The sequence below is a fragment of the Macrosteles quadrilineatus genome, unplaced genomic scaffold, assembly GCF_028750875.1.
Source record: "Macrosteles quadrilineatus isolate MER2022 unplaced genomic scaffold, UCM_ALF_1.0 Scaffold_20__1_contigs__length_2534061, whole genome shotgun sequence".
NCBI lineage: Eukaryota > Metazoa > Arthropoda > Insecta > Hemiptera > Cicadellidae > Macrosteles > Macrosteles quadrilineatus.
In genome coordinates, this window is record NW_026542613.1 from 1,068,872 (window position 1) to 1,140,960 (window position 72,089).

At 32.6% G+C, this 72,089-nt stretch overlaps 2 protein-coding genes across 2 annotated transcripts; both read right to left on the minus strand.

Moving 5' to 3' along the window:
• Window positions 1–22,557: 22,557 nt before the first annotated feature.
• LOC129005381 (leucine-rich repeat-containing protein 26-like) lies at window positions 22,558–27,789 on the minus strand. The gene is made up of 4 exons (XM_054434250.1): window positions 27,671–27,789; window positions 26,891–27,126; window positions 24,732–24,913; window positions 22,558–23,121 (listed from the first exon to the last, which is right to left on the minus strand). Exons 1-4 carry the CDS (start codon window positions 27,787–27,789, stop codon window positions 22,972–22,974), a joined length of 687 nt encoding a protein of 228 aa, XP_054290225.1. The 3' UTR covers window positions 22,558–22,971.
• Window positions 27,677–56,648, minus strand: LOC129005382 (chaoptin-like). The gene is made up of 6 exons (XM_054434251.1): window positions 56,586–56,648; window positions 35,406–35,568; window positions 32,541–32,676; window positions 31,590–31,700; window positions 28,400–30,857; window positions 27,677–27,929 (listed from the first exon to the last, which is right to left on the minus strand). Exons 1-6 carry the CDS (start codon window positions 56,646–56,648, stop codon window positions 27,792–27,794), a joined length of 3,069 nt encoding a protein of 1,022 aa, XP_054290226.1. The 3' UTR covers window positions 27,677–27,791.
• Window positions 56,649–72,089: the final 15,441 nt, after the last annotated feature.

Genomic DNA, 72,089 nt, shown 5'->3' on the forward strand with positions numbered 1-72,089 from the left:
ATTTCAACCATTTAGTGTTCTAGACAGATAGACGCAAAGACAATTACTTTATTAAATACAAATGTAATATAAGAAAAATGCGACTCGTACATAACGATGGTAGAGTTACCCTCTGATAGAATGGCAAGGTTTGCATACATTAATTAGTATTGAATGTATTAGTTGATGATTAGGAACAAACATTATGGAACGAAATAAAAGTAATGTTGTTTATATGGCAATATAATAGATTGAGTATGTTACGGCTATAATGTAATTGGTTTTGTCATTCCAGTGATATTTTGATGAAGCCGGGCGTGGCTATGATGTGAAATATTTATTACATACTATACGTCTATGAGGACGGGCAAATGCAAGGTTAAAGAGGTCGCCAACCTCTTTTTAAAAAACAAAAAACAAAACAAAAAAGGCGATTTCCTTGCATTTGTACAATAATAATGATTAGTTTCAGGTAAAGGGTCCATTTTTAAATCTACGTCAAATTAACATATAAATCCGACGGATGTCCTCATCAATACACACACACACGCCGACACATAAAGTTTACATTAAAAACATTTAAAATGCTGTAGAACGGTGACATTTATTCACAGGACAAAACAACGCAGGTGGACACGACGAAACTGTATTTATTTTAAATACAGTAACTTAATATATATATTTTCGTGTTATGTCTATATAAAATGTTTTGATTAGTTATGTTTGGTAAAGGTAAATCATGTATGTGAAAATGTTACCGGTATTTGAAAATTTGGTAAGTTTTTCCATTGATAAAACATACTCCCTTAGGTTTTTCTCATATCAGCCTACACAAGATTTACAATTAATCAAAACCAAAATGGCGGTTTCCACTGCTAACCAGATAAAAAAGCCACAAACGTTTCTATATAGGTCATAAAGGTTAAATTTTGTTTCAAAAAAGGGTTGGCAGATGTGTATCTATTTTATACAACAGATGTAAAGATCAAAATGTTTCTATTTCGTGTCCTCTTCTATTTGCAAAGCACGTGTACAACAGATAGTATAAAATAAAAATACCCACGACTCGTAGTGATTAGTGGAAGAAGAATTATGAGTAAAGCTGTTTATTTTTGAGCATCTTTGCTATATTTAATAAATAGACATACGATCCAAATTTATAATGTTTTGAAATCAATTCGTCTTATTATTTTGTTGCATATTTTATAGTCCCCACCTTTCTAGTTTACAATGAAGTTTAACTACCCGACCGATTTTCATGATTCAGGTTTCAAATTGAAGATATGCACGCACAGATTTGCCATCAAGCATCGGCGTATAATTATCTACAGTATCACTCGGTTTGTACGTAAACGAAATTTGTTCTCCATGTATTTCTTATGGGAGTCGAGTTTGGTTTCTCTTTGCCGAGTTCGTTTAGCTCCTCTACCCGACCGATTTTCATGATTGAGGTCTCAAATTGAAGGTTTGCTCGCACAGATCAAGCATCGGCATATATTTATCTATAATCCCATTGGGCTTATACGTAAACGAAATTTGCTCTCCGTGTTTTCCTTATGGCAGTTAAATTTAGTTTCTCTTTTAAGAGTTAACTTGGCTCCTCTACCCGACCGATTTTCATGATTGAGGTCTCAAATTGAAGACGTGAAGTCTGTACATTACATATTTTCCGTCAATTTTTTTACTACCGGACGACCTCTAGTATAAATATGAACAGATGGTTTTTAGGTTTTTGGAATTGATGAAACAATCTTTAAATAATGGAAGCTTTAAATAAATAATTTTATCGTTTGTAAAAAAATGTTTTGAACATTCAAATGTCAACTGATTACAAATTTACCACTTGAAAGGACAAAAACGTGTAATATGTTGACTTACAAGACCTATGAAATTCATCTAATTAGTCTAAATCAACATTTAATTTGTTTAAAACTCAATGAAATAACTTGTATCGACTTGTTGAAATAGAATTCTTCTCTTGGGAAATATATGTATTTATTGTAAAGAATGTTTCTAGTTAACTCTTATTTTTCAACCGTTTTGTACTGTACATAAAATTATTGTTTGGAAATATAAAAATAGCTAATAACATCGTTAATAAGTAATTAATATAATTTATATAAGTCACTATTGACTTAGTTCGTCAAACATGTGGACATAAGACCTCATGTAATCTAATGGAATTGGCTTGAACGTACAGCATGCACCCGACAATTAAGACAGGCGTGATTATAATCGAAAACCTTTTTATAGACTAGAAGGTCATAACGTGCATCCCTACTAGCCAATTGTAACAAGTTTGCTGCTTAGAACGACGTTTACAGTTCATTTGAGCTCCAATAAAGCTATTTTTTATTTGAATACCACTAGTTTCCTGGGTGCCTTGTCGTGAAACTTGGTTTCACGACTCGGATACTTAGAGATGCGATCACTGTCCGCGTTCTGTTTTTTGTTTTGTTTTGAAGAGCCGTGGATGGATTGGTTTCTTGGAAATGTTCTGGCCTGGCAGTTTTGGAAAAAGGTCGTGTTGTTGTTGTGGTGGGGCGTAAACACATTTTATTAGGAGCTCGCCCTTTGGCCGAGGCACCGGGTGGAATCGGTGGTAATGACTTGCATCCTTCGGGAGCAAGAGTGTCAAAAGCATGGTCATGTGTCAAAAAAAAAAAAAAAAAAAAAAAAAAAGGTTTGTGTGTACACCCCATCACACAAGTGTTAGGTGTTGTCTAGTGTATGTATCGGTGTATGTTTGTGTGTGTGTACGTTCGTGGGTCATTTGTTGTTGTTTTTTCTTGCGGTACTTGCGGTATGAATGGGCAGGTTCTTCTTTTGGGCCCCATCAGGTGCGCAGGCATCAACGTCCAGAAGCCTTAGGAATTAAATTTCTGTGTTTGTTTTGTGAAAAAATTTTTGTTGACTGTTATTTTGAGTCAAGTGCTGGTTGAGACTCGGTATGGCGTCAATTGTGCCGGAATATTTGAGGAAGCCGGAGCTGGTGTACGAGGTGCGGTCCCGGGGGGAGACTCCTGGAACTGATGTACGCACTTTGCGTACACAGTTCAGACAAATTGCTAGCATGCCTCAAGCTTGGGTTGTGTCGCTCAGTTTGGATGAGGAACTGGAGGCATGTAAAGAGAGGATGGAAGAGCTAAGTGGGGAAATTGATAGTTGGAGTAGTTTGCCTATGGGCTCAGCTAAGGGTTCGGCTATCACACAGCTGACGCACTGGCGTAAGCGTCTGCTCTTGGTTTCAGGGCAACCTGAAATCCAGGATGAAGACAAGAGTTGGGTGGAGGCCAGAATCCTTGAGCTGGAAGGTATTTTGGAGAGTATTAAGGCAGGAAAGTCTGTCAAAGAGAAAGTCGAAATTTTTGAAGACAACCGTTCTTTGGAAATTTCAAACGAAGTGCCAAAGTCTGTTGTTGAAGTTGTGGCTCCAGTGGGTACCCCCCAGGCTCCGCCTACGCCAAGTACACTGCTCCAGTTGCCTGCAAATGTTCAAATGTCAAATGCAAATGTCACACCGTCCCCCTCTCACACGTCCACCTTGGCTGCGGCTACGCTGAATGTCCAGTCCCCATCTCCCTTTCCTTCTCAAGTTCATAGTTCCCCTTCCATCTCTAACTCCTTTGGCAAACTTCCCCATCCCCTTGCCTCTGTCCTGAGTGGTTTCCGGCCGGTGGACGGGTTAGATGTGAATGGTCTTTGTTTTTTTCTGGAGAGTGTTTTGCGCATGCGTGAATACCCTGGCATGTCAGACGCAACTTTGATGGAACTCATTGCTCCATACTGTCTGAAACCGTTGGGGGACGGATTGCTTGATTGTTTGCGCAGAGGCGTCACCTTTGATGTTTTTCATAAAGAAGTTTTGGAGCTTTTCATGCCCCGTCGGGTCATGGAGAAGCTGAAAGTTGAGAGAGTTTTTCGTCCTCAGCAGCCAGCAGAGTCTCTCAGCCAGTACGTGGGGGACATTCGCACGGTGGAAAGGGTCTTGCGTTTGGGGATCAGTGAGCTTGAGCTCATTGACATTGTGCTTCAGGGGTTGAAGCCTGAGGAACGCTCCCGTCTGGTTTTTGCACCACGGCCTTCATCTTTTGCGGATCTGGACAGACTTTCCATCCTTTCGAGATCTGTCCAGGACGCTGATTTTCAGAGAGACCAAGCGGCGGGGCATCTTCCCCTAGCTGGTCATCATGCTGTCGTAGCACCCGTGGGGTTGGGTCCTGAACCGCCGCAGTGGCAGAGGCAACCTGTCGTTTGTTTTGGTTGTGGGCAACCAGGTCACATTCGGCGGCATTGCCGTCAAGGTGGAAATTTTGGACGTGGTCCAAAAAACTAGTTTGCTCACCAGAGAGTGGTATCAAAATTTTTTAAAGTTTAATTGAGAGTATTTAATTCATGTATTATTGTTAATTATTGTTGTGTTATTCTTTTAAATGGTTAATTACAGCTCGTTTCTCTCAAATGGCGTGTTGTTCTTGAACCTCCATCCATGGTTCTCATTTGTTAAGTAAAGTTTTGTGAGCTGCTCCTCGGGCCTGCGCATGGATCACGCTTCCTTTTCGTTAGTCTGGGTGCAGGCACGAGGGCATGGTTCAAATAAATCTATTTTTTATTTGAATACCACTAGTTTCTTAAGATGGACATCTCAACAACATCCGAAATAAACACACATCATAAAGATTCCATCGAAGAGCTAACGAGAAGGATGAATCAACAAGAAGATGATATAAAAACAATTTTGTCAAGATTGGAAACCCTGCCGTCTCAAAACACTGCAGAACTTGAACCTACAAGGCAAGTTGAATCAGAAATGATTAACCAAACTACAACGATTAATATTGACGAGTATGATAATTCACCGTGTGATGGTAACTATTCCCCGCACTTGTACTTTCAAGAGTTGATTCAGTCATTGAGTCTACCAGGCATGAAGTTTCTCGTAGGGAAGAACCAGTCTTGGTTTCACACTTGCTTGTGGTTGTTTGTTCACATGTTTGCTTTAACAATGAGTTTATCCCTAATCAAGATCGAGTACGACAATTGGCAAAGCTCACCCGCTATACAAGTATTTTCGACCAACGTAACTTATGTCAACGAAGTTCCATTTCCCGCAATAACCGTTTGCTACCCACCAACTGTTAACAACAACTACAACTACTCAGGGGTTCTAGGAAAATGTTTACAGTGTGACAACAGTGATTGTGGTATCAGTAGAGAATGTAGCTCCGATGAAATAATGACTCTTGCTGTTTCTTCAACGATTTGTTCGGAACTTGTAACAAATAAAAGAGTGTGGATAGGACGGAGTTCAACGAGTCATGGTCAATTTTCATCCTACCTTAAGCGTTTTTTGGATCTTGATGTGATTGACAGAAACGATTTCAAGAGAAGTGATTTTGAATGGAAGAAAGGATGTGATGAAAACGAATGCCAGAAGTTCTTATCGCACTTAGGTTTGTGTGTTACTGTCAATGGTCTCCACCACGAAGATATATACAAAGAAAATGTTGTTACTTATTTCCCAATGAAACGGTATTCTTCCCCTGGTTTTGATTACTTAGGAAAACACTTTACATTAGATAATATGATATATTTCGGAGGAAACATGAGTACAACGCCGGTATATACGACTGAGAATGATTGGATTAATTTTGAAAGCTCAAGGAATTACAGAATGACAAACAAAAGTGCAGAGCCCTGCCTAACTAATGACAAAATTCAACCCTACGTTGTAATTCACAACCCAATAGAAATACCCTTTGCTTATGGAAAACATACCACAGTGGACAACTTCACCTACAAAATAATATCTATAATTCCCAGCATTGTTACTTCAGAAAGTGGACTTAAAAATTTTGATCCTTCAGTAAGAGGGTGTTATTTTACGCATGAGAGGCCGCTGTCAATGTTTAAACATTACAGTCAAGTGAACTGTGAGACAGAATGTGCTGCAAACTGTACTCTCAAACATTGTAAGTGTGTCCCATATTACTTACCTAGACGCTTAAGATATGAAAAGGTTTGTTTGGGTGATTGTATGACTTTTGGAATGTGTGACTGCGGTTGTTTGCCAGATTGCAACTCTTTGTCTTATGATTTTGAAGAGACTATTGAAGACGTAAACCGAAAAGCTTTACCGAATTTGATATTCAAATATAAGCGAACTAAATTCTACGACTCTAAGATACGAGTCAGTACCTACAGCCTGACTCAGTTCATGGCGTATTCTATTGGTATTGATGCAGTTTTCAACGGTTTTAATGTCTTAGTTATCTTTGAATTGCTATACTTGCTTACATTCAAGCTATGGAGTTATGTCAAGGGCTATTTGCACTAATCTATGTATTGGATGTAAAAAGAGTTATTCAAATAAATATTTTATCAATATTTCCGTTTAATTTATCCTAATAGGATTATATATTTATTTGTTTAATTTTCCAAAAGAATCTTCCATATGCGAATTAAAAAGCTAAGGATAAGATTAACTATAACACTAAAATACCGTTGGTTCTAAAATTCTTAAATTATTTAGCCACTTTGATATTAATTAAGCAGTTTAGACAGGTGAGTTTTAGTAGTATAATATTTCATCACTAGGGTGTAAAGTGAGTCTTTCCGTCCCGAGTTCAACTATCACGTGAATGAGCGAGGGTTGAAAAGACACATTTGCCCGTGTGATGAACAGCCATATTTTCCGTTACATTGCACACGTTTTAAGAAAACTAAGATAGAAGATTGAAATTCTTTTAAAAAAATAATCTTCAAAACAACTTCCAAATTGTTTTCAAAGTTACTACTGCAAACAAACAGCTGTTTGGTAAGTGATTCAATCATTTTGCTTAGATTGCCTTGTACTACATTATACCATCGATCTGTTGAACTATAGACAAGAATGTAAATATACCATGGCTGTTTGTTGATACTGTTAATTAGTGTATCAGATTTATGATTTTAACAAACAAATGTTAAATATTGCATTTTTGCTTCTGCGTATTGTTCAATTGATGTCCATTACAACTTTTTGTGGTGATCTAGGTAGTTACATAGATAGACTATTTCTTTATTAACTACATTTTTATATTCGTATGATACAAGCATGTATATCGCACAAAACCAATGATACAATCATCGTATGACAGAGTTAACAAACATTGGTAGAGTCTAACGTATTAGCAGAGCATGAAGAACAAAATTTAAATTAGAGCTTCCCTTTTACTAGTAGAGATTTTAAAATATTAATTTAAATGAGCTACTTTTAAGGGTTGGATTTTAACGCCACCCAAATTACAATTAAAATCTTTCACTGTTTACAAAAAAAGTAGTTCATAACCTCTCAGTCCGGTTTCCTTTACTTCATTACATATTTGCTGACATACGTTTTAAAGACATACACTTTTTAGTGCCTAAAAGCCTGAGTAACACTGCAGTTTGCATAGGCTCTGAATAAATAAAGATGTATTAATTTATACAGGCTACGAAATTAAATAGCCAATAAAGAATTTGTAATTGGCAGGGACCCATTGGCGTTCGAATCCAATTCTTTTGCACCAAAACCATAGTACTCTTATTATTAGACCTGTCCTATCCTAGTATTGCTTTTTCAAAAACGAAATGCTTCAATAAATCAATTTACTTGCATAAGGATAATCAACCTTCACCACAGAGTGTACGGGATTGTTGAATGTATCTCAGGTTCAAGGTTGTGAAACACTAATTAAACAAAACCCTCCCTCCACCAATCACCTTACACGATATATTATGGTCAAAATCTTATAAAAAAGTACTAAAGTATTCTCTTTATGGGAAACCATAACCTTTAGAGCCTAATACTTTTTATGATGAAGTGTGAAAACGATTTGTTGCGAAATCTTAAAAACGCATTTCCGTGTCCGCCTTGGTTTTGCAATCACTTTCAACGTCAAATAAATACCTTTGTTAGCCTATAAGTGTGAAGGATGTGTCTAGTAAATTCTTATTTCCAACCACTTAACATATTATCCACAATAGGATTATTTAGAACTCATAAAAATAGTTAATAATATCAAAGTAATCTACAATTTGTAAGATAATTTATTAAGGTCCTTATCAACTTAGTTATTCATCAAGGGTGTGGATGACATGCAGTGCAATGTGTTGTAATGTAATTGGTTTGTCCATACACGTCATATCAATAATTTAAATAGGCGTGGTTGTAATTTAAAGCCTTATTATAGACTAGAAGGTCATATTGTGCAGAGTACCAGCATAATGTAACAAGATTTCTGTTAATAAAGACGTGTTTGTTCGAGGAAACGACGTTTTTTGTTCATTTGAGACCCAATAAAGCTATTTTGTAGTTGAATATCTCTACGTTTCTTAAGATGGATATCGAAACAACATCCGAAGTAAACCAAGATCAAAAAACATTTAATGAAGAGATAATGAGAAGGATGATTCAACAAGAAGATGATATAAAAGATATTTTGTCAAGATTGGAACCCCTGCCAACTCAAAAACCTTTAGGACTTGAATCTACAAACCAAGTCGAAACAAAATCAGAAGTAAACCAAGAGCAAGGAACATTTAATGAAGAGATAATGAGAAGGATGATTAAACAAGAAGATTACATGAAACAGCTTCGGCCAAGCTTGAAACCCCTGTTGTCGCACAACCCTGCAGGACTTGAACCTACAAGGCAAGTTGAATCAGAAATGATTAACCAAACTACATCGGTTCATATTCATGAAAATGAACATTCCCTGCGTGATGGTAACTATTCCCTGCAATTGTATATAGACAAAATAAGACATATCCCTACGTTTCTTAAGATGGACATCCCAACTACACCGGAAGTAAACAAAGATAAAGAAAATGTAATTGAAGAAATAATGAGAAGGTTTATTAAACAAGAAGATGACATTAAAAAAGTTTTGTCAAGATTGGAAACCCTGCCGTCTCAAGACACTACAGGACTTGAATCTACAAAAAAAGTCGAATTGGAAATCACCAACCAAACTACAACTGTTCATATTGATGAGTATGCTCATTCAGTGCCTGGTGGTAACTACTCCCCGCACTTTTACTTTCAAGAGTTGATTCAGTCATTGAGTCTACCAGGCATGAAGTTTCTCGTAGGGAAGAACCAATCTTGGTGTCACACTTGCTTGTGGTTGTTTGTTCACATGTTTGCTTTATTAACAAGTTTGTTTCTCATCACGATGGAGTACGACCGATGGCAAAGCACACCCGCTATAAAAGTATTTTCGACCAACGTAACTTATGTCAACGAAGTTCCATTTCCCGCGATTACTGTTTGCTACCCACTGACTCTTAATAGCGACTACAACTTTACCTGGGGGATGGAAAAATGTGCCCTGTGTAGCCCCAATGTTTGTGCAGACTGCAGCTCTAAGGAGACTATGGCTCTCACTATTTTATCAAATATTTGTTCTCCATTGAAGTTCAATGCATGGTGGAAGGTAAATGTCCGATTATTCAATTACAAAAGCTCTATTAGATACGACGAATTTTCATCCTACCTTGGACATATGTTTGAACTTGATCCCGACATTGACGTAAGCCAATACTGGTCGAATGAAATTTCAAAGAAAAATTGTGATGAAAACGAATGTCAAACGTTTTTATTAAGAAGAAAATTGTGTTTAACTATTAATGGTCTTCACCACGAGGATATATACAATAAAAATGTTGTTACTTCTATCCCGGTGAAACAATATTCTTCCCCTGGAGTTGATTACTTAGGAAAACACTTGACTTTAGACAATATGATATATTTCGGAGGCAACATGAGTACGACGCCAGTATATATGAATGCAAATGAACTAATTAAGTATAGAAGTGTAGGGAATCGCAGAATGAAAGATAAAGCAGATCCTTGCATTTTCAAAAACAAATTACAAAAATACATTGCAATCCACAACCCACTAGAAATCCCCTCCATCTTTAAACATTTTGACAAAATGGAGGATTACACCTACAAAAGTTTATCTGTAGTTCCCCAAATTGTTTCTTCAGAAAGTGGCCTTGAAAAGTATGATACATCTGTTAGAGGGTGTTACTTTACGCATGAAAAGCCGCTGTCAATGTTTAAACATTACAGTGAGGTGAACTGTGAGACAGAGTGTCATGCGAACTGTTCACTTAAACAATTTGGCTGTGTCCCGTATTACTTGCCTAGACACAACAGTTCTGTAAAGGTTTGCTTGTTTGACGTCTTTCCTTCAGTTTTTGACTGTGGTTGTTTACCAGATTGCAACTCTTTGTCTTATAATGTCAAGGAATCTTTTTCCATACATCGTTATTTATCATTAAGCTTTAGGCGAGCTAAAATCTACAACTCAGAGATCCGAGTCAGCACCAACAGCCTGACTCAGTTCATGGCGTATTCCATCGGTATTGTTGCAGTTTTCAACGGATTCAATGTCTTAGTTATCTTTGAATTGCTATACTTGCTAACATTCAACCTGTGGAGTTATGTCAAGGGTTATTTGCACTAATCTATGTATTGGATGTAAAGAGTTATTAAAATAAATGTTTACTCAATATTTTCTTTATATTTATCCTTTTTGAGATAAATTATCTGCTTGTGTCATTTTTTTAAATCGTCGATGCGTAAAGAAACTAACGAATCAGAGTAGCTACAACTTTAGAACACTAAAATATCGTTAGTTCTAAAAATTCCTAAAATTCTTCTGTCGTTTTGATATTGATTAATAATTATGGTCCCATACACTTTATAGTATATGCATCGCTAAGATGTAAAGAGACTCTTTCCGACCCGAGCGCATGTTTCACGAGCGAAAATGAGCGAGGGTTGAAAAGACACTTTTCGCTGGTGTGATGTAGGCCTAACAACTATAATTTTCGTTTTATTGCACCATTATTCAAGCAAACTATGTTAGAAAATTATATTCCTTTTCATGTAAAGATAACCTTTCAAAACGACTTCCAGCTTGTTTTCAATGTTGCTAATGCAAACATGCAGCAGAAGGCCTAAGTGACTCAATCATTTTGTTTATTAAGGTTTTTCCTAATGTACATTATACTATCGATATTTCCAACTATTGACAAGAATGTAAATATACAAGTGTTATTTTCACTAACTGATGTATCAGATTTATGATTACTAGTGTACCTGTTGCTCGAATTCGAGCAATTTCATTACAGACGACTCAAAGATTATGGAAATACTCACAATCTACACAACAGTTAGATAAAATCAAAATCTTTTGTAAATATCTTATCTTATTTTTCAAAAAGTTGATCTTGTTTTTTAGTGTTTTCTACAAATTTTTCCCTCTCATAGTCGCATTAGGTTGTCTATGATAACGATTATAAATGAAAAAAAAAACATGATTTCTATTTCTTCTACTTGGTTGTGTTCTATGACTTTTTCGATGTTTCCATTGTTTGCAAATCGGTTATGTCAATGATTGCTCAAGAAATGTAGAACAGTGTTAATTCAGTTTTATTTTTAGCCTATGTCAAATTGTCCAGGATTTCCCACTCTTTTCCATTCTATACATCAACCCAAATGTAAGTTTTATATTGCATTTTTGATACGACTTGTTTTTTATTGTCCATTTCAACCATTTAGTGTTCTAGACAGATAGACGCAAAGACAATTACTTTATTAAATACAAATGTAATATAAGAAAAATACGACTCGTACATAACGATGGTAGAGTTATCCTCTGTTAGAATGGCAAGGTTTGCATACATTAATTAGTATTAAATGTATTAGTTGATGATTAGGAACAAACTTAAAAAAATAAAAATAAACCTTTTTTACTAATCAATATAAAAAATGCATTAAAATTATCTGTTCATACAAGATTTCAGTAAAAAACTCAACTAAAATTACAAATACAAATACATTTTGATACAAAAGTTGTTAAATTTAAAAAAGAACTCTCATTCGTCAATATAAAAAATGATAGTCCGATGATTTTTAAAGCTTCCACAACTTCAACCTCTAATCTTTCATCAAAAGTGCCATTCTAGACTGACTTTTATTATATAATCAGATTTCGAGCTGATAGATATATTCTAGAAACATTCTTATCCCAGTTAAAAATTCATAAAATTCATTATGGAACGAAATAAAAGAAATGTTGTTTATATGGCTCATAATATATTAAGTTTGTTACGGCTATAATGTAATTGGTTTTACAACACACGTCATTCACGTGATATTTTGACGAAGCCGGGCGTGGCTATGATGTGAAATATTTATTATATACTAGAAGGCAATTTCCTTGAATTTGTACCATCATAATAATTAGTTTCGGGTAAAAGGCCCATTTTTAAATCTACGTCAAATTAACATATAAATCTGACGGATGTCGTCATCAATACATACACACACGTCGACACATAAAGTTTACATTAAAAACATAAAACATTTAAAATGCTGTAGAACGGTGACATTTATTCACAGGACAAAACAACGCAGGTGGACACGACGAAACTGTATTTATTTTAAATACAGTAACTTAATATATATATTTTCGTGTTATGTCTATATAAAATGTTTTGTTTAGTCATGTTTTACATTTTAATACTTAATAGTTTGAATAATATATTCTGATAAGGTGACCATACGAATGTAGGTATTTTAAGCCAAGTAGGAATGGAGATGAGTGTAGGATGAGTGGTGGGATCTTGTAGTCTTGTTAGTGACTAAGATCGACATGTTCCTTAGACCCAAAATGTTAAAAAAAACAATACAGGATGATTGTAAATGATACACTTTTGAACCTCTATAAATGGAAAACCATATAACCTATCATCAAGGAGTGAGAATTAATTGAAAGAGGTGATTCTAAAGCTTTGTTTGACACTTTCTTGGTAAACATAGTTTCATAATTAGCCTATACAGACATTTTTAGATTTTAACTACGGTTTTAAATTAATTACACAATTTAAAATCTATAAAAACTCTATAAAAAGCTTTTAAAAATAATTTACATAAGAGAAGGTGATTTAATAAATAAATTTAACAAGATTATGGCTCAAAACTATTAATGTTCTATGTGCCCCCCTTCTGGCTACACAGCACACATCCATTCGTTGATTGAAGTCGTTGTAAACTCTAAAACAAAGAACACATTTACATTTTGAAGGCTCCTTGCAGCTTAAAATAATGGCGGACAGCAATATACCTGAACGGTAAATTATAGAACTAATTGACCCCTAGCAGTATTACTTAAAACGTTTGACATTTAAACGTAGAGTATGAAGTTTTGCGATTCAGAGAGGTAAAAGTGTGTAATTAACTTGAAATCTTAAATCTTCTGTAGAGGCTGAATTGTGAAACTATGTTTACCGAAGTGATGTCAACAAAAAACCTTAGAATCCCCCTCTTTAAATTGATTCTCACCCCCTGATATGATTGGTTGTACAGTTTTTCATTTACAGAGTTTGAAAAGTGTAACAATAATAATTTACAATCACCCTGTATTAAGTTGAAAAGTAACATTATAGGAAACCTCAAAAGAAACTAGAACTATTTAGAATACTGTGCTTGTAAAAGGTGACTTATAAATGTTTACATTCTAAAATAACAGCAAATGCCATCGGAAAAGTAAACTAAAAAGAAACATTGGTTTTCAAAGTCACTCGAAATTTATTTTTCTACATAAGTCAACGTGAATATTTGTATAACTTAATTTCTAAATTCCACAGTATGTTTTACATCAATACATTACATTATGTTGGCCTATATAGAAGCGTAAAGACCATACCATTTGAAAATTTTAAACTTCATAGTTTAATTATTATATTATTTTTGACCTGAAAATATCTTAGCAAAGTAAACATTAATATAAACTCATGTAAACGTTTGAGCTATAGAGAAAATACATTTATCTCACAAATTGTTAGTCATTTCTACAATATCCTTAATGTCAAAGTACGCATGGCAGTATTTTTCAAAGAGTTTTATTGCCATTGTTTGACGGCATTACTACTTACGAGCTAATTTAATAATTTACAACCTTTTATGGTATAGATCGTTTCTTTAATATTTCAAAAGACTATTGATAAGGCACAACATTATTTCTAAGGTTTGTAACAGCTGATGTTAGTGTTGCTTATGATTTATTGTGAGTGAAGATGGAAGGATTTGTGATTTAATTTAAATAAGAACAATTGACAAAAAAAATTGTTCATTGAAATTAATTAATTAGTAATTTTGAAACATCAATATTGAAATTTAAGAATGCCAAAAAAAGAAATAAAATATGTGTAAGTAATGAAGATGAAGGTAAATCATGTATGTGAAAATGTTACCAGTATTTAAAAATTTGGTAAGTTTTTCCATTGATAAAACATACTCCTTTAGGTTTTTCTCATATCAGCCTACACAATTTTTAAAATTAATCAAAACCAAAATGGCGGTTTCCACTACTAACCAGATAAAAAAGCCACAAACGTTTCTATATAGGTCATAAAGGTTAAATTTTGTTTCAAAAAAGTGATGGCAGATGTGTAACTATTTTATACAACAGATGTAAAGATCAAAATGTTTCTATTTCGTGTCCTCTTCTTTTTGCAAAGCACGTGTACAGCAGATAGTATAAAATAAAAATACCCACGACTCGTAGTGATTAGTGGAAGAAGAATTATGAGTAAAGCTGTTTATTTTCGAGCATCTTTGCTATATTTAATAAATAGACATACGATCCAAATTTATAATGTTTTGAAATCTATTCGTCTTATTATTATGTTGCATATTTTATAGTCCCCACCTTTTTACAATGAAGATTTGATATTTATCTTAAACACAACATTTGGTCAGAATTTGGTGGGATCGACATGAACTTCGTACAACCAATGAATAAGATATATGAATAAGATATAGTTTTAGTTTATAGCCCTTGTTTGTCAAATTTAAGGTATGCACGCACGGATTTGCCATCAAACATTGGCATATAATTATCTACAGTATCACTCGGTTTATACGTAAACGAAATTTGCTCCCCATGTATTTCTTATGGGAGTTAAATTTTGTTTCTCTTTTCCGAGTTCATTTGGCTCTTCTACCCGACCGATTTTCATGATTCAGGTTTCAAATTGAAGGTATGCACGCACAGATTTGCCATCAAGCATCGGCGTATAATTATCTACAGTATCACTCGGTTTATACGTAAACGAAATTTGCTCTCCATGTATTTCTTATGGGAGTCGAGTTTGGTTTCTCTTTGCCGAGTTCGTTTAGCTCCTCTACCCGACCGATTTTCATGATTGAGGTCTCAAATTGAAGGTTTGCTCGCACAGATCAAGCATCGGCATATATTTATCTATAATCCCATTGGGCTTATACGTAAACGAAATTTGCTCTCCGTGTTTTCCTTATGGCAGTTAAATTTAGTTTCTCTTTTAAGAGTTAACTTGGCTCCTCTACCCGACCGATTTTCATGATTGAGGTCTCAAATTGAAGACGTGAAGTCTGTACATTACATATTTTCTGTCAATTTTTTTACTACCGGACGACCTCTAGTATAAATATGAACAGATGGTTTTTAGGTTTTTGGAATTGATGAAACAATCTTTAAATAATGGAAGCTTTAAATAAATAATTTTATCGTTTGTAAAAAAATGTTTTAAACATTCAAATGTCAACTGATTACAAATTTTCCACTAGAAAGGACAAAAACGTGTAATATGTTGACTTACAAGACCTATGAAATTCATCTAATTAGTCTGATTCAACATTTAATTTATTTAAAACTCAATGAAATAACTTGTATTGACTTGTTGAAGTAGAATTCTTCTCTTGGGAAATATATGTATATTTTATTGTAAAGAATGTTTCTAGTAAACTCTTATTTTTCAACCGTTTTGTACTGTACATAAAATTATTGTTTGGAAATGTAAAAATAGCTAATAACATCAAAGTTAATAATAATTAATATAATTTATATAAGTCACCATTGACTTAGTTCGTCAAACATGTGGACATAAGACCTCATGTAATGTAATGGAATTGGCTTGAACGTACAGCATGCGCCCGACAATTAAGACAGGCGTGGTTATAATCGAAAACCTTTTTATAGACTAGAAGGTCATAACGTGCATCCCTACTAGCCGATTGTAACAAGTTTGCTGCTTAGAACGACGTTTACAGTTCATTTGAGCTCCAATAAAGCTATTTTTTATTTGAATACCACTAGTTTCTTAAGATGGACATCTCAACAACATCCGAAATAAACACACATCATAAAGATTCCATCGAAGAGCTAACGAGAAGGATAAACCAACAAGAAGATGATATAAAAACAATTTTGTCAAGATTGGAAACCCTGCCGTCTCAAAACACTGCAGAACTTGAACCTACAAGGCAAGTTGGATCAGAAATGATTAACCAAACTACAACGATTAATATTGACGAGTATGATAATTCACCGTGTGATGGTAACTATTCCCCGCACTTGTACTTTCAAGAGTTGATTCAGTCATTGAGTCTACCAGGCATGAAGTTTCTCGTAGGGAAGAACCAGTCTTGGTTTCATACTTGCTTGTGGTTGTTTGTTCACATGCTTGCTTTATTAACAAGTTTGTCTCTCATCAAGATCGAGTATGACAGTTGGCAAAGCTCACCCGCTATAAAAGTATTATCGACCAACGTAACGTATGTCCACGAAGTTCCATTTCCCGCAATAACCGTTTGCTACCCACCAACCCTTAACGACAAATACAACTACTCAGGGATTCTTGAGAATTGTCTCTGGTGTGATGACGACGATGATTGTGTAATAATTGACGAAGAATGTAACGAAGATGAGTTTATGGCTTTTGCTGTTTCTTTTTTGATCTGTCCGGAGTTTGTGGAAAATAAAACAGTGTTCATGGGACGGAGCTCTATTAGAAATGAACAATTTTAACCCACCTCAGGAATTTCTTTGATCTTGGCGAGGTTTTCATATATCAATCCCGGATAAATGGTTCGACTTCGAAGAAGAAATTTGGATGCGATGAAAACGAATGCCAAAAGTGGTTATCGCCCTTAGGTTTGTGTTTTACTATCAATGGTCTCCACCACGAGGATATTTACAAAGAAAATGTTGTTACTACTATCCCGATGAAAAAGTATTCTTTCTCTGAGTTTGATTACTTAGGAAAACACTTGACTTTGGACAATATGATATATTTTGGAGGAAACATGAGCACGACACCAATATATACGACTGAAAAAAATTTAATTGATTTTAGTAGTGAAAGTAGTAGCATACTCAATCAAACTGCAAAACCTTGCTTAACTAATAACAACATACACAACTACATTGTAATCCACAACCCACTAGAAATCCCCTTCAACATTAGAAACCCTATCACAATGGAAGACATAATCCACAAAAGTATATCTATACTTCCCAACATTGTTACCTCAGAAAGCGGCCTTGAGCAGTATGATCCATCTGTAAGAGGGTGTTACTTTACGCATGAGAAGCCACTGTCAATGTTTAAACATTACAGTCAAGTGAAATGTGAGGCAGAATGTAAAGCAAACTGTTCACTCTTAGAGTATGACTGTGTCCCGTACTACTTGCCTAGACACAACAGTTCTATAAGGGTTTGCTTGAACCGTCGCAACCCTCTAAAGTGTGACTGCAGTTGTTTGCCAGATTGCAACTCTTTGTCTTATGATTTTGAAGAGACTGATGTTTTCGAACATTTTGTACTAAATATCGAAGTCTACTTTAAACAAAATAGATTCTACGACTCCAAGATCAGAGTCAATACCAACAGCCTGACTCAGTTCATGGCGTATTCTATTGGTATTGTTGCACTTTTCAACGGATTCAATGTCTTAGTTATCTTTGAATTGCTATACTTGCTTACATTCAAGCTATGGAGTTATGTCAAGGGCTATTAGCACTAATTGATGCATTGGATGTAAAAAGAGTTATTCAAATAAATATTTTCTCAATATTGTCATTTAATTTATCCTAATAGGATTATATAGGTATTTATTTGTTTGATTTTCCAAAAGAATCTTCCATATGCGAATTAAAAAGCTAAGGATAAGATTAATTATAACACTAAAATACCGTTGGTTCTAAAATTCCTAAATTATTTTACCATTTTGATATCAATTAAACAGTTTAGACCGGTGAGCTTTAGTAGTATAATATTTCATCACTAGGGCGTAAAGTGAGTCTTTCCGAGCTGAGTTCAACTATCACGTAAATGAGCGAGGGTAGAAAAGACACATTTGCCCGTGAGATGAACAGCCATATTTTCCGTCACATTGCACACGTTTTAAGAAAACTAAGATAGAAGATTGAAATTCTTTAAAAAAAATAATCTTCAAAACAACTTCCAAATTGTTTTCAAAGTTACTACTGCAAACAAACAGCTGTTTGGTAAGTGATTCAATCATTTTGCCTAGATTGTCTTGTACTACATTATACCGTCGATATGTTGAACTATGGACAAGAATGTAAATATACCATGGCTGTTTGTTGGTATTGTTGTTAATTAGAGTATCAGATTTATAATTTTAACAATCAATAGTTAAATATTTCATTTGCTACTGTGTTATTTTCAATTGATGTCCATTACAACTTTTTGTGGTGATCTAGGCAGATAAATAGATAGACTATTTCTTTATACATGTATTATATTTGTATCGCTTGTACATTGATAGAGTCTAACGTATTAGCAGAGCATAAAGAACAAAATTTAAATAAGAGCAACCCTTTTACTAATAGAGATTTTAAAAATATCCATTCAAACCAGCTACTTATAAGGGTTTTTTTACGCAACCCAAATTACAATTAAAACCTGTCACTGTTTACAAAAAAAATAGCTCATAGCCTCTCAGCCCGGTTTCCTTTACTTCATTAAATGTTTGCTGACATACGTTTTAAAGACATACACTTTTCGTGCCTAAAAGCCTCAGTAACCCTGCAGTTTGCATAGGCTCTGAATAAATAAAGATGTATTAATTTATACAGGCTATGAAATTAAATAGCGAATAAAGAATTGGTGAGTGGCAGGATTCGAATCCAATTCTTCTGTACGAAAGCCTTAGTGTTCTTATTATTGTTATTATTATTATTAATATCATTATTGTTTTTGTTATTATTATTGTTAGACCTGTCCTATCCTGGTATTGCTTTTTCAAAAACGAAATGCTTCAATAAATCAATTTACTTGCATAAGGATAACCAACCTTCACCACAGAGTGTACGGGATTGTTGAATGTGTCTCACGTTCAAGGTTGTGAAACACTAATTAAACACAACCCTCCCTCTACCAATCCTTACACGATATATTATGGTCAAAATCTTATAAAAAAGTACTAAAATATTCTCTTCTTGGGAAACCATAACCTTTATAGCCTAATACTTTTTATGATGAAGTGTGAAAACGATTTGTTGCGAAATCTTAAAAACGCATTTCCGTGTCCGCCTTGGTTTTGCAATCACTTTCAACGTCAAATAAATACCTTTGTTAGCCTATAAGTGTAAAGGATGTGTCTAGTAAATTCTTATTTCCAAACACTTAACATATTATTCACAATAGTTAGAATTCATAAATATTGTTAATAATATCAAATTAATCTTAAATATTTAATGTAATTTAATTAGGTCACGATTAACTTAGTTCTTCAAGGGTGTGTATGAAATGCAGTGCAATGTGTTGTAATATAATAGGTTTGTCCATACACGTCAAATCAATAATTTAAATAGGCGTGGCTGTAATTAAAAGCCTTATTACAGACTAGAAGGTCATATTGTGCAGAGTACCAGCATAATGTAACAAGCTTTCTGTTAATAAAGACGAGTTTGTTCGAGGAAACGACGTTAGTATTTCATTTAAGATCCAATAAAGGTATTTTTTATATAGACAAAACAAGACAAATTTCTACGTTTTTTAAGATGGACATCCCAACTACACCTGAAGTAAACAAAGATCAACAAAATGTAATTGAAGAAATAATCAGAAGGTTGATACAACAAGAAGATGATATAAAAGATATTTTGTCAAGATTGGAACCCCTGCTGTCTCAAAACACTGCAGGACTTGAATCTACAAGCCAAGTCAAATTGGAAATCATTGACCAAACTACAACGGTTAATATTGATGAGAATGATCATTCACTGCGTGATGGTAACTATTCCCTGCACTTGTATATAGACAAAATAAGACATATCTCTACGTTTCTTAAGATTGACACCAAAACAACATCCGAAGTAAACCAAGAGCAAAGAACATTTAATGAAGAGATAATGATAAGGATGAATCAACAAGAAGATGACATGAAAAAGGTTTTGTCAAGATTGGAACACCTTCCATCTCAAAACACTGCAGGACTCGACCCTACAAGCCAGGTTGAATCAGAAATGATTAACCAAACTACATGGGTTCATATTGAAGAGTTTGATCATTCACTGCCTAATGGTAAATATTCCCCGCACTTGTACTTTCAAGAGTTGGTTCAGTCATTGAGTCTACCAGGCATGAAGTTTCTCGTAGGGAAGAACCAGTCTTGGTGTCACATTTGCTTGTGGTTGATGGTTCACATTGTTGCTTTATTATCAAGTTTGTCTCTTATCAAGATGGAGTATGACAATTGGCAAAGCTCGCCCGCTTTAAAAGTATTTTCAACCAACGTAACTTATGTCAACGAAGTTCCATTTCCCGCGATAACCGTTTGCTACCCACTGACTCTTAATAGCAACTTCAACTACTCAGGGATTCTGGCAAGATGTTTTATTTGTGGCAACAATGAGGAATGTGATTTCAATGAAGAATGTAGCATCGATGAGAGGATGACTCTAAAGGTTTCTTTTGCGATTTGTCCGGACCTTGTGGCAAATAAGAAATTGTGGATGGGATGGTCTATTAGACACGAACATTTTTCAACCCACTTCAGACATATTTTTAAACTCCATGATGTTGACATATTTTATTATGGTGCTGGATTTGCAAAGTTAGGATGCGACAAAAACGAATGCCAAAAGTGGTTATCACCCTTGGGTTTGTGTTTTACTATTAATGGTCTCCACCACGAGGATATTTATAAGGATAATGTTGTTACTTCCGTCCCGATGAAACGGTATTCTTCACCTGGTTTTGATTACCTAGGAAAAGACATGAATTTAGACAATATGATATATTTCGGAGGGAACATTAATACGACGCCAGTATATATGACTGAGCACGATTGGACTTCAATTATTAGCGCAAGGAATTACATAATAACCAATGAAGGTTCTGAGTCATGTCTAACTAATGGCAAAACACAAAGCTACATTAACATCCACAACCCACTGGAAATCCCCTTCACCATTAGAAACCATATTACAGTGAAAGACATTACCTCCAAAAGTATATCTATTATTCCCAACATTGTTACTTCAGAGAGCGGCCTTGAGCAGTATGATCCATCTGTTAGAGGGTGTTACTTTACGCATGAGAAGCCGCTGTCAATGTTTAAACATTACAGTCAGATGAAATGTGAGGCAGAATGTAAAGCAAACTGTTCACTCTTAGAGTATGACTGTGTACCGTATTACTTGCCTAGACACAACAGTTCTGTAAAAGTTTGCTTGAAAAAATGCCTTCAATTGATGTGTGACTGCGGTTGTTTGCCAGATTGCAACTCTTTGACTTATGATTTCGAAGAGGATTTTTTGGAAGAAAACCCATCTGATTTACCAAATTTATATTTCCGATTCAAGCGAACTAAATTCTACGACTCAAAGATCCGAGTCAGTACCAACAGCCTGACTCAGTTCATGGCGTATGCTATTGGTATAGTTGCAGTTTTCAACGGTTTCAATGTTTTAGTTATCTTTGAATTGCTATACTTGCTTACATTCAAGCTATGGAGTTATGTGAAGGGTTATTTGCACTAATTTATGTATTTGATGTTAAAGAGTTATTAAAATAAACATTTACTCAATTTTGTCGTTTAATTTAACCTCATAGGATTATCATGTAATCAGACAAGTTGAAATTCGCTTAGTCTGCAGGTTTGCTGTGGCGGGGGTATTTCTTTTTAAAACATAACCAATATTCAGTGTATCATCTTTCTATATTGGCGTTTCTTTACTACTAGTAGGTTTACTTTAAGTTTCTTAACCAAGGCCAAACTACTTTTTAAAATTAACAATTGCATCTACGTTTATCTCCTATTAAATATCTCGTACATACAAATATTTAAATTCATAACATTTACTAAAACCAGGTTTATGTTTGACATCTTCTTGGCGAGAACTCTGGTTTGAAGAACTGTAAGATTTCTTAAAAAAATGTATAATTTGGAAATTTACATGATTTTGTTCTTATATTTTTAACTGTAAGTTTCTATTTAGGAAAACTTGGATAGCTCGTCTTGAAAATACTATTTATTCACATTTATAATATTAGTAAGATATTGGATGTCGCAAATTTATGTCAGTGTGAAATATGTTTATTAATTTTAAATCAGTTCTTATAATAAGTTTAATAGATTCCTAATAAGTTATTAGATTTTATGAGCATAAGGTAAAAACCTCACAAGACAAATACTACGATAGCAAGATAAAATCGACTTTGTCAAAAATATTAAATAAGTCAACAACAATTATTACAAATTTTATTTACACTTCATTACACCAGAATGTACACAGTATATACAAACAATGTCATTATACTATATTATGTTACAAATACAACCAACAGTTTCTATAGTGAGCTTAACAGTAGTGTCAAATGAACGTAAGGGTTGGAATCCCTCGTAAAAATGTGGTCTTGCATTGACCATCCCTCAAGTTTTGACTCTAGATTTAGAAAATCACTCACATCAACACCATGAGTCTTCAACCTTTTTTGTTCACAAAGTCGTTTAATTGATTTTATTTCAACTATAATATGAAAATAATAAAAAGTCACTGATAGCAGGACGGTGCAAGCACAGAATAAAGTCCTAACCGTTAGGCCATTATTCTGAGGTGTAAGACATCAATGGCAGTCTTTGGCGTGATCAGTGATGTTTCAATGGCCTCCGTTGGGACCCATAACTGTCACAGAAAGAATGAGAGTAGTTGAAATCAGGGCAGTCGTAGACAGCAATGAGACTTTTGAAAGCGGAGCCTGACTCAGAGCACTGGCCTGGCAGCTTGGGTATAAGCTAAGGATCGGCACCTAAAAAAACATTGTTATCACGTTATCAATGTTTGGGTACAACATTTTCTACAAACAAATTTATCTTAAACGGTATTAGATTTTAATTACTTAAAAAATACACTATAATAAAAATTGGAGTAAACACATCTACCTCATTGTATTAGAAGTATGGTACTGAATTGTGATCAACAATTTCCTTACGGAATATGATACTATTTTTTAACAAAAAATATTTTGTATACAGGGTGGACGAAAAGTCCAGGGATGGTTAAATATTTAAAAAAGTAATAAAGATAGAGCTTCAGAGCTTGGTACACAGTTACTGGGCTTTAAGATCATTCCAACACGTTATTCAAATATGTACTACCTCTTCAGGGGGATGGTCCGCTAGGAGTTTGAAGAAACACCTATACGTAAGCATAGGTTGATATGCACATCAAATTAAAGGTTTTTGTTAGTAAAATACAATACTACAAACCCGAACTCAAACGGACAACCAAGTCAAAAATCACAGCTATTCAAAGATGCACTGAATTTGCATTGCTACTATACGTTACCTCCTCAGGGGGACACCCTCTAGAAGTTGGAAGAAAGTCATAAACAAATGCTTAGGTAGATATGTACATAAAACTACAGGTTCTTAATAGCAGAATATAATGACACAAATTTGAGCTTAAAAAAAATACTGAGTATAAAATGGCAGCCGTCCTAAGATTCAAAATGACAGATTCAAGAAATCTTTGAACGGCTGCCATTTTTGACTCAGTTGTCCGTTTGAGTTTAAATTTTCGGCATTGTATTCTACTAGTGAACAACTTTAATTTGAATTACCTAATCCCACTTGCATGATCTATTTAACACAGTACGAAATTCCTTACCTGTCTACCAGTAGACGGTTCAGTACAGACTGGCTCCCGTGACGTCACCAGCACATGTTGTGCGACATCTAGAGGTGCTTAGTTCAGTTGTAGTGTACATATACATACATCACAACGTTCCTTACCTGTCTACCAGTGGACGGTTCAGTACAGACTGGCTCCCGTGACGTCACCAGCACATGTTGTGAGACATCTAGAGGTGCTTAGTTCAGTTGTAGTGTACATATACATACATCACAACGTTCCTTACCTGTCTACCAGTGGACGGTTCAGTACAGACTGGCTCCCGTGACGTCACCAGCACATGTTGTGCGACATCTAGAGGTGCTTAGTTCAGTTGTAGTGTACATATACATACATCACGACGTTCCTTACCTGTCTACCAGTGGACGGTTCAGTACAGACTGGCTCCCGTGACGTCACCAGCACATGTTGTGCGACATCTAGAGGTGCTTAGTTCAGTTGTAGTGTACATATACATACATCACAACGTTCCTTATCTGTCTACCAGTAGACGGTTCAGTACAGACTGGCTCCCGTGACGTCACCAGCACATGTTGTGCGACATCTAGAGGTGCTTAGTTCAGTTGTAGTGTACATATACATACATCACAACGTTCCTTACCTGTCTACCAGTGGACGGTTCAGTACAGACTGGCTCCCGTGACGTCACCAGCACATGTTGTGCGACATCTAGAGGTGTTTAGTTCAGTTGTAGTGTACATATACATACATCACAACGTTCCTTACCTGTCTACCAGTGGACGGTTCAGTACAGACTGGCTCCCGTGACGTCACCAGCACATGTTGCGCAACATCTAGCGGCGCTGTGTGCAACTGTAGAGTCTCCCTCAGCCATCTTCTCTGCCACATACCCAGCCAGGCCATGCCGCAGTCACAGACCCAGGGGTTGTCACTTAACATGAGTCCTCCTGTATTGAGAGGCAAAACTTAAGTATGAGAAACTCCCCATTTACTTAAGTATATGTACACAGCCTTAGTTGTAGTGAAGAAAATAGTTAAGTAAACTGTATATATCTGAATCACACCCTTAGTTAAGCTAATAGCTAACTTAATAATAATTCTATACAAAAGAAGGTATAATGGGAAAGAAGTTTCCAGGAAATTTTATTTAGTTTAATATGGAATAGCTAATCAGTGACTGCAATGTTAACACCAGCTGCTGCATAAACCATAGCAAGATAATACATTTTGTGTAATGTAATAATGTATTTTGATACCATTGGTGAGTCAGTAGTGCAAAATAGAGATAAATGGTAGCGCCACAGACTTTGGGCCCAAGGCAGCATTGTCAGAGGTTCGGTTCCTGGTACCTGCCACTACTTTTTATTAGTACAGTTAACCCTTGTACTGTACCAGCTCAAACTTTGGACAATTTAAAGGATTAAAGATAAAAAAAAATTAAGGTTGTAAGTATTACATTTTTTTATTTAAAATTAAACTCTATTTACTTTCCTTCAGAATTTTTTTTAATTCACACATAGTAATACTTGTCTACCAAATGAGTACTTTGATTATTATTGAATTTGATAATACAGAATATAAAGATAGTTTTGTCTAATTTTTCAAACCTACCATTATATATAGTGATCTATAAAATTGTGTGAAGGCATCTTGATAATTTTAGGTACATTAATAAGTTAATTATATTTTATATAATTATAAACAAAATCCAGACAAATTGTTCCAGTAATAAATCGAATAAATCCAGTAATAAATCGTTGTTTATAATTAATTCATTTACAACAATATTTTAATTAAATGAACAAATATCTTTCGTGTTTATGTTAATAAACCCCTCGAGTGACCAACTCATTATACTCCACTTGTATTTATGGGACAAGAGGTAAGTAGACAGTGGAGGATGTATTTAGCTTTAAGCTGTTCCAAAACAACAGCTTACCACAAACAATATTTTAAAGAGGACGAATTTCCGTTGTTTTAATTCTAACCTTAATTTGAGATAAATTCACTCAGTGGGAGTAAACGAACTGTGTGTGAAAAAAAATACTAACTAGCCTAGTGAAAGTGGTTATTATTTTCTGTTATCAAAATGTGTCAAAACTATTCAAAGTTCATTTTCCTCCGGTTTGTCAATTCTATATTTGACATTCTATTAGGGCCTATTGACACAAACACTTAAAATGAAACATACTACTTATTAACAATTCGTTAGTAGGGTAACGTAAAACTGATGGGCGTAAATTACACAGCAATAGTTTGTAAGAAGGTTGGTGGCCAGAATCTTTAATTTGCCCGTCCATATAGGTCTCGGCTGCGTGGAACCATTGACTATATACTATATCCATGGTATATAGTCAATGGTGGAACGTATCCATCAAAGCAAGGGCGAAGTTTGCACTTCACAAGGGTGAACTATATGGAATACTTTATACTGTAATTTGAAATGGCGACCATACGAATGTATGCATTTTAGGCCAAGTATGAATGGGGAAGAGTGTAGGAAAAGTGGCGTGATCTTGTAGTCTAGTTACTATGGCCGACATATTCTTTAGACACAGCTGTTAATTAATAGCCCATACAGCCAATGGCAACTAAGGGACATACAGTTTATAGTCCAAACCACATGTTTGCCTTGTAATTAACGAGTTGGTCTAGTTATCAAGATAGTTCTGCGGATAGTCGTAGTACTCACTACGACGTATCCACACCAGGGAGTATCGCATCCACAGTGCATGCCTATAAATATCCGAAATTCGCGACCTAGTAGTTGGATTACAGGACGACGCCACCGTCCCAGTCAGAATTTAGTGATAAGTACCTTTCCCCAAACCCCACGACATCACTCGGAAGTTGTTGAAGTTCGCAACAACGAGTGCACTTGGGATGTATTTCTGTATGCAGACATTTGTTTTTTTTTAACCTACCGCTAGCCACTCTAGTTCCCATCAGCTGCCAATCTGTAGCGTTGGTGTAGATCACGGCAGGACTTAGGGATGAGAGGCGGTTCCCCCTTAGATCGACAGACAGCTGCGACAATGAGGCCAAGGGGGCGAACACACCGACTGGAAGGTCATCCAACAGGGTTCCGACAACACCGAGGTGAAGAGAATGACGGTTCACGGCTAGAGTCTGGAACGCATCTCTGCGTACCCTGGTCAACCTAGAACAGTTGGTGCAGTTAACTTTATCAGAGTTTTTTATTTTGTCATTCACGTCCTAAGACGGTAAGCTATAGCCTGGATCCAGTTACACATTAGGTAGGCCTTATGGGTTGTGGCATTACCACTTGGATCAAATCCATTGGCGATTTGCTGTATTTGAGCCGGAACTTTGTTACTACAAAATACTTTGATAGTCCTAATGCATATTATGTAGTTTTGAGTTTTAACTTAAAGTATTTGTAGTAGTAGTTCTAGTAGATTTTAACTTATTTTTTATTCTACGTCTCACTCATCAACAACCCTGTATATAAATTACCTGTCCTTCCAGGAACAATTTGCATACACATTCTTTGCCTCACTTCACATACAAGGGTGCTAGGTTTCAACCAAAGAACGGATTCGCACATATTTATGCCTAAGCCAAGAGGGCTGTGGCAATATCACTGAGATACAATTCATCTGTGATTGGCAGGATTTGAGCTATAGGACCTTAACCCCTACCACTTTAAATACATACTAGAGACGGAAAATATTCAAACCTGCCAGATATCTGCAAGTAGTTGAGCCTCGGCAGACTGATGTTGTGAAGCTGGGTGGACAGTTCTGTCTCCAGAATCTCCAATGTCAAGGACTGGATGTTCAGCGTCTCTGTGAGTGGCCATGGTCAGCTTGAGACATGGAGGGTCATCAAGGAGGGCAGCACCGAGAGACTTCCGGAGTCCACCCTCTCTAGATCCGGTAGATCCGTCAGTACTAGAGACTCCAGGTGGCGCAGCCCGGACAAACTGGTGCTGTTGATTACCTGGAAAGAGAGATTACCTTAGAGTTCATTAATCGTGTAGGTGTTTTATATGTAAGGTATTTGCACTTTATTGATGAATACAATATTTCTTTTTGTATACAGTTTTTATAACATAGAATACCTGTATGTTGCAGTGTTTTATCTGTTGCAAGGCAGGGAACTAACCCGGTGTGATCAATCAATTTCGGAATATATGCTGATGGTACTCCTAAACTCTGTTCACACCAACTGTTCAATCAAGTGTAATGTGAGGGGGTCGTCATGGATGAGCAAAGCGAGATCTGGGGTAACTATTGAGGTCATAATAAGGTTATATTTTATTAACTTTTATACTATTTTTCATACACGTTTTCTAAATCAGCTTTTTTGACTCGTATTTATCACAATTGAATATTTATAAATTTGTTGTATAGAAATAAAATCACTTAAATTTAAAACGTAGGGGGTTGTTACAGTCTGGATTCACATACCTTAATGGGGTTGGTGGACAGGTCCAGTTCTTTGAGCAGCGGCAGCCTGTACCACACTTGTTGAGGAATCTCACTTAAATGATTGGCCTTCAGCAGTAAAGTCCGCAGCCTGGGCAGTCCGTCACCACTGGTGGGAGGAAACTCTTGGATGAGGTTGTCCGTGAGGTTAAGCTGAACCAGAAGAGGAAGTTTCAACGGAGGAACACTCGTCAGCGACACCGAAGACAAGTCCAGCCTCCTCAACGCAGGAGTAAAGTTAAACAAGTCCCTATATTTAACTCTGAGGGGATTCGAACATATTCTAAGATTGAGCAAATTGTTAAGTCCACTAAACACATTCGTTGGCAAAATCGTTAGCCGGTTATTACAAAGATTGAGCGTCGTCAAGTACGGAATCTTCCGAAACACGTTGTTTTCCAGATACTCCAAATAGTTGAAAGACAAGTCTAATTCTCTCATTGTGGATTTCACATTTTCTAAGTCAGGTACGTGTAAGATCTCGTTGTGGGATAGATCTAGCTTTTCTAACACGGTGTTCTCAAACATTTTCGCTGTCACTGATTTCAAATGGTTGTGAGCGAGACGGAGTACTCTAAGGCGAGTTAGGTTAGAGAATAAACCTGATTGAAGGAATTTTATTTTGTTAAACGATAAATTTAAGATCTGCAGTTCGTGCAGACCAAAAAAAGTTCCTCGGCGTAACTCGTCGATATTGTTGTGATTCAACGTCAACACCTGAAGGGATAAGTTATTGAAGACGTTAGGACTCAAACCTCCTATTTTATTATTGCCTAAATACAGTGTTCTTAAATACCCACTTAAAAGTTGAAGCAGTTCACTAGGGATGTCTTGAATTGCGTTGTGAGACAAATCTAACGACTTCAACTTCATAAAAGGTTTCTTATAGGTACAATAAACGTCTGTGATCCTATTATGAGATATGTTCAAAGTCATCGGATGGAATATAGACGTATTGATAAAAGCATCGAATGTAAAGTATCGCAAATCGTTTTGTTGCAAATCCAGTCTTAAAAGCTTTGGAGCGTTGAAAAACGCTTGTGGCGAAATCTTAACAAGATTATTGTTAGTGAGTAACACGGTTAGTAAATTCGGCAACTCTTTGAAAGCCTTCTGGTCAATATACCTTATGTAGTTCCCAGTCAGTACAACTGTTTGCAAAGCCGACAGCGAAGAAAACGTTTCGGTCCCAATTTTTGTTAGAAGGTTGTACGCAATTCTGAGGTCTCTAAGATGTGTGTGTATAAGAGAGTTGAACATACCTTCTGGGAGGTAAGAAATCCGGTTGAAGTCTAAATTGAGATATTTAAGGTTTCCAAATGTATACAATGATGTCCTATGCATTTCTCTAATGTTGTTGTTGTCAACTGAGAGCCACAGAAGGGAACTCAAAGGTCTTAAAGCATCCTCAGGGAATTCTTCCCCAATGAGACCAAAGCTTATTTCCAAACTCTCTAATGTTCTAGCAACGTCGATGAACGCATGAGGTTCCATATCTTGGATTTGATTGAACGACAGACTGAGTTCTCGCAGACTTTGTGTGTGCCGGAAAAGATAGTTGCTTAGGTACGATATTCGATTGTTCATAAGGAGTAGCGTATCTAAATGAGCGCCCCAGCCATCGAAGTCGTTTGAGTTTATCTCAGATATTTGATTATACCCTAAATTAAGATGGGCCAATTGTCTTAAATTTTTAAAAGCTTCATGAGGTATATGATAAAGTCTATTCCCTGATAATGAAAGTGCTTTCAGGTGTGCAGCAAAAGTCCTAAAGTCAGCGTCTTGTAGTCTTGAAATTTTATTGTTCGCCAAATATAAAAACTTCAACACTCTCAACCGAGTAAATACATTTGCGATTGATTCGATCATGTTTCCCTCCAAGTCAACGTACTCCAAACTGTCTTCTAGTCCTGCAAACACGTTCCCACTTATATTCGTGAGTCTGTTGTGTCCTAAAACAACTCTTCCTAGGTTCAAGCTTCTGAAAGTGTAATCTCGTAGTAGTTTTATATTGTTAAACTCCAAATTAAGGTCTCTTATGGTGATAGAGTTGTTGAACCACGTCGATGGCAGATCGGTCAACCTGTTTTCGCCAAGGTCCAGTTTGTCCAACATCTTCTTCTTTCTGAAGGAGTACGGAGGTATTCTACTGATGGCGTTCCCGCGTAGAAATAGTCTTGCCAGGTTGGTCATCTGATCCACTGTCCGCACTGGAATGTCTGCAAGTAGGTTATGCTGAACACTCAACGTGTGTAGAGAGACTGGTAGACTTCCTCGCTGGACCGACCTCAGCTTGTTGTGGTCCAAGGTTATCCACTCCAGGTGAGTTAGATTACGTAGAGAGAAGTCCAGTTCGTGTAGATCGTTCTCCCCCAAGAAAAGGTTCGTCAGGGTTGACGATAGAAGACACCACTGTCGAGGCAGACCAGTGATGGAGTTTCTGGAACAGCATTTGATTTTCGTCATTAGTAAATCTTTTCGTCATCATTTAGCCAGTAGTTAGCATAGATGAATCTCAGATTTTCTTGAACATCTATTTAAAATATTTACCCGTTCGGTATATTCAAAAAATCATGTAATAATTGTAAAAAATATTTTAACAATAGCAACAAAAGATTAGATTAAAAACAAACGCAAGCAAAAGCGAATATACGATTATATATATATTTTTTTAATAGTAATTTTTTTGTTCTCTGCACCAATATAAGTGACTGTACCGAATTAACTTTACTAGTTCATACTTTTGATAACAATTTATTATTACTGAGTATTTCTTTCACTATTTGTATTTCTTCCAAATGCATTATTACCGTTTCTGTAATGGGATTGTAACAAAGACTCAATATGTTCAACATTTCTTCGTAGGTGAGTCGGGTCACAGAAAACATACTACTGTCGGGTACACAATTTTACAATATATACCCCCTAGTGATACATCAAATGGCTGGTCTCACTTTAAGAAATTGCTTTAGATGAATATCGTTGTATTGAATAAATTCAGATTTTAAAAACCTAAAAGAGAAATATGGATAAGAGTCGGTCATATTTCTATCTGGATCAGTATTTGGGGCTTCTCCTCAGCAATTTCGACTATACATTTTGTCGGTGAATTTCAGGTATCATATGCTATCTGAAATATATGTAACAGTAATAGTTATAAGTTCAAACATACCCAAACAGATTGATCCAATAGAGACCAGTAAGTGAGCACAACGCCCCCAAAGGTACCTCCTGCAGCTGATTATGGCTAAGGTCCAAGGTCCTCAAAGTGGACGACATACTCCTGTTAACAGAGGAAACAATTAATTAACAATCATATGTGGTGGAAGGCAGTTGATCGGGTTTACCAAACAAATTTTGGGCTTATGGCATTACAAAAAATCAAACATCGACATATAAATGTGATTGGTGGGGTCTCAACCTGGGCTCACATTGTAACACATAGAATAGCACGTCTCTGAAATTGTAAAACTTTTATGCTGCAAGACACCTTCTTGGTAAAAGTTACTGAACAAATAATTAGTAAATGATCATCGCTCTATTATAGTACATTAAACAAAATGAATAATGAGCAGTGAGTTACGAACTACGAACTAAAATAGTATAAGCTGTACTCTATAAGTAGATACAACTATTTGACCTATCAACATAATAAGTTATATAGTTAAAACGAGTAGCCAAATTGTAAAATTAGAACAAAGTTTTCTCCATTTTAAAATCAAACCTTTTTAGCTTCCAAATTACTGCATTATACTTAAAATAGCCAACAATACCTGCAAATACAATTGTAATTCTTGTCTAGATCAACAATTATAATGCTTCAGTCCGGTCACTTCACTTATCTCAATGTTTATTTATTCATTACGTGTTTCTTTAAGTATGGCTGTTTAATGTTTCCTTATCTCGTGTGTTTGTTGATTATTAAACTCTCTTGACGTCAACAAAATAATTTTAAAACATCGCTATTTGTGTTGATGATGGTCCAGATCATGAACCGAAACTAGTTGCCCCTAAAGCAACTAAGGATTGCTATATGCAGGTATTGTAAACTTTTTTAAGCGGTTTCCAGCATATTATTATTTGTATGTACAGCCTAAAGGTTAAAAAGGTGTTGTATACTAACGTCAGGGAGTTGTTGGTGAGGTAGATGATTTTGTTGGTGACCAGCCTCAGCGCCTCCACACTGGCACCGAGGTCGTCTAACACTTCTAAACCAGAGTCTACGATGTCTACATGGGACACCTCAGAGGGTGGGAGATCTAAACATGAAATTTATATGTAAATTTTTGCTACATACCTCTATATACAGGGTGAATCAGACCACCAGTGCACATACTTTAACGGGACGCTTGTGTAACTCACTGACTCACTGATACACATGTTTACCCACTTCTAGAATAGCTAGGGAACTGAAATGTTTTGGAGGTCCATCCCGGTACTAAACTACCCAGAAAATCCCAAAATGTAACATATTCAAATTATAACCCGCCCCCCCCCCCACAAAATGCCCTTGAATCCCCTTTTTTAAACGCATTTTTTTACAAGTATAGCTCAAAAATGGTAAGAGATTTGAACGAATTTTCGTAATCAGGAATAACATTTTCTACAAGACACTATTATTTTTTCGAAAATCTAACTCCTTCACCTTAAAAATAACACTCTACTTCTAAAATTTTTAAAATGTCTTGGATTTTCAACGTATTTTTTAATTTTTCAAATAACCTTTTGGACATATGTAATTATTTATAATTTAAATGATCCCAACATTGAATGAAAAGTGCCTAAGTGACATAAAAAATGTAACCCACAAAAAAATTTAAGGATTTTTTATAAAAAAGGTAGTTTCTTTTAACCTTTGTTGGGCCAAACCGTCGTGCACGTGTGGTCATATTCACCCTGTACAGCATTATGATTATGTATTACATTAAAATGATGTGCACTTCTGTCTTACAATGACGCAAAAACATCTACGAGGTTTCTGAAATTTGACACAAATTAATAATTAATAAATAAATAATTAATAATTAATTAATTTTGGCACAAATTGATTATGTGCAGAAGATGTCGTTTTAGTTTGGTAGCTGATGGATATAGTAGAGAAATGACAGAGAATGTGATAATAAGAAGCTTTCTAATTGCTAAATGGAAAAAAAACACTCATATGCCACACTAAATCCCATTATTTCTCCTTCTAGAGACACCATTCATTATGAAAGAACGCCATGTTCTTGAGTCAGAGGGGATAATCAAAAAGAATATTTTTGCAACCACTATAACCAAACAACAAACACAAAAAGAACAAATGAGAAAATAAACATCGGTTGTAAGACTGTGATCGTTGAAATCAAATTATTTATATTTGTATTTTATCCATATTGAAACCAGACTACAAAAATATCAATAAACATATACATCAAAATGTTAAGTTTAGTAATATATAACATATTCCATAAAATTTTATCATTAGAAAGTGGTTATATATATATTTTTTTTTATTTTAACACGTAAGCTTTTACATTTCCATACTTTTAAAAATTTCAAATCTCCCGTTATGTCTGCTCAAATGCGATGAAGAAAAAACTGAAATTATTTACTTTTGCTGTAAAAATATTACAAAACTATTTTCAAAAGGCATAAAAAAATATAAATATGGAAAATTGTAAAATGTATCTTAAATTGATATATTTTGGGGAAAAATCAATAAAAGCATTGACTTTGTGAGTGATACTGCACCAAGAGCCCCATTTTAATGACAGCTTAAAATATCCGCTCCACTCATCTTTCTAATAGCTCGAGAACATTACAGAGTCAAGGTATTAATCCTCCGCCCCAGGGATGCTCTATATAATGAATTTGCATTATGTATAATCACCCTGATTCTGCACGAGCAATGTATGTACATACACAACACTTAACTGGCTGTATACATATATAAACCTCTGCAGTTGCATTGTATAATTAGTTCTAAAGGAACGTGTTATTTTATCTTTGTACCCTTGTAAAGCGGTAATATATGGGACCAATGAAATACGCAAGACCAAATTATTTTAGAAGAATGCATTTACAAAGTGAATGAAACAACTTAATAGTATTTTAGTGTTCATATAACGTTTAATGACTATAAAACAATAGTATAATTTTTAATGAATAAATGTTTGCCAACATGTTAATAGAGGTATCGTTGGAATTTGTTTATATTATTGGTTCATTATAGTTTTAAAGACGGTTGTATTTCAAAATCTTAAATGAGAAACAATTGACTTGAAATTTCATCTTGTGAGGATTTTTTTTTAAATTGTGGATCTGTTTGTTTTATTTGTTTTTGTGTGCATGTTTTATTTTCTGTACCAGGAATCTTTACACCATTAATTTTGAAAGAGTATTGTAGCTACTTAAACTTGTACATTGAGTATCCATATAAACTTTAACGTTGAAGTTACAAACATCTTCAAAACCAGAGTAATTATACTACATCAAAATGTTCACTTGGCAATACATCTAGGCTACATAACCTTATTATTGAAAACTATTGATCAAATTTAAGATTTAGATAGTATACAAAACATTCCCATAATAAACAACCTAGGAAATAGAAAAAAATATATTATTTTTTTTTACAATTTGTATAGAAATCTTTCTCAAAATACTTAGGTCTGACTGTAGTTTGTGTTTATATTTAATTTTGTGTTTCGGTGCTATTATTTATTTGGATATTTGTGTAAAGACACGGTCTACCCTGGTCTTGAGACTATCTAACGTTAAATTAGATCAAATTATAATTTATTCATACATTCAGTATTATTTCATCAAACGTGTGAAATAAAGAGTAAGCAGTGGTTACTGTCCTGAACTTCGGGGCTTGAGGAACGTTTTATTTCAAAGAAGTATTTAATTGAGCTCAAGACTTTCCCTTAAACGTTTGTGTTACTCTTCATACAAAATAATACAAACACAAAAAACAATTTAACTTTGTAGAAACCAAACGAACCTGGGGATTTGGAGAACGGCACCCCCATACAGGAAACATCTCTGATGGTATTGGCATCTGAATATCTACAGGAACACATTGGGTTGAAACTGCACGGGGTTGGGTCCTGGCTGCCAATGGAGCTTAACATGAAAAATACCAGCAGCACCACTAGCAGCATAATCTGGAACAAAACAAATCTATTTAACACTTAGTCAATAATGATATAACATGTTATTAGTGGTTATATACATTGTGTTCATTGGTAGGTTAAACCCTAAGGGAAATCAGTAATGGATATAAAATGTATATTTAATATATATATTAATAAATTATTTTATTTTATAAAAGATAAAATAAAAATCATATATTTTTACCTGTTTATTACTAAAATGTCGTTTATTTTGACTTCTTAAAATTACAGTGTGTATTTTTTAAACGCAACCCAATTTCAAAGTACTGTGAGACACATTTTAATGATTAAACAAGCTTTTTTATATGTTGGTATCCCTGATTCCTTTGCTTAATTGCCGATCCAATGATATACATTGCTGCATAGCTATATACAAGGCTTATTGTTATTGAGGATTTATTTTATAAGACTCATCATGGCGTTTCTCCAATATTTAAGAGTTAGAATAATACTTTTTGAAGGTTTCAAATTTAGTTTCCAGGTGTGGTTCTAGTAAATCAAATATTATTGACATATACAAATTAAAGGACTTATTTATGTCGTATTTACAATTATTTACCTTAAATTATCATCGATAGATTCCATATTATTTGAAATTAAAATAAAACGTATTGTAGTTTCCTAAACTGATATAATGTTGAGTCACTTTAGATGTATACCTTCAAATTGTATATATATAAAACAGAGATATGGAACAAATAACACTGAAACGATAAACGTGTTATTTCATTCGTACTACTTTATACTAAAAATGTTTGAAAGAAACAAATTTTTACCTAATAAGATAACGTCCCCCTCTAAAGAAATCAAGCTCTTGACAGCAACACATTTCGTCTTCTCAAGTGAACATCAACGGTTTCTACTTCCATCGTATTTTATTTTTTAATTTGTACTGATTTAAAAAATGTCATAAGCTATTAAGATTCCAATAAAAAACCTACTGTGGAAGTTTCCCGGTAGCATCAAACCTAACCATACTCATTAAAAATTGTATCATTTTTTTAACAGGGAATATATCTGACAATTTTAAGGATATATTTTTATGAAAATCCAACCAGGTAAAGTAAAATTGGCCTAGTCCGTAGGTTTGCTGTGACGAGGGTATTTTATTTATTACAAACATACATCTTCACACTTTTAAATTTAACAAAAAACAAACATTTTAAATATAAAGGCATTCTACAATAATCAATAGTATTGCAGCTTATTGTTATTGAAAAGTAGTGTAAAAGTAATCAACAGTAAAAAAGAGAACATTTTTTTTTAAATCTGATTGTACGTGTAAAAATATTCATTCCATAGATTTTATGTATTTCAATTGTTTTCCAAATTATTATTATTCCCGTCATTAATATATTTAAATTTTTAATTGTGCTTTGTAGACATGGTAATAAGTGATAATATGACGTTTATTTAATCTCCCAACAAAGCCAATAAAATCAGAATTCAGATTAAAGGAATAATGAATAATGGCGATTTAATCAGGATTATATTGGGATTCATTTATCAAACTCCATCCAAACTGATAAAACAAGTCATAAATCAGTAATTAGTTTAATATTCGTTTATTAATTTTACCGTTACAGTAACCAGGATAAATCTGGTGCTGGAATGCCAAATATTACTAAATTATTTGTTAAAGTTATCTTTAAACATGTTCACATAAATTAATACTAGTAACAGAATGGTCAGATTTTAAAGTATTTTTTACAATATTAATAGTTAGTTTCAAACGATAGAAGTTGGATTTTATCGAAAGATTTTTTTTAAGTATTTAAAGTAACTAATTTCGTTCAACACTAGTAGTATTTATTTACCACTGTCTACGTCTTCATATTATTGCTGGGCCTTAAAAAAGGGTTTTGTATTGATATGTTAACATACGAGTACATTCTAAACAGGTGTAAATGTCTTTCAGAGGAAAGGACAAAAAATATGCATTCAAATTATCTTTATCAAAATAAGGAAGACAGTTAAACACGATACGACTACGTTTACACATAAAATATTAACTAAACCATATGAATTGTATTCATCATCATACAATTATTTGTGTCACTCCGAAAAAAAATTATAACACCCAAACAAAAGTTATTGAATGGCAAAAACATTTCAACTATAAACATTATGTGTACAAATTTTAAATTGTAGAAAACTGTAAAATATTGTGGCCTAGATTATTATGATTAAATTTATATAATTTAGTTTCTTATTTTTTGTTTTCTTTTTAGGCTAAAACAACATGAAATGTCAAATATAATCGTACAAACAAAGCCAGCAGTGCAAAAGTGGTAGCAGACCTCATAGTCTCCCGGTACAAAGTTTTAAATTATTAGCAAAGTTGAAAGTGAAATGTGAGATAAGCAGTTTGTTCTTTGTGTAGAGTCGTTTTGAACATTTATACCCACCTTATGTACCTTACTCTGTTACAATTGAATAGTTTGAATATAATTTTGATGTAGAAGTTGAAAATATTGATTTAAGTCCATCATTGTTTACTTCCAAGATTCGTGCAACACAAAAGATCTTACATATTTATGTGGTATAGTAATATTATTTACTGTTAGACGTTATACATGATCTACAACAAGCTAATACAAAAGTAACATAAGTGAATAGAATCCTAAAGGAAAAATGTCCTAATTGATAAGTTTGTGTAGCTCTCTTGTTGGACATTTTCTCTCTGCTAGAGAATTTGAAGAAAGATTTTTGATTCTAAAAGTACCTTAAAAAATGGACTTCCATGCTTATAAACCAACGATTCTACAAAATAAACCTTAAAACCCGCAAACCCATGTGTAAAATAACTGTAATGTTTTAGGATCAAATTTGCTAGAAATTCCTTCTGTATATGTAGAGTCTGCTGAAAACGTGCTTCACGATGTACCACAAATACCATAAATCATAAAGGGTTTATGAAGATAAGTAGTTATGGTTATAACTGTACTAAACAAGATTTAGTCAACAACATTATCATGTAAGGTAAAAAAAAACGACTACTAGGCTATTATCAGATATATAAACATTATAAAATATCATCACTTCTCAGCTGCACTATAATGCAACAAAAATGTTTTGAACACCATATTTTTATATTTATGCAGTATTTATAATTTTATCTGTACCAAATCAAATGTAAAGAGAGTGTGAAAATGATAATGTTTACACATAATCTCATCCGAGTGGTAAATGTCGATATGAGATTACAGAAATAACATTTAAATATTGGTGTTATCTGTTTGGATTCATATGAAAAATTGCTTGATTCTAAATTCAGGTTGTGCAGAGTGGTCGACGATAAAGTTTACTAGATATAATTTTTGGAGTTTAAAATTAATATTTAAAGATTCATGTAAATTTTTTGTTTGTGAATTCCTAGTACAGAGTAAGATTAGGTATGTCCAAAATCAATTACCGGGCCAATGTAAGCGAAAAAAGGTCAATGTTTAGTGATTTAATTTGCTCTATGTTCACATAATTATTAAATTATTAAGTTAACTTGATTGAAATAAGTTTTGAAATGGAATAATTATACTCGTATGATAAATTTTTAAAATGGAATGTGAATAAGTACTCCTGACGCAGCAAACCTACAGTATTTAAACAAATAATATTTCCTATTAGGATTCATTTCATATTTAAATAACATTAGGTTTCGTGAGTACTTAGGTTTGCTGCTACAGGGAAGAGAAAGGTTTTTTTTTAGAATAATAGCTTAGTGTGCAATAAGAATCTAAACATTCTTTATTCTAATTGAATCAAATAATGCGTGAATTTCAAGGAACAGCTGATCGACATGTCACGCGACCTTGAAGCAGACACAACAATACAGTAGTTGCCGGCCCGACCAGACGTGTGCACGCACCACGACGGTGATTCATAATATTTGTATTGTTTTTTGTGTGTAAACATATACAATGTAAACGTGTGTCCAGTGATCAGTGTTTATTCATGAAGAATCTTAGAAGAGGATGCACCTGAAGATGTGGCAGTCGTCAAAACATGTGTATAACCTAACTCAAAAAGAAATCGCAAGGTAATTAAATTAAATTGCTTGCTTTTAAAAATGTATAAAAAAATGGAAGACCTTCCAACGAGGGTATAATATATTTTAATTGTTGGCGAAACGCATGGACTCACCCGTGGCAAAGTTTTAAGTTATTAGCAAAGTTGGAGGTGAAATTTGAGATAAGCTGTGGTTGCACTTTGTTAGTAGTTGTTCGTGCATTTAAATTTAGCTAGTATGTTTCTGCACTCGTCTCTATTAGGTTTTATTTAAAATTAATGTTTGACTTTGGCATTTTATCTACATAAGTAAATAAAGCTAGCATCAATATTCTAAACCGGGTCACGATCATAAACATTGTTATAAACCATTTCTGCTGACATTTTAGCAAACAACGGTGATAGTTTCAGTAATTTGGTTTCTTAAAACTATTAAAACATTAAAACCATGTTTTGCTACAGAATGATCTCTTACTACAAACCCTTACTCTATTTAGCTGAATTTATGAATTAATGAATACTTCGGCTATTCATTACTTTATCAAGCTGAATTTGTAAGGCTTCAATTGTCTTATTCAAAATATTACTAGCAAAGTTCACAACTAACACGACACGTATTCTCCTGAAAAATTTAACTTTCTCAAACGTAAATATATAAAGATCTAACTAAAATGTTGACTATGATTAAAATACCTGAATTTACCACTTAAACTTTCTGTTTAAACAAATATGTATAACGCATTTTATACTTTGTGTTTTGTGTCATTACACAAAAAATAATAGGGCTGCCCTTTAATATCCGTCCCACACTCATTCGAATGAAAAATATCGATGTATAAATTATTCGATATATCGATTATTTCATTCGGTTAGGTTAGGTTAACCTAACTAACCAAACTTGATATATCGAATGAAATAATCGATATATCGATCGATATATTCATTCGAATGAGTGAAGGACAGATTAGGTGCCGTTAAAGTTTTATTATTTTAATCTTTTGTCAAAACCCACCGCTCCACCAGGCTTATCTGTTCATACGTTACGATATTCATACCCTAAATCTCATGTGTTTGCAAGTTATAACGTGTTACACATGAATTGATGATAGAACTGACTTATATGAACATTTCAGCCAATTTTTTATCAAGTAAGTCATGACCGTAACTTTACTATTTTACCATTATTTAAATATATTAATGGCCAACACTTATGGTCTTGAGGTAAAGTTAGGACTTTAGTAGAATTTTCGTTAAGGCAAAGGTGTATAAGCACAGCCACCTCTAATACAAGGCCGCGACGTTCGAACTGGCAACGCCGCAATCACACTCCCTCTGCGTCCGTCTTCACACGCGCTAGGCTATGGACATCAATGAGAGTATTGCTGCTCTGTATCAATGAATGAAAGTATTTAAATAAGTAATAACATATTTTAGTAGATTTTAAGGTATGGTAAAATAGACAAAATTGTAATATAGGTTGTTTATTTAGTGAAAAATTGCAACATACCGCAATATGTCTAAAACTAAAAATATACAAACATAATGTTTTTGGTTACATTTATCGTATTGTAAGTACGATGAATGTGGAAATAGATGAACTTTAAATATTTCCTTTGTTAATTTGTTAATCTACACTATTATAATATAACAATCTCATGGTGTCTGTATATATGTGTGTTATTCAACATAGTAAAAACTATTAGACAGACTGTGCTTAAATTTTACAAAATAAAGCTACTATACCAAGAATGGTTATTCAGTAGGACTAAATTATTGCCACTTCAATATTTGTAGAGACTTTGGGATTTGTAGAGACTAACATCTAACAATTTGTTCAAATAAAATTAATTTTAAATTTTTAATAGGAATATTATGTTTTAGTCTGCCTGAGGAAACCATAAATTAGCGACAACAAAATTTGAAGTTTTCATTTTGAAGGCATACTGACTAAATAATTTATTTTCTTTGAATAATTACTATGAAAAACGTTTGCCATTTTGTAAACGATTTCAGAAGCTAGGCCTCCATATGGCTTTCCACAATATTAATAGAATTTTTTATCACATCAACATTCAGACTGGATTCGGAGACTATGATGCTTTTATTGTTAGATGGTGCAGTAGGTTACATATTTTTTACTAGTAGGCCTACTTAACAGAAACGCCGGCTTATTTCTTTGAAGTGGCATTTATTTAAGTTATTTTAATCACTTAACAACAGCATTTATCAATAAGATAGACAAATAAACAAGGAAATACTACGGCATTACTACCTAAAACTTGCTTCTCGCGTCTATATTTACACGAATCATTGTCTTATTCTTACATTTTTTTACAAATTTAATCTAAGCTCATATTCGTGAAAAATGTTTCACACAAAAACGAGGATATTTTTTAGATGTCTAATTTGATCGAAGAATAGCAGAAAGCAATTAATTGTTGCTTACGCGGTGGATCAAGTAGAATCTTAGAACACTGTATGTATTATTCATTTTTAATTGAGCTATTGTAATTATTCTTGCATCCAGGCACATCACATCTATCTGGCATGCTGTAGTAAGAAGTTTAATGTCATTACTAATGATTAAAGGTAGTAGAAACGCGATTATGTACGTAGAGTACGCGACTACTCCATTCAATGTAATGGTAAAACGACCGAACGCCAAGACACTGATGCGACGTTGCCGCTTTTCACTCGCCGCGGCCTTGTATTAGAGGTGGCTGTGGTATAAGACGTTTTACTTTAAGCCATAGTGATTTTAGTTAGTTACCTTAGAGAAAAAATAGTATTTAAGTTAGTATTCTATTATTGAAGTACATTATAGCTATTGGTATCCCAGTCGTACAGCAATAAAACCAATTTATACAGGCTAGTAAATATTTTAACTGTACATATTGACATGAACAGGTAATTTATATATTTTACTCGAATTAAATTTCACTTTAACATGTTGTATAATTTTAACAATATTTTCCCCCTCAGTAACTTAAAGAGCTCCCAATGTAAAACTAAAAGCCCAATGGCCAATGTGTAACTAAAAGAACATGAATTCATAAAATGTCCAGTATTAAAAAGCAACACGTATTAAAAAGAGAATTCCTTGTGTGGAGTCTTGAATTTAGATTCTCAGTATAATATTATTCAAAACCGTGTAATTCATATGCAGATGGGTTTGTTCAAGGAAACCCTTCTAGCGCTTTGAGATGCCTAGTTAAGACACAGTGGTAATGTTGGTAGTAAATAAGCTCTTCTTAGATCCAACATTTGTCTAGAAAATATGTTTATACTGTATTTTAAATAATTTATAAATAAAAATACTTTTTAAAAATGTCACGTTTTTAAACGCACTAAAAAGTATAAAATAATTTATAAAATTTTGAGAGAATAAATACTTGTAAGATTTAAAACGAAAAACGTGGGGTGCATGCTGATTTACAATTAACTTCACCCATTGAACTATTATGATGTATTGCATTTTTATTTATAAATTAGTATCTAGTTTTTAGTCTTTAATGTGTAAATATGTTAAACCTATTTTATATAGCCTCTTAATACATAACCAAAACCGAAAACCTTATTATCTGTAATAAGATGTTTTATTTTTACGTTGAAATGATTGTTTTATAATTTTAGAATATCTCGGGAGCAGAACCTGTACCTCTTTACCTCTACACTTCTGTACAAATTTAATTATTTACAGCTGACTTAAATTAATTTATATGTTTACATTCTTTTAAAATATAAACATGGAAAATTTTGAAGCCAAAGGGACGTAGCCCAAGGGAAATATGAAAATTAAATGATATAATATTGCATTGTCATCCATTTGTGAGCTATGTTTCAAGTTTCAAGTCTCTAGCTCGTCGGGAACATCGTTTAAAATTGATATCAAAATTTGTTGGAAAGCGAGCTAATAAAAACAAGCCCATGGGGCGTAGTCCAAGGGAAAATGAAAATTAAATGATATAATGTTGTATTGTCTTCCATTTGTAAGCCATGTTTCAAGTTTCAAGTCTCTAGCTCGTCGGGAAGTTAGTATAAAATTGATACTGTATTGTTCAGCTTGTGGGCTTCACTCACCTTAATTTGTTAATCCAGGACTCGTCAAATGTAACACAACGAAGACACAAACACACATACACGCACATAAAAATCGTCCTTGGATTAATTTACTCCGACGTTTCGCGGGACCAAGATAACGTCCCGCTTCCTCAGGGAATTAAAACTTTGTTTCTCTCGCGTACACGAGCTGAACGCCTAACCACGACTGCCGGATCAGCTGTTCCAGTAGAGGGGGGGAGGGCAGGGGGAGGATGACGGTGAGGATTAACGAACACGTTAAAAAGGTTAAAAATAAGGATAGGTATGGCTCGAGAATCTGTGAACATGTATTAGAGACAAAGCATACAGTAAAATGGGATTCCAGCAAAATTCTATACAAAGAACCGGATTGGAGGAAACGGAACATGGCAGAGTCGCTATTTATGGCTATTGAAGATGAGCCTCTATCACGACCATCGGTGGATGTTAGTACTGTTTATTTACCAATAATTAAAGAAGAACTAGAACAGCTGAGAGACAAGGCCAAGGATGTCAAAGGCTTATCTACAATAACCAGTACGTCCACCAACCCCCCTGCCCTCCCCCCCTCTACTGGAACAGCTGATCCGGCAGTCGTGGTTAGGCGTTCGGCTCGTGTACGCGAGAGAAACAAAGTTTTAATTCCCTGAGGAAGCGGGACGTTATCTTGGTCCCGCGAAACGTCGGAGTAAATTAATCCAAGGACGATTTTTATGTGCGTGTATGTGTGTTTGTGTCTTCGTTGTGTTACATTTGACGAGTCCTGGATTAACAAATTAAGGTGAGTGAAGCCCACAAGCTGAACAATACAGTATAATAAACCTCGCCTAAAAACATGTCTTTCAAAAATAGTATAAAATTGATTTTAAAATTTGTACCGGACAAGAAAGCGAGCTAATAAAAACGTTTTAAAATAGAAGTAATATTTGTTGTACAATCTCTGATTAATTATTTTCGTAGATAAAAATATGTTAATTATTAACAATGGGCTTAGGCAGGAATGTCGAAGTACTGTCAATTAATGTTTGGATGTTTTGTAAATATTTAAATGATTTGATTCTTCATTAAATTTTGGAAAATATGTTACTTTAAATAAATCTAGAAAGCAGCTTTATAACTTATTGGTATTTTTAATCGCACATTTTTCTTAATTATAATACACAAAAGGTCACATGTTTCTACGAAAAACTTCATTATGATACCTTTTATATTATGGTTGTAGACGAATTATTTAACATTCTAACAACCATTATACAAATGCAAACATGTGTCCTGCAAAGTTTCATTAAAATTTCACTTCAGTAGTTTTTAACAGGAATTTAATTAAAACCACACAATATGAAATACAAACGTTTATAAACAAAATATAAATAAAGTCTAAGCTTCGAAACTATATTCAATGCCCCTGAATTGTTTGGAGAGCGCATGGCTTCCAAAGCAAAGCATCCAAGTTATTAGCAAAGTTGAGGTGAAATGTGAGATAAGCTTTTGTTGGTCTTTGTCAGAAGTTGTTCATGCATTCAAATTCAGCTGGCACCTGTACCAAACATTTTGAGTTTTGCTTATTTGTAGAGAGTTTGTTTAGTTGATGCAGTATTTTGTTTAGTAGCTAGATAAATAATTTTGTTTGATACGGCTGAAACTAACTTTATATAAAGTGAAAAAAAAAACTATTTGTCTTGTAGTTGATAGCAAAATGTTGTTTTCAAACTCTTAAATTACTCACATAATTTTTGTTTTTTGAACCAATAGGCTATGTGTTAAGGCATGCTTCATGTGAAGCCTGAACCTCTCAAAATTAACAGCTTACAATTTGGCTATATTTTTAAAAATATTTAAATTCTCAATTTAATACAGATACTTAATACTTTTAAAACTGCAAAAAAGCAAAGCTAATTTATACGTTCTGCTACCAAAACATTTTACCATAAACCCTCTAAAAAAACACTTAATAATGTTTTCATCCATACATAATTTGACAAACATATGGCCTCATAAATTTGTATTATAGTTTTCTTAATTTTTTTAAACACCATTATTAGATATAAAGATTTCCGTAGAAATAACAACCATCACAATGTACTGCAGGAAAATATCAAGAACCTGAAATGAAGTAAATTTCCCAGGATATTTAATGATCGAGAGGCAACCCAGGTTTCACCTCATTGACCTTTCTATCTTTTGTCGTAAATTATCCTCACAACCTTCATTTTTTGGTTTTATAGGGTTAATTGTTACCAGAGCATGAACTATGGATACAATTGATGGTTACAAGAAATATTTTACAATTCCTGATTGTATTAATTATGTAATGAAGTAAACTGAACCATCAACAATGATTATTATTATATCATGTCAACAACATTACTAATATTTTATTGTAACTCAAATATTCAAAGATCCTTGCCAGATTCAGAAAATCCTAGGTTTAGGTTATAAAAGAACATTCCAGGGGAAATATACTCTTGAAACTTAGGACTGAGCTATACAACCAGGTTAGCTTTTAAGAACAATTTTAACCTCAGAGAGACTAGTGAAATTTGTCACTAAATGTGGAAACTTTATTCAATTTATGCAATTTATGCAATTTATTCAACCATTTTATACCAAGATCAACATAACAATATACCAACTCTATCCAAGACTAAAATAATTCATTTACATTCCAAACCAGCCCAAACTATCCTACCCACTTGAGAAAACGAGTTTGAAGCCACAAACAGAAACTGAAGCTTGAACTAAAGTATTTGTGTTCGTTTTAGCAGATCGCTTTTAAGCTCAAGCTATAATAATTTGTAATTTTAAAACCTTTTTTTTTATTTTATCGAGCAAATATTTAAAAATAAATATAAGTGTGGATCTATTGTTACAAGCATCTTCGAAGGAGGAAAATAGGTTTTCCTTATTGATAAGGTGGTGATGTGAATACCAAGAATACAGTTTTGTAAAAGACATCTTCGTTCAAAAGTACTACTAGGTATTTAAAAGAGAATTCTCTTGAAACATTTGTTATGTATGAAACAGGTGCAGCATTTAATCTTCCAACATCTATATAAATGTACATTAACGTTAAATGTATTGAAAATATTAATGTACCTATTTCATCCAAATTATCTTTTCTGTGTACTTCTATTGGAAAGACAACCAATCAACTAATAGTTATTTTTGTTTTTCCTCGGAAAGAGAAATTAAAAACTTATAATTTAACTGTGATATTTTTTAAGCTAGTGCGGTTTTTGATAATGCCCTGTAATTCTTTTAATAAGAATACCAAGTAAACCTTTGAATGGGATTTATTGTTGAAATAACAATAGTTGAGCCTGTTATATTATTTGTTTGATCAGTTGAAATATAACTTAAGGCCAAATGACGAAATAATATGTTTCCATCTATATTTACATAGCATTCCATTTGTATAGATAATGATATTAGTGTTAAATAATATTGAGCCAACACATCGACTGACGAAGCAGATAATTGGATTATTGTATTAAACAACATCAATATTGTCCATTCAAATGGATTCAAAACATTAACTACATTATAACATACGTTACACTAATATAATTTTCAAATGCATGCTGAGTAATTATTTTACTCAGCGAGAGTTTTCTTTGGCTCTCGTGGTAAACCTGGAACCAGGCTTTAATTTTTTGTTTTGATACCCCCCGAGACAAAAAAAATGGGGGTGTAAAATAAATTACAAAAAAACTTATGTCGTTGAAAAATCTGGTTTTAAATAAACATGTGAATCTTTTTTTTTTATAAAGGGAAAATTAGTTTATCACTTTCTGTAAAGAGAGTCTTCAAACATTCAGATGGTTCTTCTCGTCCAAGGACGAATCTATTTACCAAGGTAGATTATCTGCTTATGTACAACTTAATAATGCCTTAAACACCTGGTAATGACGTCATCACATTGGAAACAAGCTGTAGATTGGCGTGGTTTAATTCCGACACTCAAAAGAAAAACATAAATATGTAGTATAGAGTATAAAATTTTACCTAGTAATAAGAATGTCACTGATTCGGTCTTAACGAGTCAGTAACTATCTAATTGTTCAAAACTAGACCTAACGGTCTATAATCATGCGACATTGGTCCTGAAATACGGTCCTGAACAGTATTTCAAGACGCGATATGTCCTGAAAAGTAGTCCATTTGTTACTATTTGTTAAAAGATTTGGTCTGAAGGGGCAGAACTTCACAAGGTATCACATTCCATTCTACACTCATGTTAAACCTAAAATATAAATAGTTCTTCATATAATTGCAAAAATATGATAGTAATAAAACCCTCTATTACTCAATCAAAGATAAACGAGTATATTTTATCGAAGAATCAATTCTTTAAAAGTAAAGATAACAGATGACCTTGATCAAACGCAAGTAATCGTCTTGATTTTTGTTTGAGTTCTTTTATTATGTTCTTACAATAATATAATTTATATTTCAACGTATTTAAAAAGCAAAGAACAATATTTGCTCACTGTCAAGCGAAAGTTTGTGTGATGACCAGCACATGTTTGAACGATACTGATTCTAATTTTCAATCTCGTTAAGATCTCTTGAAATTATTAGAACGCTAGGTGTAAAAGTTTAGAAAAAAAAAAAAATAAGTATATTGTTGGATTTATCAGTTAAAGCCCCGACGCGAGGTAAATACCATATAATCCATGCTGTGAAATGATATGAAAAAGTGTTTGACAAAAAAGTAAAAGCGGATTTTACAAGTCAAACGAAGTTTTCACTGAGCCGGTCTTGCCGAATATAAAGGGTATATTTATTGCCATTTTGATATCAGGTTTATAACTTATAAACATAATTTCGAAAATTGCTGTTTATGATTTTTTTTATTGAATAACATCATTATTAACCGTCAACTATACTTATTTTAGCTGTAAATAGAAGTATGAACACAAAATAAAACTTCTAAATTTTATTAGGAATAAATAGCTTGAGATAAAATACTAATTAATATTAAGCCCTTTTTTAATATGTTAAATTTCATGGGTACTGTATACAAATTTCCACGTTTGATATGGTTAAGAATACAAAAAGTTCGTACTGGCTTTTTGGAAAGTTAATAACGTTTTATTTTAATAAAGAATAACATCTTTCATAAATTTAGTCAATGAGCTTTTTTTAAAATAGAATAGAGTGAAATAAAGTTAAAAAATACATGATTTATATTAGAATAAACAATAAATAAAAATGCTAAGAATCTAGTTTAAAGGCGTGTATTTTTGCAACTACTATATAAAATAGTTAACATTCCAAATATTTCCATATATAATTTAAAAGTTCAGTATTAATTAACAGTTTTGAAAAGTACTACGAGTTACTTTCTAATGGGTGTAGGTAACCCAAATTTTTTTTCCAGGTAGCACTTGCATTTCATATTGCTTGAAATAAGGTTTATGGGTAAGTATACTATAAGGCGAAAATTCAATCTATTGTAGCGAACTCTCTAGATAAAATAAAAAATAATATTTTAACCTAATTTTTTCAAATGACGTAATTTACAAATTATGAAAAAATTAACCCCCCTTAACTGATACAGTATTTTCATGTGCTGGAATATAGCATGTATAATTAAAACATCTCACTCTTGTGCAAAATATTGATATGACATTATAACTTATTTTATTACATGCATATACCTAGACCCTAAACATTAACACTCAAAAGGTTTTTAGAAGTAACAGCATTTGAACTTACTTGTGTTCAAAGTATTTCCAAAAATGCCACGACACGACACAAATCGAGAGAGGAGGTATTCCAGAGATGTGATCTCCTCGACGACCGACACACAACTGAAGCTATGGGAGTTGTCCCTCTACTACCCATACAATCCCCCTACATTTCCCTCCCTCCAAACCTCCCACACACCCTCTCCTCTCAACCGTACTGCCGCTCTTCCATTTCAACGCTTTGCAAACAAGAACACCTTTTTTTATTTTTCGATTTGAAAATATAAAAGGAAGGTTTGTGTTTGAATTTAAATGTTTAAATAAATCCCTAATCAAATACTGGAGGTATTGTAAATAGTATTTTTATTTTGAATTTTTTTAAAGTAGTTTACTGTTGTTTTATTTATTTTGTTCACCTTGGGGCCACGATGGATACCAAGGTCTGCAGTGAAGACCAGGTGAGGTCGGGGTCTTAGCCTGTATGTGTTATGTTAGGTGGGTGATCCAAACCCCAGACCAAAGTGGCATGTGGAGTCCCCTAGAGTACCATGACGATGCAGGGATCTAAGACCTCTGTCACACTACAGTAGCTAGCCACATCGCTGATGACGTCACTCTTTATAAATAGCTTTGTACTGGTGACGTCACCAGCTACAGGCGCAAGTGTATACACTGAATCAAATGTAATTCTGTTACACTACCGTGGCGTGGCTGAAAATGAGCGGGTCGGGTAGCTAAAACAGCCATGGGCGCGTTTGCTGTTCTTAACTATACAGTCGCTAGCCACCCGGGCCGTGGCTGCTCCAAACTGGGGAAGTTCTCTTTTTAACATTTAGTTGTAAGGCAGCCTGTTACACTATGGAGTCTGGTGACATGGCTAGCCACGCAGGTCGATGCGCTCGCAGCTAGATGCTGCGTGATATGGTTTCCCTCAAGAGCATCTATCGTCCTACTTCATCGTATCTGATGCAATTTAGTAATTCAAAAAAATTATGTTTTCGACATACAAAAATAGCTAAAAACTTTGGCTATTAACACTATTCGTCGAATATACTTTTTACTACTTTTCACTGAAATGACAACCATGCAAAGTAGGTATTTTAAGCCAAGTATGAATGGAGATGAGTGTAGGATGAGTGGTCTTGTAGTCTTGTTAGTGACTAAGGCCGACTTATTCCTTTGACACAGCTGTTAATTAATAGCCCATACAGCTAATGGCAACTAAGGGACCTACAATTTATAGTGGAATCTGAACCACATTTTTGCTTTGGTATATACGAATTGGTCTAATTTTCAGGATAGTACTGCGGATAGTCGTAGTACTCACTCGTGCGGACGTTAATCCACACCAGGGTGTATCGCATCCACAGTGCATGCCTATCCACAATTCGTAACCTCCTAGTATTTGGATTACAAGACGACGCCACCCATCCCGTACAAAGAAACATCTTTCTTTCAAGAACAGACATAATAGGATGATCGTGCACTTTTCTCTTCCTAATTCTTCTTCTCTTTAGCAGGAAAACTAGTAACAACATGTACTCACTGTTTCGTGGTATCTTTACAATTAGAAATATGAACTGCGTAGAGCAGACATACTAGGTGACCGGCGACGTGGTCAGCGGCCGTAAGGGGGGGGGGGGGTAAGTGTTGTACCAGATTCCCCTAGGACTACACGTGGACATATAGACAAGTACTACGGGGGTGGCGACTACTTGTGGAAGGCCACCACGTTGATCACTGCGGTGGAAGGGGCAGTGATCCTGTATAGATCTGGACCATGGAGACATCTTTGGGAAAACCTACTAACTAAATAACTATTGAGGTTTACAAAGTAACCAACCGATTTCCATACAGATACCGTAATGGTAAAAAATTACCTTATTGCATCAAATAAGATACAAAATTTGAGATATTTAAGTATAATTTACTGCTCGTGCAAAAATAATATAATTAAAGTATTTAATTATTGGAGTAAACGAAAATTAGGTAAACATAGTTTATACAGCCATAAATCAAAGAATGTTTGCAACGGTTATTTATAGGGAAAGCTATACTAAGACTAAGGCTGCCTAATTTGTCTTAATAATAGTAGATCCAACTTTGCTTTCATCCAAACAAGTTCGAGTAAGCTTCAGTCTTTTGAAACTTATCTCTTAGAGAAAGCTCCATCAGCTAAAATGTTTAACAGAATTTTTAGTTATACTTAATAGGTTCAATTATAAAACAAAAATAGTATGACAATTCAGAAAATATTATGTATTTTAACGGTTGATTCAGCGAATAATTTTCATAATCAATTATAGTTGTTTATTGTTACTAACCAGTACTGGATAAAGTCAGATAAAAAGATTTAATCAAATCATTTTAGCTTTGCAAAAGATACAGAAAGCACAGGATTCAGATACAAATGAGCATTATTTATATTTATAAAAACTTAAGGACAAGTATCTCCAAAGTGTTTAAATCGAACGTATTTCTCTTGCACTGTGATTCAATAAATACTACTTCTAATACAGTGAATCTTACATTTATTGCCATTTTGGCATGCTCAAAAAGTAATAAAACGTCTGTAACTTAGGTTAAAGATATAGATATTGATATTTTATCCTAGTTGTTACGCTATTACAGTATGATATTGTTTGTTAAGCCAATTTTTCGTTGAAAGACTGTTATTTCTCTCTATTCTTTGCCACTGTATCAGCATTCATACTTTCTCCTAATGGTTTGTTAACCACCTTTATAATGGATAAGTGGTGGGAGTAACTTAAATGTTTTATGGGCAAATCACAAATGTCAAAATACAATTTGAACAATCATTTTTAAGCAATTGAGGTACCGTTTTGCTAAGAGTTGACCAATTCTTTTATTTCATCTGTGCTCATAACCACAAAAGTAAGCATTATTCTACTCCTAATCATTCATTGAGCTTGCAGTCTAATTTATTGTTATTTTATAGTTTATAAACTGCTCTATTCCCTTCTCAAATTATTGTTCTCAAATGAATCCAACTTAATCAAATTGCGTCTGTGTAAAGGTTTTGATTAAAACAAAGTTTAAAACAATTTGAATGGTAAGTATAATTTAATATTATTTTGTCATACGGTTTCCAATGCTAAAATCTTGTAACAACAAACTAGGTTTGATTTACTTAGGAAACTAGTAGGTTGGTTTAGTTTTAGTTTTTGCATTAAACAACCCAATTCAAGATACCAACTTTACGAAAACAAATAATTATTAATTGATCAATTTTCGCGTTGAATAGGTATAAACTTAACCAAGATCTTGTTGATGGATTGCAAGTACGTTTGGTATATAAACACTTTGTAGTCATCTACATAGAGAAGATTAAGTCTTAAAATGAAATTGTATTAATAACTTTGATTATTCTTTAAAGTCTAGCCTAAGTATAAAATTATGTTTTCCTAATGATTATATGACTAATAAACGAAGCGAAGTATTCGTATGAATGGGCTAGGGAAGGTTATGGTTTCTGTGGACTTGAATTGCTTACAATTAGTACATTGCGGGAAGCTCTACTAGCAATTCGATTAAGAGCCCAGAGTCCCAACCCGATCTGCAGTTAACTCCTATTAGGCTACATGGGTTTTGATTCAAAATTTGACCTAGTTTGTTAATAGTATCACCTAACCACACGAGGGGAAGTATTAAAATCCGATTAAAACCCCTTCATTGTACGTATAAAATAAAAATGTATTTTAATTTAATTTTTCTAAAAAAATCTAACGTATAATAAGGATCTTGATACAAAAAAAAAAAAAAAATATTTTGATAGTTTGACTTTCAACTCAATCTTTCAAATCAATTTATATTTTCCTGTTGAACCCGATTTTTATCAAGTAAACGTATTTAAAGTAGCAGGTTTATTGTCAGGATCAAAACTAATTTAAAACAAAGGGAGTTTTAAAGAAAATGTCAAAGTTTTCTTGGAAAATTGAACGTTACACTCTTAAACAGGCAGAGCGTTTGTCTAAATTTAAGTATTTAGCCTTTTAACTTAGTCTTTTGCTGTAACTAATTTGGTTTGGAATTAAAGTTTTAATTACGAGATTCTTATGTAAAATGTTACATAGAAGCTCTAACTCTAGACAATGGTATGGGAGCTATTAATCGTAGTTCCTATAACAATTTAAATATTATAATTCATGTGTAAAAATACAGGTAAGAGTGTTCTTTTTTCGTCGAGTAAACCTCATAAAAAGTAATATCAGATTTCAGTTTAAAATTGATATTTTTGTCCACAAATGGGTTTATAGTTTTCCTTTCTCACATCAGGTTTATTTACATTTTGTAGGATAAGTCGGTTGCTAGTTATAAGATGAAAACAGGTGGCTAAAAAAATTCCAAATGAGAAGCAATGAATGTTTTTAATTGACAAATTGAAAAACCACTTCAAATAACTTGGGATTATGGAATTTCAAGAAATTATCATTATTATTATTTAAGGACTTTATTATTATTTAACTTTTTATTTAAGAACTTATTATTATTTCAACTCATCTTGTTGCATCCTAAAATCAAGAACCATACAAATATTTTCAGTAACATTGTTAGATATGTTCTTTAAACACCACCTAACTAGACCACACTGTTTAAAAGTCTTTTTATATTTACTACTACATTTATTACTGATACTTTTTCAAAGTTTACTCACTGTCAATATCTTTTGCTAAAAGTCCAAGATTATTATGTAGACAAATAATGATATTAGTAGGTAAACATAGAGCGGTAACAGTTAAACAAAAGTATATATTTAGTAAGAAAACATAAAACATCTTATTGCAATGGATAATATTATTTCCGTAATTGATTTATGCGATGTCAAGAGTACAAAGCTTGATTGAAATTCCTGTTACGTAGGTAGATAAGTTAGCCAGTAACCAGTATTTCAATCATGTACAAGACCTCCTCTATCATTTAAGCACAATCAAATTTCTTGGTCTAATAAAATTAGTTTAGGCTATGTTGACTAACACGTTCGCTTGTGTTGGAGTTGTTTAACTTGCTGTGTGCCGAAGACTTATCATTTCTAGTTCTTTGTGTGGTTATGTATACAAATAAATAAGTTGTTTTATTCGTAAAATCATTACACCATAAGAATATGTGTGATGTTTAGTTTGCTGACTTGCTGTTTGAAGAGGGCTTGTAATATTGACCAATTGTGCTACATAATAAAAAAATGCGTTGGTATTTTAATCTCTATACGATCTATGTAGTCATTTGCGTAAGCACGACAACAATAATGTATAGTAGATTATTTTCGTGATGTGTTTGCAGCTAAAGTTACATAAAATTCACGAATATTTTACATGTGTTCTACAATTGTTTGTAAATGTTTCCCGGCGTCTGCAAGCTTATCACAGAAAACGCAATTTCTAAAGATTACAAAAGTAGATTGTCACCATTAAACACTGAACCAATTTAGTACTGTGAGTCGGTGCTGTAGGGTTTATAGTACTGTTGTTAGACCTGGTATTAAAAGTAGAAAAATATAAAATAATAATGTGGATTGGGAATACCTTAAAGCTACTACAGCAGTTTATGACCATACAAAAAGAAACAGAAAGTATCGTAACTTAAATTAATCATAATTATTGGTAAATGTCTTCAAAGTTAAATTAGATCGGGGTGTTTCGAGCAGAGGCCAACCGCTAAGCCCGATTAAATACACCTACATTTTGCGGTTTGGCTAAAGTTCAGTTTAAGTCTGTTTTCCTCATTTTAACAAATCAATTCTTGTTACCTGAACCAATAACTGGGGCCCAATATGTAAAATTTGTATATTGAAGATGTAATTAGAAATGTAAACAAATATTAAATGATATGCTTGCCAATAAAAATGTCTTAAAATTGGTAATCATGATTATTAAATACTTTTTTGACAGAAAAACTAAATAATATCGTAGAACTGTGATTTATTGATCGTTGTTAAATCAATGAAATACGCTTTTGCACTGAATATTTCAAATTTTTCTATTATATATTTGTGTTAATTATTAAGTATTTAATTTAACAAGCTATTGGAATGAATTTTTAAAACATTTTCTCTGAAAGTACTAGCTAAAAATACTTTGGAAAAGGAGAATTTTTAAGATTAAATAATCCACTACACAATCCAAGCATTTATCAGGTAAAAATGTTGTGTGTAATTCAGGCCAAGATAATGTTAAATAGTGTTAGTCCAAGATCAAAGTAAAAGGTATCATCAAATATCTTATTTTTTACAAATATATTTGTAAAATGTGTACAAAATTGCTGAAAGAGATGTAGTAAATGTAGGGACTAGTTTAGTATTCATCCGCTGTCTCTGCTTTGTGCCAAGATAACAGCAGCAACCCTTGGTTTTGAATTACAACCCAATTTGCCATCCTTACACTCAAGAACTATGTGGTATTTGCATTTATGAATGTCAACTTATAATCTAGATGTAATAGGTTACAATAAACGTATCATTTGGTCATGGTTTAGACATGAATAAAAATGTAAATTAGTGAGGTAAATGCATGGGATAAGTTTTTATCTAAACGGTAACTTTCAATTTTACAAAACAGTACATTAATTTCTATATGAAGACGACAAGATAGCACAAAGCAAGCAAACAGTGGTGATAATAAGGCTGTACATTTGTAATGCAAACAGTAATATAAATAAAAGGAAAAGATCAAAGGACTCTACAAATGGACAATAGAATGCAGTTGTACGAGCAAAATGACACAACACGCAATAGGTAACAAGAATTATCTTTTTAAAATTAAAAACGTCACATAGGCATTGGTAGTAAAACATAGTCTACAATAATAATAACAAGGGCAAAAAACATGTCAGCCTAGCAATAACAAAAATGAAGGGTGTAATGTTAGACAATATGAACTTTGAGGCAGTAAATAATAGAAAATATAAATATTTAAATTAATATAACAAGAAATGTGAAATAACAACAATAGTGCTACGATAACTGAAAAGATGAGCATATTCTGAACAAAAACAAGAACTATAGACAACTTTCTGTTTTGTTTTCCTTACTATCTAGACGTTTGATTGTTTGCCTTATGCGACCTGTTAATCGCAACACCTAAGTGATAAACTTTGACAAAACATCACTAATGTATTTTTCCACTAAATGTATTATAATCCATTTTATTAATTCATAATCCCTGGAAACTTAATTAGTAATCAATTCCTGTTCACAGTTCTGGGTTAGAATATTACCGCAGCCTTCTCCGGCTTGTAGCAATAGGCAACTAACAGAGGTTTGGAGATCCTTCTCTTCATGCTCCCAACTTTCACCGAAGTCAAGTTATCTTCTACCTTTGGGTTAGTTCTAGAAATGTATCGTTTATCCTTTCATTATCCTTTGCTTTCACTCCGTTTTGAGAGGAGTTCCCTTGCTTTTTTTGACCGGCACTAGGGGGCCCTGAGAGGACCTGTCTTGTGCAGAAGGGGTTGATGTGAGCTTAAGATAATCTTTAAAATTCATCTTGAAAACGTACATTGAAACTGTAACCTTAAAACTTTGGAGCCAAATAACTGTACAGGAACTATTTATTTTTGACGAGTCAAGGTGCATCAAATGTTTGTACCAATATGTTGGCTAATTTGGTGCTTTGATAATTTTTTAAATATTTAAGCTGTCAACACGATTCTAGTATCTACTGTAGTTTTATCCCAAATGAGAGTAAATAAAAGAGCAATAAGAGTTGGTTTGTTCCTGGGGAACATTTAGTGTAGATGGTTTCGGTTTAGAGTTATCCTCAAGATAAAACGGTAGACTTAATTAATCGACTGGTAAAAAAGGTCACTTTCAATACGACACTTAATAACTCACCACAATACACTCAATCACTTTCAATAACTACATTTAGTTATAAATTATACTAAGACATTTCACTCACCTGAAAACAATCCTAAGGTAGTATTATTGTCGTTTTCATAACTGTAAACCAATAAATGTAAGCATTCCTCTAGACCCTTATTGTTCGAAATCAGGCCATGGCAGAGTTGACCGGACTGTCAATTAGGTAGAGAATATTGGAGCTTAACTCGATTTGCAATTAACTTCCATTGTAGTCTAACTATTATTTTAATACTTTCAAACTAACCTTTGTAGAATTAGAAATAATAATTTTGCGAAAGCTTCCTTTTAAATAAGTAGTAGATTACATGTTAAACGTAAGACTCGTCTTATTAATTCGAAGTAGTGGTAAGGTTAGTTTAAATTGTTATGGTTTTTAGAAGGGTTAAAGGTTTTTAAGTTTCTGGTTGTTATTAGTTTGTGTGTTTCTTTATAAAAGTAAATATTTTCCCCATTAAAACAGGTTTAAATTTCAAGGTGCATTAGCATGTTTACTTTATCAGTTGAAGCAAATTAGAAATATTAAGAACAGTGCACGAAAACTTTGAAGAATCAATGGAAAACAAACTTAAACTTTTTTAATACAAAGAATTTACCTAAATTTTAGTTTAAGAATAGTCATTAGAACATTATAAGTATTCTAAGTATTTTTTTTTGTTATTTGAGTCCTTAAAGATCCTAGATAAAATATTAAAACAAATTCAAACAGTAAGAATTTAACATAATGTTCAGCTAAAACTATTATACCACCTCATAGTTTGAACTAACGTATAAAATTCCTTCGTCAATAGATTCTTCTTACAAAAGAAATAGTTATTAGAAAAATTGAGACTTTGATGTTTTTCTCTCTTTAGGAGAATGAAAGATTTTAAAAATATAATCAATTATTTTCTGCACAAAGTTTTTTATAAAAAAAAAACATTTGAAACATAAGGATAAGTATAATTTGTATATAACCACGTTAATAAAACTGTGTTATTAATAAAAGCAAGCATCTAACTAATCAAATTATTAATATGTAATATTTCAACAAATGTTTCTAAAACAAACCTTAAAGATTGAACGGATAATTTAACAGAGTGCTCAAACATTTATTTTTCTAAACACAGCTTGTTAACTTTGTTCTTTCTGGGAAATATTTTAAATTTCTTCATTCTAAATACTCCTTTACTGATGTTTAATAATCTAAACAAATTCCCCTGCAATATTTTTTTTATTTTATTTTTTATAATATATACAATATAACATTATTTATCATTTCCTGTGTTTGGAAACATAAGGAAAACTTTCAAAGATTACTTAATTATTATGACTTAAATTAATATTATAGAAACAAGATCTTCTTACTATTACATAATATGCTCGGCTACGTTTCATGACTCAATGTGTTCGGAATATTATCACGCATTAAACTCTAATTACCAATTGATTTTTTACAAACAATTGAAATTATTTTCGTTGACATATGTCAGTTTCGCTTTTTATTCGCATGAAAAACTAACTAATTAGTATGCACTCTTAAGATAATTCTGAGCGTTTCCATAAATTATTTATTGACTTTTTCAAAGTTAAGATTAGTGATGATTACAACATGCTAATCATATTTACACTCATATTGATGTGGTTACAGTATGATATAGGAACCAGCTGGTGATCAAAAAGAATTATTTACAGCTGTTTCTAGCTTCCAATTTTCTCCAGGCTTATGACCGTTCTCACAATTAAACCTACAGTATTATTGTAATTTTTCTTTTGAAATAATACGTCATAGAAATATGTGTTGATATACGAATTTTAATCGTACTCAATGGCTTTGTCAATGAGATTTGTGTATGTTGACCGCTTCGACCCAATAAGTAAATATTATTTACATTTCTTTAATTTTGGCTCACAAATACTTTTAAACGTAAACTATTTTTATAAGACAATTTTAAACGAAACGCACTAAGGTGTTAACAATAGAGAAAGGTTGAATATAAATTCCTGTTACAGTTCAGGGAGCCTGAAGCCGTTATTTCAACCATGATTGGATCTTCTCAATCTGCATCTAAATTATCCAAGCGCAATTAAATCTCTCGGTCTAATAACATTGTTGGATCAGCTGATGTTTACAAACACGTACACCTTTGTTGGTTTTGTGTTTGTGTCTCGCTGGATTATCTTAATTTGCCTTCTCTGTTATGTTGTCATCTACAGCATACTCGAGAATAGACTTGTTTAGTATAAGCTGCAATATGTATTCGTGTTATGAAGCAACCAAAGTATATCTAACCAATATAAAATTATCGATTGAAATGTAATGGCTTACAGCGAAGCCATTTAATTTTTAATATTTAAAAATTAGTTCATTCTCCTATTGAAAATTGTAATCTTCTTTAAAAGGAAGTTTAGAAAAAAACTCAATAACTTCTTGATCAGCATTGTGCGTGTTATTAAATTTACGGAAACGTCTCATAAAACTTAAAACATATATTTACGCTTATACTGTTACTCACAAGACGGTAAATATACAAAAAAGATGGTAAGTGGTGATTGATTTTGATTGGACACTCCAATCATCATCAGACCCAATATGCGTTCATTCCAATCGTAATCGATCACCTCTTACCATATTTTTGTATACACAACGTACTTTTTCATAAAAACAACCTTTTGTATTGTGTAATTAGCATTTCCGTCAAAATGCTTTTCGACAAAACCACCCTTTTACCTTGAGTTTGAAAACCAAACAAATGTTATCAAACATATTTGCCACTCCAAGTCACATGCAGCCTGTCGGAGGGTTGCCGCCAAACACCCCTAAACTGATTATGAACGGTATCGCAATAGAGACTCGTCACCAACCAATGCCTATACCGTCTTGTGAGTAACAGTATAAGCGTAAATATATGTTTTAAGTGTTATAAGACGTTTCTTTTATTTACTTTCCGTAAAAAAACTCACAAACGTGACATAAATTTCAGTTAAAATACAGAAATGTATGCTTCTGGTAAAAAAAAGCTTAAGTTACTTGGTAAGTTATTTTCATTTAAACATCAATATATAAAAAATTACGTTATTAGATCCGATACATAACAAATTAGTTGTATAATATTCCTCTAATAAAATCATACGATTTGTACACTTTAATGAAAATAATAACTATACACCGAGAAAGAAATGATAACAATAACATGTATAATTGACATGACTAGAAATAATGTATAGGTATTTATAATTTGATCTTGAAATATTTATTCATCAAAAACAACATTTTGGTGATTTCAAAGCAACTAGAATAATCAGTAATTAGTTGAACCACGTTCACTTAATCATAAGAAAGAAGAGGTTTTTGCATTTTTAAAAGTGGGAATGATTATACACTTCGTTCATCTTCAAGACTATTAATAAGTAATTGGAACAAAACATTTTGAAAATATTCATTCAACATTTCTTGAAATGTTCATCCTAATAATTATAAAATTTTCATAAGATCAAGTACTATATTCTATTCTATGAAACTAAAAACTTGTGTGTCTAAACTTTCTATGTTCACATAACGGTTTTAGTCCACTCGGATTTAATCAAGCTTTACCTTACTCCTGGAGGTTATAAAAAGTCAGCAACATTTCTATAGCTTCTGTAAGGAACTTTCTTGACAAAACTTTTAAATAATACTTATCCTGTTATTTTTTGTTACTGAGTGTTTTTACAATTTGACCTCATGTACTATAAATATTGAACTAAACAAATATTTTTAAAGAAATTAAATATAACCAAATTTACATAAATAAAAAAAAAAAAAAATTATATGAAACTCAGACTCTTTTCTACTTGTTCATTAAACACTTTTTTGTGCTGCGATGATCTTTTTTTACAACCTTCTCAAAAGGTATTTTTGGTTTAGGTAAAAACAAATGAAGTACACACTCAATCAACTGTTTTATAGAACTTTGTTATTCAACGTTGTTTTGAAAGAGGAAACTCAATTATGCTCAGATGATTTAGATGCAGATTGAAAGGATTATAGTGATGGAGCTTACAATAACACAGTCTGCAACTACTGCAGCGCATTTGAGTTACATCACGTTATTGATTAGTTATTTTTTGGATGGACTAACTAAACCACGAATGTATTTAAAAATATTTTATTATTCTACTAGATGGAGGAGAGAAAAGTAATCGATCATAAAAAAGAATTAAAATTTTAGTTTTAAGTTTTGTTAAGTATAAAAGATGAAATATTTACTTTGAATAAATATTAACTTAAGAATAGTCATGATAAAAAAAATAAAAAAAAAAAAAAACTGGCATCTTCTTCTAGAATGGGAAGAGGTGAATAATGGATCATGAGAAATTTACAAATTTCCGTTTTAAAACTTGTTAAGAAAAAAAATTAAAATTTAATAAATATCAACGAAAACTGTTCAAATTTTTTGTAGTAGTAATCATACATGTTATCTTTACCTTTATTTTTCAAATGGATAGAAATATCTTAATAGTGTTATATGAAGAGAGTGTTTAGTACTCATTCCCTGCCTTTTGCTTTCCGCCAGGATAAAAACATAAATTTTTGGTTGTATAAAATAACACACCTTACCTCCCTTGAACTGAGACATATGTAGTATTAATTATAGATTTTTTTATCTAAAACTTTAAAAATGTAGCCCTGATTAAATAATAATATTTGCGCAAATATTAAAATCATAAAATTTTCATAAGTATGGCGAAGGTTCCTTTTTTCTCTTGGAGACTTAATTCGATATAATATCGTGTACGAATAAAATAAAATTTATAGAAAGACTTTGCTCAACATCAATATTAGACTCTCTTATACATGCATGTAAAATTAAAACTGATACAGTAAAAGAATAAACTTTATAAACTTCAATTTAAGTATGTTGTACTGTATCTAATCAATTGCTCTATAGAATGTTACCTAAATACGCCCATTGGCATATACTGTATAATACATTTAAAATACGACCATAAGGTGTATGATTATATACGAAACTACAGCTAAATATAAGTTACTTAAAATGTAAAGTGCTCTTATCTATAAAATGTACCAAATAGAAAAGTGCTAGACTCTTTCCAGCATTAAATCCCCGATTTTCTAGGTCGCTCTTGAAACCGGGTTTCTGTATTTGACATTCTGTCAAGGTTTGTTATTACCTTCACAGGCACGGTTTCAACTTTAAATTATTTCTTCTTTTTTGGTCATTGTTGAAAAAAGTACTGAACAAGAGATGACTGAAGATATTTACGCTGTAGATTTGGAAGTTCACAATTTAATGCTGGTAAATTGATATTCTACGGTTATTGTACGTCTTTGCTTGTATGAATTAATTTTTTCACTGAATCAAATAATTATAAGAAAATAAAAAATAAAAACTTACTGGGTTTAAAAAGTTCGGAAATAAGTATATTTTGTGTGTATTTTGTACCTTAAAAGGAAAAACATAGTTTCTACGTACGTTTCTCTTTCTATAAGATGTAACAAAAGTTATGTATCCTTAATCTCCTTATATAGCCTAATATGTTTAAGTCAAAAACTCTTTTTGTGTTTTAACTAATGAATACATCTATTATCATCCGTAGAGTTTTTATTATATCAGTAACAATTTATTTTCTTGTGTTTGGCTACACATGTTTGGCACATTTCAATAAAATATTTGAATTGCAATTCGAATTCAACAACTTTAAAACCACAATAACAAATACAGTAGTTATTACATTATTGAACATCAAAGGGGAATACAAATTAAACTAGTCAAGCCCAGTCTAGCTCTGAGTAATTCAAATACAATAGAAACTCAATAGTGAACCAGCTTTGTACTCTCGTGTTTCCATTAAACACACCTTTACCAGAACTGCTTGGTGTTGCTGTATTTATATTAGCTTAGTCTACGTTATATCCTATTTCTGTGGAAAATTCATACAATAATTCCACTTAAACTGTTACAGTTTGTAAAACCATGTAAGTTAAAATGAACTTCTTTGGCTGTATTTTCAGTTTTATATCTTATACAATTGAAAATAAAAAAATATAACATTTAAAATATAAAAAAAAACTTTAAAAATATAAAAATATAACATATGTTGATATAGGTATATCTTGTGTAGCTTTGATATTAACTAAGGTCAGCTGTTTAATTCATTTAAAGACCAATGATTACGATCAGCTGGGTCCAGTTTCGAAAAATCAAAAAGCTACCAACTTTTCTCAGGATCGAACCGGTGACCTTTTGGTTACTACTCGAGCACTATAAACACTAAGGTTCCCAGCTATACTATATAATAATAAAGTATAACCCAATATAGTCCACTTCAACAAAGTGTAAACTTCGCAAATTAAAATTAAGTAGCGAATTTCAAAGATACGTTTTCAAGAGTTTTCCGAACACAATCCGTCTTGATGACTGTAAACTAAACTTTGCTTTTATCTCAATATCCTTGACTGTGGCTTGATTTCCTGATATCAATCCTTCCTATCGGTATATTTCTTAGCCTAAGTGGTAACCATTATGCATTTAAAATTCCAACAAATTTAAATACCTTTGTTTGGTATATTTGGTACAGTTACGTAGAGAACCTACTATGCTGCAATGTAACATCGGATTGAATATTAGTTCGATAAATAAATCGCATTAGTTATAGTTTTCATGCAATGTAATTATCTTTATGTATTGAATATGAAAGCTTCAAGCAATAGGTTCTTGAAGACTATTTTCATACTGTGCTGTGGCGGTTACACTATTTTAGTTTGGTTCAGTTTAGTCACAGTACAACAACAGCTCAATGTATTTGTACTCTAAAAAAACTCAATTGCTTGGTCTATTTTGCTACTAATTTAAATTAACGAAAATTTACTTTGCCTGGTTATTATAGCGTAATAGTCTTTTCAAAATGTCAAATATAAATTATCGTCTGTAAAAGGGCTACACATTTCCCCATGGCAGTTGTAGTTACAAACAAAAGTTAAACGAGTGTTTTTTGTACACTTACGTAAAATACAAGCCTAAGACGTCCATCAAATAACATAAGATTTAAATCCAGTTCTTAAAAGGAAAGCCATCTAGTGCCAAATGTACAAGCGGTTTATTGCGCCAAGCCTGATTCAAGACTAGGATTCTGTATTTGACATTTGTTGAGCGTGATTATTGGTTTCAAAGTTTCTGTGTTCTTAAATTAAGTTTTCACAGCTTTTCCCGACCTCATACAGAAATTAGTACAATGTATGCTTAGTGTTCGTTGTTAACTGCTTCTCTCCTTTGTTATTAACAGTTCATACATATAAAAGATTTAAAATTAAACTGTATGGTGATTAGGCTATATCATTAAAACAGCTTATTGGATTCTTAACAACCAAAGTAAATTTGATGTTTCTTATTCTTTTTAATTTACAATTGCAGTGATAAGAATTTAAATTGGGTCAAAATATAAACTAAAAACTACGAATGAAATTAGTATTTATTTTTATTTACCTTAAGACATTTTTTTAAGACTAAGTACTAGCTCAGAACAGTTTTAACATTACTTAATGATAAGAAGAGAATGTTGCTCACTGTGTTATTTAGTGGTTTGCAGAATTTGAACCTGGGACTTATTTACTGACGCCCCACTCACAAAACCACTCGCTCCCTAGGCACTAACCCCTAACCTAACCTGACCTAACCTAACCTGACCTAACCTAACCTAACCTAACCTAACCTAACCTACATAATAACCATCAGACACAGTTTGTAGTAAAATTTTAAAATTAAGCTAGATTAAAATAAATTTAACAAGTTTCGCATGTTGGTGAAATGATTTATTAGCTTCCAAAAAATATGTCACTGAATGCAATGCAACTAACGTATTGCCACAAACTAACATTATACCAACATGTAAAACAACAAATAAAATATTACCTATATTTAAATAAACAAAATATTTGATTACCATCAGTCCACCGGTCCATTAACTTTTGACCTTTTGAACTTTTACTGGTTAATTATAATCTGTAATTACTAACAATGTCATACTAATTGTTGACTTCAGTCAATACAAATATAGTTACGCCTAGCAAACATGGTACACGTATTATCCTCCTTTTCCTACCATATATTATACCGCTATGTTATAACTATAACTATATAAACTAAATCTCCATTAAAACACAAATAATAAAAGGTTAATTTAATACGGTTATTCTGTGCTTTGGATGTGTCTTTAATATGCTCTTAAACCAACAAAAAATGTGTAACTGTACAACAATTTTATTAAAATAATCTTCAAATCAAGATGGACATTATTTTTAAATTTAAAGCATTTGTTTTAATAATTCTTTATTCCAAACATTATTTTTATAGTTTTGCAGTATCAATTGTAATCTATGTAAACAAATCGTTATTACCAAATAAACCTTGAATTAAAATAAGAAGTCTTTAAATTACTGCCCAATTACAATTTATTAAAATCAAATAGTAAAATTGTTTATAAGTTATAACAAAACTCATAGCAAACTATATATATTTTAATTGTTGATAATTAGGTATGCTATTCAAAGCTTATCAAAAATCTTGGAAAAATGTTAATACACTTAACTAAAATTTTTTTATCGAAACTAAATAAACATGAACAGTCATTGACTCGTTTTTTTTGGATCGGCTTCACCTAAAATATTTAAATAATTATATTAAAATCGGGTTTAACCAGAAAATTAATAACATAGTGACACCTAAGGGTTGTCAATGAAAACTAGGACAACTAAAGCTATTGGATTTTGACACAATACTAATTTGCAAATTCTGCTTTTGACAGTGAGTGACTTAATAGTAGAAAATATCCCTAGTACAGTATAAGTTATTAAATTTTATTACAATTTTGGTTTTTGTAAACTCTTATACCTGATACATTTTATTGCGATACAATAATTGGAGTGAAACAATTCGCAACTCCTTATAAATATTCAACCAAACTTTCGATCCAAAAAATATTAAATTATAAATTTAATTTATCTTAGTCTTAAATTGTATTAAAATTATTCAACGAGTTGTTTATTGAAAGTTTAAAGTTCTAAAATAGTATGTTGGTAATATTATCGTATTTCTTAAATCATAAATTTTTTATTAGTATTGATTGTATAGAATATAACGCAATTGAAGCTGTAAGCTGTAATTATTGTATATAAAATACATATCTTACGACTATTTTAATTCGTAATTTGAGTTAAAATAATCATTTACAAGCAAATTTACAAATATAAACTAAAAGGACAAAAGATATAGAAAACAGTTGGACAAAGCTTTGAGTTATTATTTGTTCTTGTTTCAAAAGCTGTGATTGCAAAACGTAGTTTTAACACAGGTATCTTTTTTGTTTGGATTATATTTCAAATATTATGAAAAAACATAAATTTAGAAAAATATACTTTACCGCCTAATCATGATGAGAGTTATATAGTTGGAATCCATGACATATAATAACTTGCATTATAACTATGAATAACTACAATTGCAGTAAAACTGTAGGTAATAAAACCACTATAAAGTGGAGAGTGCAACGGGGTATAGAGTGCTCAGTTTTAATAGTTTTGTTACACAGCTGGATATTATTTCTTGAATAGCACATCTGGTTGGGTACTTAAAAAACCAGGGGGTATTGTGTGAAAAAACTAATTAAATTCCAATTTCGTTAGAGCATATGGAATCAAATAATTGTATGTATAATACAAATGACTCATACAATTTCCAAAACCTTTATTTTTATATATTTAGCCTAAGTTTGTAAATCCTTGATTATTTATTAAACATTAATGGTACTTCAAAACTCTCATTTTTAATACAAAGCGATAATGTGTATTTTTTTAAACGTAATCATAAGTTTATTTCAGATTAGTCGTTTAACGTGCACTTATTTCAATTGTTATTTATACTGTGCTACATCGATACTATAAATGGGATGTAATTCCTAATAAGTAGTTAGAAAACACTAAACCCAATTTTAAAAGAGATAAAACTATTGTTATACATTGCTTTTGAAGCATTGGTCATAAAATAAAAATAAGTAGTTATGTAAATGTACACGTTTTTAGAAACGACTAAAATTTGTATTCACTAAAACTACTGAAAAGCTCATATAACAGCGTAATAAAATGGTTCCTGGAGTATATTGAGAATTGATTTTTGTGTTTGACAACCGTTCGAGCAAATGTTATTGGCTCTAAGGGTGTGGTGAGAATTGCCAATTGGGTCTTTCCCTTCAAACTTTCAACGCTTTTAAGATTAAACTAGGTACTACTGTATTTCATATAAAGAGCTTACTTGAATTGGCAAGCCTCAATATATTTTTTTTTAGTATTTTAATGTGAACAATGGGAAAACTTAATGAGTTTAGGTAATTAATTACTGCGAGTAAATTATAATTTTTCCCATAAATTCCGTTTTTGTTATTAATTTATATTTCAACCCTGTATCATAATGCCCCTTTATTAAATGAAACTGTTAACAGCAGATACATGTTCGTTGCAAGTAATTTACAAGTTTGACACTGATGTAAAAACTTGGTAAATATACACAAATGTTACATACTGACAGACAAATAATACAGTAGACGTTTAACTGTGCAATAACAGTAAAATGTAACTTTGAAATAAAGTTATTAAAAGAGAGAGTATCTAGGTTTATTGTTCAAGCATAAAAGTGTGTTTTAAAACGTCCCCTCTTTTACCCTCATCCCTTGTTCATCTTTTACCTGACATAATATTTGTACCTGTTGTATACAGTGGCTATCCGAAGGCTACCCATGTTCAAAAATGTTATCATTTGTGCCAATCAAGGTTTTTTATAATTTATTTTACTATTATTTAAATATTTTGGTTAATGATGAAATTGCATAACAAGGGTAAATACATTTTGTGTTTTTTAATAGTGAAATGGTTGCTAATATAATGTTTTTGTTCATTTTTATTTGATTTATCTTTTTTAACATGAAACGAGTACAGAATGTTAAATTGTATGTTTAAGGAAATGTGAAGTAATATGAATTTTTTTAAATAAAGATTTAAGAATTATTAAGTTTTTAAAACTATGATTGAGTAAAAAAAATATAAAACTACATTCTTTTGTGAAATTAAAATTGAATGCTGTATAGCAATTAATTACACGTTAATTTATTTCACTAATTATAATTCATTTTTGAAGAATGGACAAAAAGTTGTTAGATTCTTGTGGTTTTAATTAAAATAACTTAGCTACGAATATGGCTGGCTTTTAAATATAGGTAGCAATTTTAAAATGCTGTGGTATGCTGTGTTTGAAGCACGAACGAAAAAAAGCATTGAATTAGCCATTATAGTTTTTCAAAGTGAAGATTTCTTTCGTCCTTAAGGACGCAAGGCTCTTTTCCCGGATTTTTTTCAGATTACTTCAGACTATGCCTAGAGAGTCGCGGCTTAATCACTTAGGCTAGATGAAATCCATTGGTGATTGGAGGGGATTGAGCCCGGGAACTCATGAACCAAAGTCCTGCGCTCTACAACTATACCAGATTGATCCCTGGAAAATTCAAAAGTCAACTATATAAAAATTATTAAATACCAAGAAAAACTGCAAAACTTAATAAATATCAATATTACTCATGAATCCCTTATACCTAGATATTTAACTACTCATGTATTACAAATTGAACATGCATGAGTAGTTCTCTCACAACAATATAGAATTTATAACCGATTTAAAACCTATTGCGCTATAAATCTAGTCAATATTCTTCAAAGTCTCCATTTGGCTATTAAAAAAACAAAGGGGTGTCCTAGAAAAGTTAGTTTTCCAAACCTAATTCTTCTTAATAATGCTAGGCTAACTTTTCTTTCATCTTGGTGTTCTTGTAAAACTAATCTCTTAGAGCACCTTGACTATAACTTACTCTTAGATGAAGAACTACAACTTAGTTTGGATAAATTAACTATTTCGAATATTGAATTACATCTATGTAATTTTATGTTAGGAAAGATTGCTAGCTTAAAAATACTATATACAGTCATCATAATTTGTGATGGTCCGTCTCAAAAAGATTCTATTTCTCTATTTTAATGGATTTGAGTGCTTTAGTGAAACGACGTTTTTGAATCAGCTAATGATCATGGTTTACTTAATTTTGAGCACTTGCTTAAATTTTTAAAGGAGTCAAGCCTGAATTAAAAATGGATTTATATTAATCTTTTCTCTAGAGATTTTCCCAAAACGTTGTTTAATTTCGCGCAAACAAATATATTTTTTTAAATATATTTTTTATATTACACATAATCTAAATACTAATGTGATAATAAATTATTTAAAAATTTATGAAGCTACGAACTCATAAATGAATATCTATAATTCATATACACAAAAGACATTTTCGTCAAATAATGTCTCAACCACCAAGTATTAATTGCAACAAAATTTTAAAATGTGATATGGCCAATTGCAAGAGGTCTAACCCTATTAGATTTCAGAGTTTATTTGTTGCTTGTTTCAAAGCGGCCATTTAAAGTAAACTCTATACATGTAAACTTAAGAATACATTCCCGTGTTTGTTTTAACCCAGTTTTGACTACTGCAAGCGTAGCACTTTAATTGTCACAGCTTAATGTAATTACGAAGATTAAGGAAGTATCCCAACAAACTTAGAAGATTCCACGGAAAATTAAACTTTACTTTTAAACAAGCGAAGCATTTGTCTAAGTTTTAGTTAAATACCGGCCATTAAACTTTGTCTTGCGCTGAGACTCGTTCTCTTGGAGTTTCACTTTCGTCTTATACAATTTTAAAATAAGAATACTTTTTTCTAATATATAAAACCATGGATCTCTGAAATCTATGGATAAAACCAAAAGGGATATGACCCAATCTATTTTCTTTCTATTAATTTTCGTATTGTAGCCTAAAAATGCTCCAAAACGTAATTGAGATTCCAAAAAACTGTACACGAATTTTCAAAAAGAAAAAACACTGTTCTATGCCAAAAAAACCATTTGATTTTGTGAAAGGAGATGTTATCAACTAAAGTAAAAATGTGTTAAGTATTTCTTCTGTGGAAAATACATTGATATTAAAAGTGTACAAAAACTTAGCAATCAGTAAAATACGAGATGCTTTTAGTTGATCTTTTCTCTTGTACTGTTTATTCGGTTGATTATTTAGTGTGATAAGGCTTTTACAGTACTTATACAACCACTGGTGTAGAAAAAAAAAACATTTTCTATGTCAATACTAATAAAATCAAAACACAAACTGAAAATAAAATAATAAAAAAACTATATACTAGTATATTTTAGTATTACATTTTAAAATGTTTTACTTGAATCATCGGTATAGTATTTTATTTAGAAAATTAAATACTAAATTTTATAGTATCTTACATATTTTGTAACTTATGCTGAGTCAACAAATATACTAATGCCTGGCAAATTTCCATCATTATTGTCAACCCATTCGAAATACATAACTGCTAAAGCGATACACTGTATAAGTTATAAAATTTCTTCTCTATCACAGCATCATCCTAATACTCTCGTATCTTGAATCTTGCAGGAAATAAGCTTTAAGCTTCCGGTCTGCTCAAATCTAACACGTGCAAAGCATTTTAAATCTTTGACCTGTTTGCAGTGTTTCTCATTTCCATAATGTAGGTTGGTTCTAATTCGACAAAAAAAAACTTAATTTATTTAATGAACTATAATTTATTTATTGGTTTTTTTTAGTAAATGGTGTACAAAGGTCTAGATTTAGCTATAGTTGTGTATTTAATAATTCGTTGAATTTAATAAATTAAGTTTTTTGATAGAAATAAGGTACGAGTATTTAAAAAAATAAAAAAATAATTGAATCTCTAAGTCGAATACAAAATTTTAAATTGAAGTTCATGATAGTATATGGAATCGTGTTACATAAAATGTATACAAAGTAAACTGAGAACAATGAATTTCACAATAAAGACAGTTTATGTGCTCATGTAATAAAAGTGTGTACCATCACTTTTACCGAGTTTATGTATTCGTTTTATATTTAAACGTTTCAAACTTTCAGGGTAAAATTAATGTGCGTAGCGCGTGTTACATTGATAGTACGGTTTAACTGCCTCTACTATAAAACAGCTACAAAACTGTGACTGGTTTTTAAGTACTTTTCTTCTCGCATGATAAAACTTTCATAAAATAGTAGAAATAATACTTAAACACACAACTACAGGACAATCTGAAGAACGGAAAATATATGCAACGGATACATTACGATCTTAAAGAAAACATCATATTCATTACTACACAATAGTAAACAGTGGGCAATTATTTGGATGTCAAAATGTATATTCAGGGTTTTTGAGTAATAATTCCGAACAATGAATAAATATTTAAAAGATCATCCCAATTTGATATGCTAAGTTTTCTCTGTTTTTGTATGTTTACAAAAGCAGTCATTTAAAAATTTGCACATTAAAAACAAAATCAATCTTAGCTATTGCACAGTTATTTTTATGCTTATAAAATATATCTGATTGGATTTTCTGTTTATTCTTCAATCCTAGAAATGTTAAGGAATGAAGGGAAAAGCCCAATTGGAAATTCTCGCCACAACCTGAAAGCCAATAACATTCACTCCAATGGATTTCAAACACAGACACCAATTCTCAATCTACTGCAAGAAATCCTAGATCGCACAGAGTTTTCAGGCTTTAATACTTGTGATGTTATTGCCGATTAGGGTTTGACAAAAATTATTTTTAATGACAAACACACAATAAAGAGATTTTAATTGCATATATTTTTATTTTGTTAAAGTTAAACTTTGCCAAATTTTTAAGATTTTTGTAAAGTTTAAGTAATAAATTTGTATATATTTCATAGTGATCTCGTTTTC

What these genes read in the sequence shown, in the direction of transcription:
- LOC129005381 (XM_054434250.1), bottom strand. Translation starts at nt 27,789, where the DNA reads ATGGCCACTCACAGAGACGCTGAACATCCAGTCCTTGACATTGGAGAT. An exon ending in CAACTACTTGCAGATATCTG is followed by an intron (nt 27,127 to 27,670) that starts GCAGGTTTGAAT and finishes CAACTGTTCTAG; the next exon opens with GTTGACCAGGGTACGCAGAG. An exon ending in GGGAACTAGAGTGGCTAGCG is followed by an intron (nt 24,914 to 26,890) that starts GTAGGTTAAAAA and finishes CTCTCAATACAG; the next exon opens with GAGGACTCATGTTAAGTGAC.
- LOC129005382 (XM_054434251.1), bottom strand. Translation starts at nt 56,648, where the DNA reads ATGAAGAGAAGGATCTCCAAACCTCTGTTAGTTGCCTATTGCTACAAG. An exon ending in ACAAGCCGGAGAAGGCTGCG is followed by an intron (nt 35,569 to 56,585) that starts GTAATATTCTAA and finishes GTTTTGTTCCAG; the next exon opens with ATTATGCTGCTAGTGGTGCT. An exon ending in GCCGTTCTCCAAATCCCCAG is followed by an intron (nt 32,677 to 35,405) that starts GTTCGTTTGGTT and finishes TTTCATGTTTAG; the next exon opens with ATCTCCCACCCTCTGAGGTG.